A 72,089-nucleotide genomic window follows, 5' to 3' on the forward strand; every position below is an offset into this window, starting at 1 on the left:
GGCATGATACAGAGAAACTGGAATACGCAACGAAAACACAATAAACTTAAAATGGAGATAGTAAAGACAACAATGAAACAAGCTCATTAGAATAAACAATACACCACTATGCAATAAAGAAAATGAAAGACCATATGCATTGAAACACAAAAACACAACCAGGAGTCACACGAGGGTGGATAGGAATACGGAGTAAAGGACTAGAACACAGAGGAGCGAAACGATCACACCAGCGTAATTTGATGATCTACACATAACATATGAATGACAAACCACGACAAACAATAAACCAACCAACTTAAGATCAATACGTAGGGAACTCATACATAGGGAAATAACCATGAATGAAACAAAATCATGCATGTTTCATTCATGGTACACCACAGTAGTACAAGAAATACCATTATCAAACGAACAGTATGAACACCTTCCTAACATTTTGACGATGACCCTAAGACTCAAAAGAAGATCCAAAGAAACTTGAACCAGGAGATCTAACATTAAAACATTGACCCACAGTAATGCCTGAAATAATAACTAAAATAAATTTAATAAATAATTGTAAAGAGCATAACGAGGCAAATCCATACTAAAATCATCTTATGATGGTAATCGATTCAGTTAAATGAAACCTAACAAAGTTAAACCCATATATGGTATATCATTGCCACCTATATGCCATTCTTGGTATTTTGGGTAAAGCAGTCTAGGTATCATATACCTTTGTAAATCAAGATAGAGATGTATCATTAATTATTCTGAGGGTATAAAGGGAATGGGGGTTCCTAGGTCATGGTACTTTTATGACACACATGAGCATACAAAAACGAATACGTGGAACATACACCAAAACATTATTACAAAATATAAGCAAAGGCAATATGACAAGAAAAACTGACTGCAGTCAGCTTTTCTTTTGCTACCTAAGCATTACATCATGCTAACGGGTGTGAGCATATGGTGACAAAACCATATAAATATCAGAGGTGTTGTTTCCTCAGCCTACAACTAATTTTTGAAGCTTGACTTCCTGTAGCCTGTAGGGTCATTCTGATAAGTTATTTAACATTTTAATCCATGAATTTTACTGCAGTAAACCAAACTGACGACTGTTTCTATTATATCTGTCCAGAGAGATCTCTATCTACTGCAGTATATGTGTTATTGTATATATCTTTAATATGTATTGTTTTGGTGACAGTGTGTGGGAACCTGCTCATCATCATCTCTGTGTGTCACTTCAAGCAGCTTCACACACCAACTAACATGCTCATGTTGTCCATGGCTGTGTCGGATTTTCTCATCGGGGCTTTGGTGATGCCACCGACATTACTTCAAATGATTGAATCATGTTGGATTTTCAGGAGAGTTTTCTGTGCATGGTATTTGTTAACTGCATATTTTCTCACAAGTGTATCTATATATAATGTTGCTCTCATTGCTGTGGATCGATATTTTGCTCTCTGTAACCCTTTTCTGTACACCAAAACAGTTTCAGTGAGCACAATGTGCATTGTGGTTCTATGTGACTGGTGTGTGTCATTGTCATATAATATAACACTACAGTACTTTAACTTAAAATCATTAGGTGGACCAGAATGTTCCAGAGAATGCTTTTTTGTGCTGAATGATGTCTGGTCTATGGTTGATCTTCTGCTGAATTTTGTTTTTCCACTTGCTATCATTATTATATTGTATGTTCAAGTTTTTTTTATTGCCAAAAAACATGCCACAGCTATTAGAGAGCTTAATAGTCACACTAGGAGTCAGACCTCAAAGAAAACATACTCAATGAAATCTGAGAGAAAAGCAGCAAAAGTGCTTGGCATTTTAGTAACCGTGTTTGTGGCCTGTTTATTGCCATACTTTTTTTATACTGTATTGGGTAGTGTAATAGAAATTCAAGGAGAAACACTACAGATATTTATGATGCTGACGTTTCTTAATTCTGCAATTAATCCACTGATTTATGCTTTGTTTTATCCATGGTTTAGAAAATCTGTTAAATTAATTTTAACACTTCACATATTCTCCACTGACACTACATTGATAAATACTCATTGATGACTGAAATGCTCTTTGCAATTTTCACATACATTTTGAAGGCACTTATATCTGCACTTATACCAATTTCAGTCACCCACTGGAACAGATCCAGATTGTAGATATTAACATAACATTTGCATTATATGGTGAGGGTCACCTATGGCTGTTGATTAGGTCATTCATACGCAGTTATGCTGTATTAGCTAATGTTGTAGAATCTGGAGAATTACTGTAAGTTCTGATATTGGTTTATGTTAAGTCAGCAATGTGTCTACTGATTAAGTCTTGTTATGCTCATGGTGTAGGAGATCTGTTTGTACAATGATGAATATGCTTTGGTGGAAGAAATTGCTTTATCAATTGTCAAATAACTTTGGCATGACCAGACAAAAAGCGAGTGATTGTTTATCGGGGAGTGTTCTAGGAGGCCTAGTGGTGAATGTGGGTGTGTGGATGTGTGCCTTCCTGACTAGATGGCAGCTGGAGACACAGAGAAACATCTATAAACACAGCAGATTGTAGGTGCAGGTACGCTTTGATCCACTTAACTGCTCCAGCAGAGAGCAGCATGAGCTGGCAGAGATATCTCTATAGAAGTTCATTCTACTGCCAATTATTATTATAAATGTACCTTTTGAAGTTATTTCCAGTGCACATATACATTTCTGCAGCCCAGTTTTGCAATTTTGCTGTAAAAAGGATACATTGTAATTAAGCAAATATGGTGTCAACTTTCACTGTGATGCAGCCAAACCTGATGATAAATCCAGATTAGGGAAAATTGAGGATGTAAGAGATGGGAAATGCTGGATTACCCCATTACACCTGGTTCAGCAGCCAGAAATTTCAGGGTGTTACTTGACTCTTACTTCATTTGATAAATACATATATTATACCACTAGGATAGCTTTTCTACATCTCCGTTACATGCATTATCCCAGCATGATGCAGAAAAATTTGTACACACCTGTGTTAGCTCCAGATTACACTACTGTAACTCATTACTGTCAGGATGCTCAAATAGGAATCTAAATAAACTTCATGCAGTTCAAAATGCCGCAGCCAGAGTTCTATCTAGAACTAGAAAATTTGATCATATCAGCCCAGTCTTATCTGCCCTGCATTGGCTCCCAGTTAAATTCATTTTAATATTCTTCTATTAACCTTTAAAGCAATGAACGGTCTTACTCCTGATTACCTCCAAGAACTTATCCCCAATTATGAACCCCCACCTCCACTAAGATCACAGGGTGCTGGCCTCTTGTTAGTTCCAACAATTAATAAGGTAACAGCAGGGGGAAGAGCCTTTTTTATAACTATTCAATAGCCCCCCCAACTATGGAATAATCTTGCAGTATGTGTCTGAGACTCTGGGAATCTTTAAGTCTAGGTTGAAAACTTACTTATTTAGTTTAGCATTTGGTAATTTATGTGCCCCCTTAGATAAAGGTACAGATCCAGGGGTTCATGGGCGAAGGGTTTTATAGTAAACTGGGGCGCTGGTGCTGTCGTCCTGTCACTGCACGTGATCACTCAAGTTAGTTGACAATGTAGTGGATGGATGCCAGTGTCTCAGGATGCTCCCAAGTCTGTGTTACCTTATGGTTCTGCCCTTTTAGCTAGACTGTATTAATTTAATGCCGGAGTTGCTACCACACCCCAGAAATGTTTAAATTTCCTCTGTCCCACATATAAAAATGGCTACCCTCCTACCCGAGAAATACTGAGACGAGGAGAGATGAGCCTTTCCTGCTATCCACCCTTTGCCAGCAACATCCTGCCTAATCAGCTATGGATGAAGGATCAACCCACTGCCCTGGCTCCTCTCACCTCCCCAAATTCTCCCCTGCTATGGCTGTAGCTCCACAGCCCTTGTAAAGCTACTTTGTGACAACAACTGTTGTAAAAAAGTGCTACATATATAAATTCTGATTTGATTTGATTAATTGAGGTCAGATGTGTTTCTTCCAGATGTTTAGCCACTCAATGTTTAGATCCACAAAACAACCAACAACGGGCTAAGGAAACACAGGGATATAAATACACAGGACTAAACCAGACACAGCTGGAGACACTGAAGACACGGGCGTGGCAGATGGGGAGGAAACCATAGAAACAGACAACAAGGCGGGATCAATATGTAATGCGGCACCCCCGAACACGGCGGTGTCGCGCTGGTTTTGAGGTGTGTAGGACTCAAGTGCAAACCCACAACTAATAAATGCCAAAACGGGCAAACGGAAACCTCCGCGGATGCGGGAAAACCAAAACCAAGAGACCTCAAAAGAAAATGCCAAAAACGGAATAACTGAAACCTCCGCGATAGCGGGACAACTAAAACAAAAAACCCCAAAGGGAAAAACAGCTCAACGCTACAGAGGAATCTCGACGTGCAACAAAACCAGGTAAGTAAACAACAAAAGAAAAACACACGCGGATAATAATCAATGCGTCGATACAGCGAAAGAAACGGAGGAGAACCAAAAACACACGGAGAACAGCTCAACGTGTCTAAAAGTAAATAAGAGACAAGGGAGGGGACGTGAAGCTTAGGTACAAGACCTAGAACTTCTACCTGGGATACCTGTCGGTCTGTCAACCAGAACACTAGCAGACAAACCAACATAGAAATAAAGGTAAAGAGAAACAGCAGAGAAGAAGACAGGTAAAGAGAGAAAGACTGAGAACACTCAGGGAGAAAAACTAGAGAGCAGGCGAATGAAACGCAGAGAGAAACAACAGCGAGAGAACAATGGCTTGGGTTGTGAGTGTAATGACAACAAACAACTTCAGCAATGGTCTGCTGAAGTTGCTCGCACTAAGTAGGCTGCAAACACCTGTAGCCTATTGCGTCTGATTGCCCCAGGTCTAGCTCGCGGGCTCCTCCTTGTGGCGACCGGAGGAACGCGCCTGGGTCCAACCCTGACACAATGAGCAAGGAACAACACAGACACGAGGAGCAGGGAAACCGGAGTGACAGCTAGGAGAGGGGGCGTAGCCCTATGTGACTCCGCGACAGCCATCTCACTTCGTTTAGAGGCCGTTCTGAGAAAAGTTTCCACATCACGCATCAAAGGTACATCTTTCGCCGCATCATCAATGTCCAAGTCCTCTTTATGGGCCACATAGGTGTGGTATTTGCCACTTTAATAAAGCTGCAACTCCGTTGTGCTTTCCTAGAAATACTGAGTCACCGTCAGAGGTCAGCATCACCATTCTCTGCATGTCTAGTTCATGCTTGGTGTTATTGCCTGCACAATATCGTGAGCAGTGCATGCTGTCAGCTGGATGATGCCACCAAAAATTTATGGTTGACATTATTTTCCTCCCTGTATTTAATATACAGGACTAGCATTTTGTGCACTGTTATGTCTGTGCTCTCATCTATGATCAGTGTATGCCACTTCGCCAGCTTTCCGGTATACTCACATAGGGTAAAGTCAGCTAAAATGGGCCATCATAGCTCTTTAAAATCTTGCAGCCAGTCACAAGAACCGGTCTTACATTGTTACTACAACACTAGGTAACATATATCAACAGTTTAATTGGTTGCTCAGAAGAGAAATCAATGATATATAAAACAATGATATTTTCCCCACGTTTTTAAACAAAAAATAATTTAAGAGAACCAGGTCAAGTTATAAAAATATCCTTAAATCTCAGGCATAGCATGTTTGATGGTCTTAGAGTTGTCTGGTGTGTGTCAGGCCTCAATCAAAAAACAGGTTGGAGGCGGAGTAGGATCCTGGCTGGTGGGAGGGTCTTGGATTTAACTGATGGGTGAGGCCATCAGCCTTGATGTTTCTGGATCCTGGCCTGTATGTAACAACATAGTTATCATGTACTGCTCCTCCCTCTGCCCCTGTCTTGTGTCATTCACCCTAACCCCACCTTGTTTCTCCATTTCCATAGTTTCCCTTCTGTCTGTCATGCCCCTGTCCTCAGTGTTCCCACCTGTGTCTCGTTTCACTTCCCTGTTTCAGTGTATTTAACATATGATTTTGCATGATGGCACTACTACAGTAGCCCTTTGTACACAAGCCCATCCAACAAAGCTAGCTTGTTTCTGGAGTCCCAGTAAGGCTGAACTCGAACTAGAACTACACATCTGTGGTCCGGCCATCCGTACTGAATTATCTGTTGAAGTGGACCTAATTCTTCTTTTGTACATTCTTGAAGTTCAGCATACTTCTGATCACTGATAGAGATATAGCTGATTATGGTGACATTGAAGAGAGTTCGGGAACCGAGGCAGAAACTGTTTAATCCAGAAATCCCGAGGGGGGAAACTTTATTTTCCACGCAACTCAAACAATAGCACTGTTTTCTCCCCCTCCCCTGGCGCGCGCAGGCACCGCTCCCCCAGTGTCACTTAAAGGGCTAAAACTCCCCGAGTGGCCAAGTGCCTGTCTGTTAGGGAATTCGCTGCGAGGAGTAGTAGTCGCTACAACATACTCTAAATCATTCAACTCCGGCTCACTCACTGCAAGCTGTGCCCTGAAAAATGTGTCAGGAAGTTCCATGTCTTTCCCTTTTCTATACTTCACTGAGATGTCATACCACTGAAGACGCAGACGCATTCGCTGTATGTGCATTGACAGAAGTGATTTCTTGAAGATGTATTTGAGTGGTTTGTGATCATTAAAGACTGTTACATCCATCCATCCATACATTGCCTCTTTATCTGGGTTCGGGTCGCGGGGGCAGTAGCCTAAGCAAAGAGGCCCAGGTTTCCCTCTCCCCAGCCACATCTTCTAGCTCCTCTGGGACAGCTGAGATATATAATCTCTCCAGTGTGTCCTTGGTCTTCCCCCGGGTCTCCTCCAAGTTGGACATGCCTGGAGCGCGTCCCTAGGGAGGCGCCCAGGTGGCATCTGGACCAGATGCCCGAACCACCTCAACTGGCTCCTCTCTACGTGGAGGAGCAGCGACTCTACTCCGAGCCTCTCCCGGATGACCGTGCTCCATACCTTATCTATAAGGGAGAGCCCGGACACCCTGCAGAGAAAACTCATTTCGGCCACTTGTATTTGCAATCTCATTCTTTCGGTCACTACCCAGAGCTCGTGACCAACAGTCCGGTACAGCGTCCGCAAAACTGAAGCCACAGCACCTGTCAATCTTTCATTCAATACTTCCCTCACTCTTGAACAAGAACCCGAGATACTTGAACTTCTGCACTTGAGGCAAAGACTCATTCCCGACCCAGAGTGGGCATTCCACCCTTGTCCGACTGAATACCATGGTCTCAGTTTTAGAGGTGCTGATTCTCATCTCGGCCGCCTCACACTCGGCTACAAACTGATCTAGCAAGGGCTGTAGGCTGATCTAGCAAGGGCTCTACCACTCCCACATGTGGTGGGCCCATGGAAGAGTGGACCTATGTATTTCCTTCAGGCTATGCTCGGCTGGCCCCATTGGTGGAGACACCAGGCACTCGCCAAGGAGCCCCTCCCCCAGACCTGGCACCAGGGTGAGGCCTCGGTAAGGGTATCCAGGTCCTGTAATTGCCTAATTCCATAGGGGTTTTTGGATCCCTCTTTGTCTGACCCATCACCTAAGACCAATTTGCCTTGGTAGACCCTACCAGGAGCATTGCCCTCGACAACCTAGCTCCAAGGATCATGTAGGCACGCAAACCCCTCCACCACGATAAGGTGGTGATCCATGGAGGAATAGTTCCAGAGAGAAAACACTAAAGAAAACATTATGCAGAACAGCTTGGCGCACACAAATTAAAGAAAGCAAATCACACCTACACCACAGCAAACAAAATCGATAAAAATAAAAACCAAATGCACTTAATGAAATACAAAATACAAAATAAAATAAAAAAACACCAAACCAAGAAATGTAAAACTATTTAACAGACAGAACAACCAACAGACAGAACTTTCTCCTGATTCAAACCTATGGTTATTTGGACTTCCCAATAACTACTACTGCCTATTTCCAATCGGTGGACTTGAATCCTTTGATATCTGCTGTGTTCGCGTCACCCTGTCTTCAATCCAGCTCCTGTGCTGGCTCCCTCACCTCACTGCTGTGTTGGGAACTTGAGTTTCGGCTGTAGACTATGAATCCTGCCGCGTTTCTGCTCTTAGTCGTCTGCCTTATTGGATCTGGGGATGTAGTCTCAGCTTTCCATGGGACGGATGGGCAAGATTGTAGGATTGTATACACATCCGACGATTTGCGCTCTCTCCGCTCGCATTACCGTCTGGACTCGGACATATACAACTACTGCCGCTCTGTCGGACTTAATCGCTGACCGCGCTACATACACCGATCAAGTAAAACTCGACCTAGGCTGCTCCAGCTATCAGCCTGTATCCCAGTTGTTTGGACAAATGGCCATGGCTACAGGAAATATAAACACAGCCGTGGAGTCGACACTAGCGTTTTGCGCCCTGTCCCACAAGCTACTATCTCATCCCAATCCTCCGATTCATCTGGTCTGTTTAATCTAGCTTTATTTAACTGCCGTTCGCTCACAAACAAAGCTACTCTACTAAACGACTTAATTGAACATAAGCAACTGGATATGCTGTTTCTCACGGAGACTTGGCAGACACAGGGGGACTTTATGCTCCTAAATGAAGCTTCTCCTCCTGGATTTACATACTTTTATTCGCCTAGACTAACAGGTAGAGGTGGCGGGTTAGCTGTCATTTTCAACAAGAAGGTGAGACTAACTCTGCTTAAACTACATGAAGTCTTTGCGTTGGAATATATGGCTTTAAAGGTGTCTGGCTTGTCCACTGTGATTTTACTGTTGATATATCGCCCACCTAAACTGTCCACTGCTGACTTTTTATCTGAACTTGGTGAACTTCTTACCATCGCTAGCTCCAAGTCTCCATCTCTGGTCCTACTCGGAGACTTTAATATCCATATGGACACTGTTTCATCTTTATCCACTGAATTTTTATCTCTGCTCAAATGTTTTGATTTAACTCAGCATGTAGATTTTCCCACGCATAATCAGGGCCATATTCTTGATTTAATTTGTTCTGTTGGATGTACTGTTAATAACATCTCTGGTACTGGCTTGGGTATATCTGACCACAAAGTTATCACTGCTGGCCCTCTGCCTGCCTATACCTAAGACCCCCTCTAAAATGACAATATCCTTTCATAATCTTTCTGCTGTTGATACTCTCGTCTTCTCCAAACATCTCAAATCTTCTTTATTCCCTTCGATTTGTAACATATCTAACGTTGAGGATGCTGTCTCTTTGTATAATGATTCCGTCTCTGCCATCCTCAATACACTCGCTCCACTTAAGACGAGGACTGTACCATCCACGCACACCTCTCCCTGGTTCACCCCTGAACTACACACACTGAAATCGACCGGCAGGCGCCTTGAGCGTCTCTATAAAAAAACAGGTCTTCAAGTTCACGCTATGGCCTTTGCTGAACATATGCTCACCTACAAATCTGCACTACAATCTGCCCGTTCTCTGTACTACTCCAACCTTATACACGGCTCCAGTCATGACCCTAAACATCTCTTCTCTATTGTCAACAAAATTTCTTGCCCTCCTACTCACACAGTCTCATCCTCTCCTGAAATCTGTACTTCTTTTCTCAACCATTTCCAAGATAAAATTACTTCCATAAACAAAGGTTTTCCTAGTTCACCCTCCCCTGACTTCTCTTTCTCTCCTCCCAGTCCTATTAACACTCTGTTTTCTCATTTCTCTCCGGTTTCTGTCAGCAACACTGCCGAAATAATTTCTAAGTCCAAATCCTCATCCAGTCAACTTGACCCCGCCCCAACTTCACTCCTAAAGCTCTGTCTCTCGGACATAAGTACTCCTATAACACATATCATTAATCTCTCTCTCTCCACTGGTTATGTTCCCTGTTCTCTTAAAACGGCTGCCATTACTCCTGTTATTAAAAAACCTTCTCTTGATAGTTCTGACGTACAATCCTACAGACCGATTTCCAATCTACCTTTTATTTCTAAAGTTCTTGAGAGAGCTGTCGCCATACAGTTACAGGCTTTTCTCACCACCAACAATCTCTTTGAGACATTCCAGTCTGGATTTCGTCCCTTACACAGCACTGAGACTGCTCTTCTCAGTGTTTTGAATAACCTGCTCCTGTCCTCTGACTCTGGGCGTGCATCTGTCATTCTTCTCCTTGATTTAACTGCTGCTTTTGATACAGTTAATCACTAAATACTCCTCTCACGTCTCTCCAGTTTTGGTCTGTCTGGCACTGTGCTCTCTTGGTTTTCATCCTACCTTACTAACAGATCTCAGTTTGTCAGTATAGGAAAGCACAAATCCATTTCTGTCCCAGTCACCCAGGGAGTACCACAGGGTTCCGTTCTTGGTCCCCTACTATTCATTACATACTTACTTCCTCTTGGTAACATTATTCACTCCTTCAACATCAACTATCACTTTTATGCGGATGACACACAGCTGTATCTGGATCTCCACCCTTCTGACTCTTTCCCTCCTACCACACTGCTGTCCTGCATCCAGGAGATAACTCACTGGTTAAACAATAACTTCCTCAAACTAAATCCTACTAAAACTGAGTTCATGATCATCGGCACCAAGTCAGCCATCTCTGCCCTCTCCAACTGTAGTCTATCTGTTGATAATATCCAGGTTGCCCAGTCTTCTGTTGTGTGTAACCTAGGCGTTTCATTCGACTCCTCTCTCACTTTCATCCCACACATAAACTCTATCCGTAAATCTGCTTTTTTCCATCTCCGCAAAATTGCCAGGCTCCGCCCCATACTTTCACTAAAAGATGCCGAAACCCTGGTACATGCATTTATCACTTCCAGACTAGATTACTGTAACTCCCTGCTTTATGGTCTACCTGCTAAATCACTTCGCCCCCTACAACAGATACAAAATTCTGCAGCCAGAGTTCTAATGTCCACAAAGAAATCTGCACACATCACTCCTATCCTCCATCAGTTACACTGGCTTCCTATCTCTGAACGCATCCACTATAAAATCCTACTCCTAACATTCAAATCTCTGCATGGTCTTGCACCCTCCTATCTCTCCAACTTTCTCCACCTTCATATCTCATCACGTCAGCTCAGGTCCTCTAACCTAGGTTTGCTCTCTGTCCCACGACACAGACTCTCTACTATGGGTGGCAGATCATTCAGTGTTGCTGCCCCCACCCTCTGGAATTCGTTACCTCCCTCTATTCGCTCCTCTGACTCTCTCTACTTTCAAAACTCAACTCAAGACTTTCCTCTTTTCTCAATATTTCCGCTCTTTCTAAGCCCTGTATTTTTCCCCTTTCATTTGTGTACAGCGACCTTGGGTTTGAGAAAGGCGCTATATAAAATAAACATATTATTATTATTATTATTATTAATAACAAAAAAGACGACATAAACAATCAGCCCTAAACAAAACAGCAGCACCGCTGGGAACTGGAACAAACAAAGCTTAATTGTTAAGACCAGTATAAAACGCTGTAGTCTTCTTCCCCCCTACGATGAGTATCAGTCCACAGACCCAGCAGTTATTGCAATTTCCCTTGACGCAGCACAGCCACTTAACAGGGAAAATAGTCATTAAAATCTGCTCTCCTTGCATCTGCAATGTTGGATAATGGGATTCCATTAGCGGCAGAGGAACCGCCTTGTGCCTGATCAGGTGATCATGATACAAGCGAACTGAACTTGCACCTAAATGAAAGAATTTACAACTAACTCAGTCTCTGTGGCCAATAAGTCTGTCCCAAAAGAGAATATGATCTGTTTGTGTTAAGGTAGTCTTATACTACCCAGTTACCAACCCATGACGACAAGCTCTCATTCCAACAGGGGGGAGGGAGCAGATTCGAAACCATTCAAATAGCCGCACTGCTACCTACTCAAACCAAAATTCATATTACTTTGAATATGGACTGTTACTACTCACCAGGGAAGAGCAATATCTGGATTTTTTAAAGTAGAATTTTAATGCAGGGTTCATGAATCTTACGGAGATGAACCATTCCAGTGCCTGCCATGGGTTTTCCTGTACAGAGAGATCTGTATCTACTGCAGTATATGTGTTATTGTATGTGTCTGCAGCAGCTGTTGTTCTGCTAACAGTATGTGGGAATCTGCTCATCATCATCTCTGTGTGTCACTTCAAGAAGCTCCATACACCGACAAACATGCTCATCCTCTCTCTGGCTGTGTCAGACTTTTTTGTTGGAGGGCTTGTGATCCCTGTATCATTAATTTGGATGATCGAGTCATGTTGGATTTTTAGTTCAATTTACTGTTTATTTTATATTTTAATATCCTATTTTCTCACAACCACATCAATATTTAATGTTGCACTCATTGCTGTTGATCGGTATTTTGCTCTCTCTAAGCCATTTCTGTACAATAGTACAGTCTCTCTCAGCACAATGTGTATTGTAGTAATGTGTAACTGGTTTGCATTGCTTCTTTATAATATTGCACTTCAGTACTTTAATGGACACTTCACAAGTCTGGTAATGTGTCCTGGAGACTGCTTCTTGGTTTTGGATGAGGTCTGGTCTCTAGTTGATCTTCTTTTGACTTTTGTTTTTCCACTTGCTGTAATAATTATTTTGTATGTTCAAATTTTTTTTATTGCCAAGAAACATGCCATTGCTATTAGGACTCAGACCTCAAAAAACATGTCAGATTCAATGAAATCTGAGAGAAAGGCAGCAAAAGTGCTTGGCATATTAGTGTCTGTGTTTGTGGCCTGTTTAATGCCATACTTTGTTTACAGCATATTAGGAAATGTTGTAAAAATAGAAGTAGAATCATTTCAGAAAGTTCTGATGATGGTTTATCTTAATTCTACCATGAACCCAGTTATTTATGCATTATTCTACCCATGGTTTAGGAGGTGTGTTGAGCTAATTTTAACTCTTAAAATATTTAGCACTGATTCTGCATTTATTAATGTTCTTTGATGACAGAAACAAACATTATAGATGTCATGGTTCTTGAGGGTTTTGTGTACTTATTTTATAAATTAATTTATTCGCAATTTGCATTGTGTAAGTTTGTATCAGACTCAAATTATAAACCGTCCAAATTTCTTAGATATCCAAAAGAATGAAAAATAAATTGGACAGTGTGGATTGGTAAGTTGATTAGTAAGGGAATATAGTTATAGTTCAATTTTAAATGCTGAGTGCTTATTTAATATTAGTAGCCTATAATCAGCAGTTGAGTGTTGGATGCCTCAGTGAGAAGGACAGCTTAATTACCTTTCTTGCCAATCAGAGCAATGCTTATTTTCTGCAGGTCTCTGTCATGTTACCAGAAACAGAACCCAGTCATTCAAGCATGTTTAGCTGTTCTGTAACAATGTCAGAAGGCAATTTTAAAAGAAGGGGTGATTTGGCTACACACATAGAAGAAAAATGTCTGAGCAACTCCCCAGTGGTTACTATTATCCAAATATGTCTTTTTTATCATTATATAATGGTTTTTATAACCATTAGAACTGTAATATGTTCACTCATGATTTAGTGTGATATAAATATAAAGATTTACACTATTTTTCAATTTGCAAGACAATATCTTGAGCAAAAAAGATAATAAATATTTACTAAGTTGCTTTTGGTTTTAATCATATCAAAATGTAATCACTTTTCTGATAAAAGAGCTGGTATTTTGTCGAGTGCATAGGCAGGAACAGGAGGCTCAGGAGCAGATAAGAACTACACAACAAACAAAAGAACTGGAACCAAAAGAAGCAGATCGCTGTCCTTCCATGAAACAAAATATTAAAATACAATAACCTACCCTGACTCCCTAATCCAACAAACAAATCTTATTTCCCAGCTTCAACTAGGGTTCTCATGGGACTGTACTGCTTTTTAATCTTCAATCCAGGAACAATTAAATCTAAAATAAAAACAAAATTTTCATGAATATTAAACAGAAGATACTTGGAAAGTGTAAATAGCTCTGCATCTTTTAATATTTCAGGATTTCCAAGAGTCATTGGCTGCATGGAGAGGACCCACATCCCAATTAAAGCACCTGCAGAATATGAAGAGGATTATGTAAACAGAAAACTCTAGTGTAGGTAGTGGTCATCTTAAATGTGGTCATCTTAAATATACTTCCATGAAGACTGTGATGCTACAAACATAGTTACAAATCTCGAAGGCAAGCGGGCTGGCTCTGTACATGATGCAAAGATGTTTTGTGAGTCTGCACCAATCAATAAATATGAACAATATGAGAAACGTTTACTGTGGTTCCCATTCAGTGTATGGTTCATTGTTACATTGTTACATTAGTCTAACATTTTAAATACACACCAACCCCATATAACACAACTCCACAAAATGAGTATATCATTAGTATGGGCTTATGCCGAAATTACAAACAAAAAATCGAATTTTCCCAAGCTAACTTCCCTACAAAAGAAGAAATAACAAAATAAACAAAATTCAATCTTCCATAACTCCCCATCATTTCACAAAAACAGGAGAAAAGGAAGATGCAAATCCATAGGTATCCACCCCAACAAAATACAAACGACAAAATGAGTAAATGAAGACCCATGTAAACTATGATCTATACACTTAGACTACATCTCATCGCATGTTCTCTTTTTTGTAACAATTTATTTATTGAGCAATAGCAATACAGAGACTCAGAAAGGATGGGGTAAACCAAAAACATAAAAATGGCTCACTTGTTTTATAGTTTTCAGAGAAAAACCAACCAAAACCAACAGAAAAACCAAGAATCTTAATAAGGTTCACTCTGCCTGCCAATGACAAAGGTAAAGTGGACCATTTGGCTAAGTCGTCCTAAACCTTACCAAGCAGGGGAACAAAATTTTTTATTAAAAGCATCTGTCAGGGTCCTAGTAATAATTATTCCTAAATATTTAAAATAATTGTCTGCCCTTTTGAAAGGAGCCAAGCTGTCTGGAAGAACCCCAACCAACTCATTTATTGCAACTAGCTCGCTTTTCCCAAAATTGAGTTTGTAGCCAGACAGTTTGTGACAAGCACACAATAGGTCGACTCCTGTTAAGGGTTTTATTTTGGTTTTGGTTTTGTGGGTGATGTTTTGGTCAATACGAAAAATTAAGGTATTGCATCGCTTTATCCCTTCCATGTCCATTAAGCCCTCATCACCTCATTCACGACGTCATGGGTAAATCGCCGAATTGGAAGTGAGGAACGGACACAAATTATGAAGGATGGAAGAGAGGAGATATGGAGGTGGACGGCATGGTTTGAACGTGTGGGATTCCATTCTAGGGAGCTAATCATTGGAGTTGCCTGGCGTGCACGCCAAGGGTTTTGGGCTGTTTGTTCTGAGGGTGATCCGGCGCGGGATACCCGGCTCGTTGCTCCGATCGGACTATTTCCCTGGAGTTTTATCTTCCTTGCCGTGGGTGAGCTGACGGATTTCAAGTGAGGCCGCCGTGCCTCCCATCCAATTCCGCTCTCTCTCTCTCTCTCTCTCATCCACCTCCCAAGTGCTTGTTGGAATCATTGAACTGTGCCTCGCGGTGCTTTAACCAAGGCCGCTGTTGAACGGACTTACTCACGCACTCACACTCTTAAGCACGCACACACACACCTGTCGAACGGACACACAGAGGACTAACACCACTGAGTCTTGGTGGTTTTGTTTGAATTATTGTGTTATTCATTTGATATGTGTATGTATATGTATATGTGGGGAAACAACGGGAGAGATTAAACTTGGTCTGTTGAATTTGTTCTTCGTTATGCGAGCTCCGAGCATTACTCTCCGCCCTGACCTTAGAATGTGTTTGTAATATCCAGCTACAAGGGTAGATCCTTTAGAGTGTCTAAGGCAACTGGGAGTGATGTGGATGGATTAGACACATACAAAAGCAAAATGTTCTGCGTATAAAGAAAGTTTGTGTTCAATGCTGTGGCGAAGGATACCTTGAAATCCTGGTTCAGATCTCAACCAAATCGCTAACGGTTCAATAGCTATGGCAAACAATAGGGGGGGATAATGGACAACCTAGTTTTGTGCCATGTTGGAGTTGAAAAGGGGGTGAGTATATTGTTTGTTTGTTCAGATGCAACTGGGGACAAATATAGCACTTGGACCCATGAGATGAAGCCAGAGCCTAAACAAAATCTATCCATTACCTCAAAAAAGAAGTCTAATTCTACCCTGTCACAACCTCTGGAACGCTGGAGCTGGAAGTGCTGAGTTTATTGAAAAGCCTTCTAGTGTTGTGAAATGAGTGTCTGCCTAACATAAAGCCTGCTTGATCTAATGAAATAATATTTGGTAAAGTCTGTTGGAGTCAAGAGATAAAAGTTTAGCAAGGATCTTGTAATCAACATTTAATAGAGACATGGTTCTGAAACTACTGCAAAGCAATGGGTCCTTGTCCTTTTTTAGCAAGAGGCAGATGGTAGCATTATTCAAAGTTGGGGGTAGTAGGCCGACTAACAATGCTTCATTATACACATCACTTAAGATCTTGGAAAGAAGTGGGGCAAATTATTTATAAATCTCTACTATGAAGCCATCTGGGCCCGGTGACTTACCACTTTGTAAAGCTCTGATAGCACTTTCAACCTCAGCTGGAGAAGTTGGGCTGGCTAACTTTTCTACCCACTCCTCTTCTATTGTGGGAAATACAATATTGTGGAGTATATTGGGTGCTGTAACATTTCACAACTAGGAGATGGACGCAAATGCGAGATATAACTATAATTGAGAGAATAATTTATTGAGAGACACACTCTGAGCCTCTTGGAGGCTGAGCGGCAAGGCATGTTCAACACGAAACAACTCTGACTTAACATAGATCATACAGTACGACTTGGAGCCTCTTATAGGCCAACCATGCCGATCCAGCGACTCAACGCAAAACACAACCAATGAACAAAGTACAAACACACTACACCAACCAGTATACCAAAACACTCACACAGGCATTGAAAACAAAATAATCCAAACAAAACAAGAAGCAAAACTAAATAAAACCAAAACAGCAAACACACAGGAGTACTGGAATACAGATCTAAACATGAAGAACAAACGTTCAACCTAACCAGACAGAATAGGTTTAACCACAAAGGAGAAGCCAGACTAGAGCACAGACAACAGACAGAATGACTCACACCAGGAGATCCAACAACAGGGAATATAACCAGACTTAATCAATAGACAAACTCAAAACAGCTGAACGACTTCAGTGAGTGAGCTACGACAGAGGGCGGGGCTACCACTACGCAAAAATGAAACTAAAACGTAAGAAACAGAAGGAACGAGTGACAAAGACGTAAAAGCTGCGTTCAGCTGCGGGTGGTCAGATATACACTACCGTTCAAAAGTTTGGGGTCACTTAGAAATGTTCTTATTTTTGAAAGAAAAGCAGTTTTTTTTCAATTTAGCTAACAATAAATGCATCAAAAATACACTCTATACATTGTTAATGTGGTAAATATCTATTCTAGCTGTAAACGTCTGGTTTTTAATGCAATATCTACATAGATGTATGGAAACCCATTTCCAACAACCATCACTCCAGTGTTCTAATGGTACATTGTGTTTCCTAACTGTGTAAGGAGGCTATTGGATATTTAGAAAACCCTTGAAAACCCTTGTGCAAGTAGGTTAGCACAGCTGAAAACAGTTTTGCTGATTAGAGAAGCTATAAAACTGACCTTCCTTTAAGCTAGTTGAGAATTTGGAGCATTACAATTGTTGGTTCGATTAAACTCACAAAATGGACAGAAAAAGACAACTTTCAATTGAAACTCGACAGTCTATTCTTGTTCTGAGAAATGAAGGCTATTCCATGCGAGACATTGCCAAGAAACTGAAGATTTCCTACAATGGTGTGTACTACTCCCTTCAGAGGAGAGCACAGACAGGTTCTAACCAGAGTAGAAGGAGAAGTGGAAGGCCCTGCTGCACAACTGAGCAAAAAGACAAGTACATTAAGAGTCTCAAGTTTGAGAAATCGACGCCTCACAGGTCCTCAACTAGCAGCTTCATTAAATAGTACCCACAAAACGCCAGTGTCAATATCTACAGTGAAGAGGCGACTCGGGGATGCTGGCCTTCAGGGCAGAGTGGCAAGGAAAAAGCCATATCTGGCTAATAAAAGAAAAAGATTAATATGGGCAAAAGAACACAGACATTGGACAGAGGAAGATTAGAAAAAAGTGTTATGGACAGACGAATCAAAGTTTGAGGTGTTTGGATCACACAGACGAACATTTGTGAGACGCAGAACAACTGAAAAGATGCTGGATGAGTGCCTGACACCATCTGTCAAACATGGTGGAGGTAATGTGATGGTCTGGGGTTGCTTTGGTGCTGGTAAAGTGGGAGATTTGTACAAGGTAAAAGGGATTTTGAATAAGGAAGGCTAGGCCCAGCGGGCCGAGGTTTAATGGTCACGGTTCGCTACTGTGAAAGACAGTACAAATTCCAGAACCTACTTGCGTAATAATGGGATTCCGAGGAACTGAAATTCACATGCATGTTTTTGGTACAAAATAAAACACACACAATCACACACATGTATTTTTCAGATATGCAGGATTTCAATAAGTGTGATTTATTTGTGGAGCTTCTGTTGGGATATTTTCTGCTGACCCAGATAGGCCCCAACACTGCCCCGATGAACCGAGTGGTTTTGACTGAGTTACCCAAGAAAAGTCTTAACACCAAAAGTTATTTTAGATCAATTTATATGGAATATAAATGAGTATAAAGTAGTCAAAGTATACGTGGTACAAACTCTCCAGTGCACTGGTGCTAGTTGCCTAGAACTCTACCTAACCCAAGTGGATCTCAGCAGCGTCCGAGCAAAAAGTCCCCGTGCTGGGCGATGTCCTCCCTTTCATACTCTTTCTCTCCCCAAGTTTCTATTTCTCTCTAAGTTTCGATAACTCCCCCCACCTTTGCTGCTCTTCCTCAGAGCCCCCCCTGCTACTCTCTAGCCGTCCATCTCCTTATCTCAAACTGCTTGTTTTGCAGCGTACACTGAATAGGCCCATTCTGTTCTCCTCACTTCTGCTCTCCCACAGTCTCCCTGGAAACCATTAAGTTTAAACATTAAGTTTAAACATTAAGTTTCGTTTCACCTTTAAGTTTCTTTTTTCCTACACTTCTTGCTAATAAACTTTAATGAATTTCAGTTGTTGACGAATAGCCCTAATTTCTTGTATTTGGATGATTGTTTTACTTGAAAGGAAACTTTGTGTGGCCAATAATGCACACTTGTACCCCTAGACATCAATTGTTTTCCAAGGATGAACTTTGAGTAGTAATTTCAATATCAATAAATTTTCTACCTGCAAAGATTCAGAATCTAACCAAGTAAATGATGATTCAAAGACTTATCATTTATACCAAATCATGGTAAATATTTCAGCTCATAAGAACTATAATATTTGTAATGTTATTGGCACAAAATTAACAGCAGCTAACTTTGGATTTTGTCTGCAACTTTTTAACAGGCAGACTTCAGCTTTTCACTTCTGAGAGGCCAATGACCAGATTCTGCAGATTTCTTCTCTGCAACATACGGAGAATACAACCCTTTCTTTCACAGGAAGCTACCCAGGTGCTTGTACAGTCTCTCATCATCTCAAAGCTGGACTACTGCGACTGCTTACTTATGGGTCTTTCTCTATGGGTCATCAGACCTCTACAAACTGATCCAGAATGCAGCAGCACAACTGGTCTTCAATCTCCCCAAGTTCACATGTCACTCCAGTGCTGCATTCTCTTTACTGCCTTCCAGTAGCTGCATACATCAGATCTAAAACCTCGATGCTTGCTTGCAAAGCCAAAAATGGACCAACCCCTCCCTACATGATGGCCATGGTCAAAGCCCCATCCAAACCTTGAGTACTTTGAACCTCAAGTACGGCTTGGCTTAAAACGCCATGCTTAAAGTCTCACGGAAAACACACGTCAAGACCTGTCCTGGCGCCGAGATAGTGGAATGAGCTTCCATTGACTGTCCAGACTGCAGAGTCCTTATCAGTCTTCAAATGACTGAAGACTCATCTGTAGAACAGACTAAATCTCTAGCACTTGTCATAGTTGTTTCCGTTGTATGATATAGCACCCATGTGAGTTTGCATTTCTTGTAGGTATAGGGCAGTCATGGCCTAGCGGTTAGGGAACTGGTCTTGTGACCGGAGGGTCGCAGGTTCGATCCCCAGGCCATGACTGAGGTGCCCCTGAGCAAGGCCCTTAACCCTCAATTGCTCACTTGTATAAAAAATGAGATAAAAATGTAAGTCGCTCTGGATAAGGGCGTCTGCCAAATGCCGTAAATGTATCCATTTTAATTTCTGTAGTTTAGCAATATTCAGCCTATGTTTTTGTGTACTTCTAGGTATTTGCATTGATTGCTGTAGTTTAGTAGTATTCTGGTTCGAGGGTATCTTGAATTCTGACCTATCTATGTACTATTTAGAATTAATTCTGTGAACAGATGGCAAAGCACTTCGTAAGGCGCTCTGGATAAGAGCGTCTGCTAAATGCCCTACATGTAAATGAGAAGGAGTGAATCTTTCATGTCACATCAGTGTTATGTGTTTGTAGTTGTGTTCAGGCTACTGATATTGGTGATAGAGAAAGACACTGAGTACAGTCCTGGGGATTTAAATGATTAAAAGTGATGATAGAGGACATTGAGGTGCTCGACATTGGTATAATATACTTTTTCATTTGTATAAAACAACTTTGCAGTTTGCATTCCACATTTGAGTTTGTCCTGGAAGTCACGATGAATATGGACAGGAAAAATCTGTAAAATTAAGGTACTTCTCTGCAGAACTTTTTGTGCTGTGACTTTATTGAAAGTGCTTAATTGTACAAATTCAGGGAAAAGTTGTAAAATAAAGTTATTTCTCTGCAAAACTATTAGTGCTGTCACTTTATTGAAAGTGCTTAATTGTAATAATTCAGGGAAAAGTTGTAAAATAAAGGTATTTCTCTGCAAAAATATTAGTGCTGTCACTTTATTAAAAGTGCTAAATCATAATAATCCAGGAAAAATCTGTTAAATAATGGTATTTCTCTGCAGAATGTTTAATGAATTTTTCTGTAAATTTATTGTTTTTCCACTTAATTTAAATTAAAGGGTTTTTTACTTTAAAATTAAAGTTTTTGTTTGGCAGCCGCTGCTGCCAGTCATTTACCGTTTTTTTACGATTTTTTTTTTTACAGTGTATGTCCCAAAAGACTGGATCATGTGTTTGTTTCAAGCTTGTCTCCAATTGTCTGTGCTACCCATGCCATCATCATTCAGGGGGGAGCAGTTTCCACACAATACAAATATCAGAACTGTTAGCAGTTCAGCACACCATTACTTTGACCACAATTTGGAATGTACATGTCTATCCAAGAAAACCTAATATCTGCATTATTTCTTTACATGCTGAATCAATTAATCTTATGGGGATTAATCAAACTTATGGCTGTCTCTTGCTTTCTTGTCCAGAAAGATCTATATCTACTGCAGTGTATGTTTTACTCTATGTGTCTACAGCAGCTACTGTTCTGCTAACAGTGTGTGGGAATCTGCTCATCATCATCTCTGTGTGTCACTTCAAGCAGCTCCACACACCAACTAACATGCTCATCCTCTCTCTTGCTGTGTCAGACTTTTTGGTTGGTGGCCTTGTGATCCCTGTATCATTAATATGGATGATTGAGTCTTGTTGGATTTTTAGTTCAATGTACTGTGTATGTTTTATATTAATATCCTATTTTCTCACAACCTCATCAACATTTAATGTTGCACTCATTGCTGTTGATCGGTATTTTGCTCTCTCTAAGCCATTTCTGTACAATAACACAGTATCACTCAGCACAATGTGTACTATAGTAATATGTAGCTGGTTTGCATGGCTTCTTTATAATATAGCACTTCAGTACTTCAATGGACACTTCACAAGTCTGGTAATGTGTCCTGGAGAATGCTTTATGGTCCTGGATGAGGTCTGGTCTGTAGTTGATCTTCTATTGACCTTTGTTTTTCCATGTGCTGTCATTATCATATTGTATGTTCTTATTTTTTGTATTGCCAAGAAACATGCCACTGCTATTAGAGAACTTAATAGTCACACTAGGACTCAAAACTCAAAGATCATGTCAGAGTCAATGAAATCGGAGAGAAAGGCAGCAAAAGTTCTTGGCATTTTAGTGTCTGTGTTTTTGGTCTGTTTATTTCCATACTTTGTTTACAGTGTATTAGGTAATGTCATAGAAATTGAAATAGATTTATTTCAGAACGTCTTGATGTTGTTTTACCTGAATTCAGCCATTAATCCAATTATCTATGCTTTGTTTTATCCATGGTTTAGGAGGTGTGTTAAAGTTATTTTAACTCTTCAAATATTTAATAGTGATTCTTCACTGATAAATGTTCTTTGATTACTTAAATGATATCACAGCATTTGAGTTTTTTTCTGGTTCTAATGGTCGACTGCCTTTGACCCTAGAATAACGGACCAATAAGCAAATATTGTTGTTGTTTTTATCTTTATTTATATCTAGTTTATTGGATACCTTTAAGGTACTGTACATTTTATAATTGTCAAAAATAAGCCCTGTCCAGTGAAGTACAAAGTGGTGCACTACATCCTGTGCTGAGACCTCAATTTGACTCATGAAGACAGCACAGTCAAAAGAGTACAACTGAACTTGCTCTCAGGGTGATGTGAACTACTCCATTGCGAATTTCTCGACAAGTAGTTCCCTGAGTGCCCATTAGATGTTCTTCAGGTCATATATATGTAGTCAAGTGGTAAAATTTGCATTTATTTTATTTCTTCTAGTGAAAGAGACTGATAGGCTTTTATTTTGACATGGTTTCTTTTTGATACAAGTAGTGACATAAGGTCATTGGGACAACGTAGAATCACACCGTGAAATAGAACAGAATGTAGTGCGGGAGTACTAGTGCTATAGATATGGATATCTGCTGGTCCATGACAATAATAAAATAAGGAGAATTTAATAATTGGCTATGGATATCGGCATTGTGAGGGCGATTTGGATTCTCTACATTGTGACTGACTGTGTGCTGTTTTGCATGTCTAATGCATGTGGTGGTGTTTTTGTTGTCCACAGAACTAAACACTACAAAATTTCTTTTGGGTGTTGTTATATTTTATTTCATTTTATGTGTACTTCTGTTATTTTACAGTCCTGTCTGAAGATTTCGTTCATTCCATTCAGTTTTCAGGTGATCAGATTTATTTGTTCCCCTCCATTCCGACCGCTACCTGATTAGTAGGCAGCAGTCAGAGTAAACCCGTGAATCACTGTGGTGTCCAGTTTAAGCAAAAGGCAACAGGTGTCACATTTTGGTACCAGCAGTGGGATTGTTCTGACAGCTATAGTACAGTCAGGAGAAATACGGTAGTTGTGCAGGTCGGGGCTGGAGGAAGCCAGTGTAACCAGTCCCTGTGGGAAAGACAGATGTCCACCTGTACAGTGGCAACAGCAGAGATTTGGAACCTGAGTGCAACATCATCATCTCAGCACGACTCCTGTCAGGAAGGTCAAAAGAGACTCTAGTGACCTGCATATAATACCCTTCAGCTTGCAGCTTGCCTGGACTGAAAGACTCTCTATAACTGAGTGTATAGCAATGGAACAAAAAAAAAGTCTGACATGGATGAAGTAGTGTCTGGCAGGGGCGCAGATGGAAATTCTGAAGTAAGGGGGACCAAGCTGTACTATATATATATATATATATATATATATATATATATATATATATATATAGTAGATGCTAGATTTCGGATGGGGTCAATATAAATCTGGACATGTCCCCTCCGTCCCCAGTGCCATCTGCGCCCCTGGTGTCTGGTCTAATTGACCAAGAGAGTTAGGGTAGTGTGGGAGATGTTCAACACTACATCTTAGCAGAAGACAAGGGAAGCTACTGCAGCCATTGCTAGTCTAAGTGGGGGATCAACTAGGTCTTAGATCTATGTTCCAAGGGAGAGACACGTTCAGTCTTTCAGTGGTGATGTGAATAAGGATGGAAGGGCTTTTGACGAGTTTATTGAAGAGGTATAGTGGGTTCTGTGTGCCAGGGATCAACCCCTTGAGGATTAGTCAGACTACATCCTCTCACTTTTAAGAGGGGCAGCCTTAGAGGAAGTGAGATTAAGAATCGGTGGGGGGTGGGTGGGGGGTATGGGGGAGGGCAAACTAGTGTAAAATTAAATTAATGTAAATGTGCCGTATTTTGTCAATTGTGATTTTTACACCGCAATCGAAATTTGTCCTCTGCTTTTAACCCATCCGTGCAGTTAGAACACACACACACACGTGATTACTAGGGGGCTGTGGATCACATGTGCCAATTGAGGGTTAAGGGCCTTGCTCAGGGGCACCTCAGTCATGGCCTCAGTTCTGGCAATCAAACCCACGACCCTCCGGTCACAAGACCAGGGGCCTCATGTACGAACAATACGTACGCACAAAAACATTGCGTGCGCTATTTTTCACGCAAACGGTCAGATGTACGAAATGTGATTTGAACGTGAGAAAGTGCGTACACCTACGACACCTTCACCTTTGGCGTACGCATGTTTCTAATGTGTTTTCGTCAATTAGCGACACTTAGAGGTGATGCATTGAAATTACCTTAATGCACACATTGTAGTAAACCCTTATTGGGTAAAATAAAATAAATTAATCAGTAAATTAATCAGACAATTTCACTGCCTTACTGAAATAATCATTCAACGTGTTTCCACTTAGCCTAGATTATATAAACATGCATTAAATGTTGCACTGGAGTTCTTGGGAGATGGCAGCGTTGGCATTACTGGAAGATATTGATAATGGCCGAATTCGCTGAGAGCGCATTTTCCATGACCATTATGATTCTTTAGCCCATGATGATGACTGGCTTATAAGCCGTTTCAGATTTCCAAGAACTGTCCTCTTGTGTTGAGTTGGGTCCAGTTTTGGAGAGAGAAACGCGAGGAGTTGCGCATTGCCAGCGACAATGCTCAGCTTCCTGGCAACTGGCTCATTTCAAAGCGAACTGGCAGCCTGGTCGGGGATATCCCAGTCATCTTTGAGCCGGGCCATGCCAGCTGTTTTGGATGGGATCATCTGCATGTCAGCTAGTTATGTAAAGTTCCCATATGAAGCGGTTGACCAGGCAAACATTAAAGTGCAATTTGCAGCGATAATGCAACCCTAATATAATCGGAGCGATCGACTACACACACTTCTCTATAAAGGCACCATCTGAGGAGGAATTTGCATATGTGAATAGAAAGCACTTTAATTCCATAAACGTGCAAATAATCTGTGATGTAAAAACTTACTAATGTAGTGGCACGTTGGCCTGGATCAACCCAATAAAGTACATCCTTACAAACTGCATGGTTGGGATAAGATTACAAGCTAGCAGAGTGCATGACGGGTGGCTTCTTGGTAAGCAACAAAATTTAAGCATTTAAATAAAAGCATTTGACATTTCCAGCTTGGAATAATTCATTTTAAACATGGGTAATTGTTAAATTACTTAGGAAACAGCAGCTACGTGCTCAAGATGTGGCTGATGACCCTTTGTAATCCACAGACTGACACGGAGCGGAGATACAATTCTCTCCATTCTCCACCCGGTCAGTCGTGGAGAAGGCGATTGGGCAGCTGAAAAGCCAGTGGCGCTGGCTGGACAGGACTAGGGGATGCTCGTGTATTGGCCAGAGAAAGTGTGTCGTATTGTGAGGGCATGTGGGGTCCTGTACAATGTTGCGCACAGGTATGCCGTGCCATTGTTAGAGGTGGTGGAGCACACAGCGAACCCAGAGCCAGGAGAAATTAATGCGTAGCGCAAATTTTAACCAATTATTTTATTGAGTGGCTGATGCTAGTGAGCGCATCACTGATATTTTTTTGGTGCATTATATTATTCTGCCAGTGTGCATAATTCTGACTCCACAACATTTAAAGCTTCACACACGCTGTCCCACTCAGACCTTTTGCGCTTTGCCGTAATGCCACAACGTGCCAAACAAACATTTTTTCCACACCTCTACCTCATTCAGGAGCGTCTCTACTTTCACATTCGGTGAAGTTCCTCTTTTTTCCCCGTTTAGACATGGTTTGTGATAGATCAGAGAGCAAACTTCTCCGGTGCAGGGCAAATTTAAATTAATTTGCATATTTATAGGGGGGCGTGTCACCGTGTGCGCTCAATTCCACGTTGATTGGGATGTACAAAAGAAATGTGCGTGGATTTTCGCGCGCCATTTTCTGGATTTGTACGTACGTCAATTTTTAGTAAGAAACCCGCGCAAGTCTTTGTACATGAGGCCCCAGTTCCCTACCACCAGGCCATGACTGCCCCAGTGACCTCTTTACGTACCTCAGAACAGCTTTCAGAGAAAAGTGCAGCATATCTCAATTGCTGCACACCTTCTATGGTCGTAAACAATTAGAGGGTGAAGACCTCCATGTTAATTCACATGCACTGTCCCATATTCTGATTTCCATAGTGAAGCAAAATCCTAATGCTATGTTTCATGAAAGGGGTGCTGTTTCGAGACCAGTTGGTTGAAGGAGTGAGTGATGCTGGTTTTAGGAGAGAGCTGCATAGATTTGTCAGGGAGAAGCCGCACTTAACTTTCATTGAGGACCCCCAAGCTCAGCATTAAGCGGGGTAGGAAGCGTACTGCTGTGTCTCAAGACAAAAGCAAGGTGTTCTGCTATTGACTTACCAGCTAAGCCCACCATAAGTTTAGATGATGTTCTTAAGATAGTGACTGAACAGGGCAAGGCTACTTCTGAGTTAACCAATACAGTCCGGGAACTTACCCTCCCTAGGTCCAAGGTGGACACTGCTGCATCTACTACAGTTGGACAGAATACAAAGCCTACGTTTACTGATGATGGTCAACTTATATGCTTTAAAAGGACAATTCTGGGAAAAGTCATGAAAGGAGGGTTCTGAAATTGGATCCAGTGCAAAGATTTTTTTTTTGTGCTGCTGCGGTTAAGTGACCAGTGATGTGCACTTCTAGGTATAAGTAAGTCGAACAGATGCGTCTAGTAAGATATCACAACGGACCGGCGCTTGGCGCTTCTAGTGTTAAATGTAATGGCGTAGGGCACATTACTCAGAAGGGTGTGCCCCCCCCCCCCCTTGATCCTTTGGTTGCTCATAACAATGCAGTGTGAGGACAGACTGTAGGTATTCCAAGCACACAACCCAGCCATAGCAGACTTCTGGGACGTGTCATTGGTACCTGTCCAGTCGTGGAGGTGGAAATGGGGGGGTACATTCACTTCTTCAGGGAACATCTCCATCGTGATGATGATGACATGCTGTCTACATCTCACTGTAAACCTGGATTTTATATCTACTCAACTGTTTAATTTCAATGTACATAAATATTTAGGTTTTATTGCATTACTATCAAATCTAAGTATATTGTACTTATATTTGCACACACTGAAATTTACTAACAATTTTAAGTTTAATGAACTGAAAATTAAATGTTTTCAACTGATCAACTTAAATACTTTATTGTTGAACACTTTTCCACCATTTTGTTAGCTTGCTGTTTGTAGTCAGGCCAGGCAGACACATGTAGGCAAAACACAAGTCAGAGTTGCAGTTTGTTTTAACCAATGCGGCCGATTTTTTTAACCTGCTGCATTTTATTCGGTAGCCTAAGCTGTTTACGAGCTGTGTTTTCTTTTAATATTAACCATATTTGTTGACGGACATTCTCACGGCTTTTTCAACAAGTGAACCATATAGAATTTTGGTGATGGACAATTTGGCCAATCTACCCCAGGCTGTCTGTCTTCTTTTCGGCCTCATCTATGCCCTTCACCTGGACTACCCTAAGGGCATGAAAAACACTTTCTGCTTCATGCAGCAAGTAATGCTCAAAATTGGTAGTCGTGAACTGCCACCCAAACTTCAGACTTTAAAAAATCAGCTTGTAGTGTGAAACTACATGTTTCTGTCTTTGTTTTTGCTCTTGTGTGCTGTTTGTGGTGTCCACATTATGGCCTACAATTCATGAGCATGTTCTCTTTTACTTACTAGTCAGAATGTCTTTAGTATACCAGTAGTAGTTTAGAGAAGTAATTTTCTCAGTGTCTAAGTAGTGGTTAATGTAAATTACTGTAATGTGTAAGTACTTTTAAGTAAATACTACTGAACAGAAATAGGATTTTGTCTTTTTCACTAAATATTTGTAATCAAAGTAAAAAAGAAAATAAAGACACTAAATAGTTAGTCATGGCCTGGTGGTTAGGGAACTGGTCTTGTAACCGGAGGGTCGTGGGTTCGATTCCCAGACCTGAGGCCATGACTGAGGTGCCCCTGAGCAAGGCCCTTAACCCTCAATTGCTCACTTATATAAAAATGAGATAAAAATGTAAATCGCTCTGGATAAGGGTGTCTGCCAAATGCTGTAAATATAAGTAGTATTAATGGGTAAAGCGATTAGGATAACAAGTACAGAAAAGTTCAATCATTGTACCCTTGATGCAAACCAACTTTATATTTTAAGTAATACTGACTTACATTTTCATTGCATATTACTTACATTTTTTAGTAAACTCAACTTATCCTTTTAGGCAAAACAACTTTATGTTTTAAGTAATTCGAACTTAAGTTTTCATTGTACATTACTTAAATTTTTAAGGCAACCGGTTTACTCATATCCTCCTGAGACCCAGAATTTTTTTCTTGTTGATATTTTGTTATTTCTATGATATTCTAAGTCTACATAGTCATAAAAATGTATCAAATCAATTAGAAACTGAAAACATGTTTTTATTTGTTTTTTATAGCATGTCCTCTACAGAGGACTTCGGGACTCAATTGACTATGTAATAAATATAAATAATAATAAATTGTAACATGCACAAACCCAACATTCATGCAAAAATGATATATTATTCTCTAAATTAATGAAATACATTGAAAATATTTGTACAGTTATTCATAAAATTGCATCAATTCATAAATGTATCAACAATTCAAGTGAATAATAAATATAAAAGTAGATTCAGACTCAGAACATAAAATATTCTTCATACTATTTACATTAAATTCTACAGATGAACAAATTTGAAATGAATCAACAATACATAAAGTGTAATGTGTAATTCATGTAAGGAATATGACACTGTGCAGGAATGACCCATAATAAATAATTGTGGAAAATATAGGTAGTGAGTCCCGGCTTTTATTTTACATTTAGAAATGTTACACAATGCAAAAACATGGATAAAACTGTAAAAGAGATGTTCATCTAAATTAAAGCACCTAAAAATACAAATTAAATCTAAATTTACAGGCTTACTTTTTCCTTGCCCATAAAATGTCCCAATTGTGATGCCAGCAATTTTGAAAGACCAGGAAGTAAACATTCACAAGGTCCCACCCCCAAACTTGTTGCATCATTTTAAAGCCCACAGTCTGTTCTTAAAGGCATAGTAGCAATCATCATGGTATCATGATTAGTTTTTTTTATATAACTGCAAATCTACCACACAGAGGACAAAAGAGGACACAGAGGACAAAAATGAATGGCTGGGTCTCAGGAGGATATTTTTAAGTAAACTCAACTTATCCGGGCTTACAGTGAGCTGGCTTAACCCTCCTATCGTCCTTGGGGTCAATTTGACCACATTAAATGTTTATCATTCAAAAATAGTAGTTGACTTTTTCTTTTGCTTCATATTTCATGACATTTCCTAATTTGATGGGGACAAATGATAAAGTATAAAATTGTCATGAAAATATTTTTTCAATGTGCTCAACACATATTGCACGCATCGGTCGTCCTCAAGGGTCAATTTGCCCCCAAGCTGTTTTAACTGTTAAAACTTTTCTATCAGTGTATGTAACCTAACATGACCACACCTGCAGGTGCAGTTGATAGATCCGATATATTTTGTTGATATACTTTGATCATTCCCACAGTAGAACTGTTTTATGTTTGACTACTATCATTTTCATAAAAACCTATTCCATGTTTTTACTAGTATTTGACATGTTTTCATTATCCATTTTCTGTCTCACAAATGCCCCCCCCCCCCCCCCAAAAAAAAAAACACACTCAAAAAAACAAAAAAATAAACCTCTCTTATTTTCTGTTGGTGGCGCTATAGTAAAGGCCCTATCCATCATCACCAAAACAAGACTTGTGGTCATTAAAACCCTCCTATTTTGTGCATTCTTGTGAAACAGCCGTTATGTTTAGGGTCACCTTGACCCTGGTGCATGTTTAATTGTCCAAAAGATGTCTGAAACCAAAAAAATCCTAACAAGCAGTGTGAATATTTAATTACTAACTACATTACTAATTATTCTATCAATATTTAGTGCAATGGTGTTCCTTACTTGTAACAGGTAATGGTTCAATTAAGATAGTTTTTCATAAAAATGTGAAAATTCCCATGTTCAAACTATGATACCAAACACACACAACACTCATACACTTATACACACACACTCACACACATACACACACACACAAACACACACTCTCATACACACACATACACACATATATACACACACACACACATACACACATATACACACACACACACTCTCATACACACAAACACACACTCTCATACACACACACTCTCATACACACATACACACACACACAAACACAAACACACACTCAAACATACACTCAAACACACACACAAACACACACACACACAATTATACACACACACATACACACACACATACACACACACACACACAAACATACACACAAACACATACACACAAACACATACACACATACATACACACACACACACTCAAACACACACTCCAACACAAACACACTCAAACATACACTCAAACACACACAATTATACACACACACACACACACACAATTATACACACACACACACACACACACACACACACATACACATACACTCGCACAAATAAAAAAAAAAAAAAATTTTTTTAAAGGGTAAAAAATTTTAAAAGGGTCAAATTTACCCGAACAGTATCTATGTGATATAAACATGCAGGGGGTGGTTGCAAATATCTGAAATGAATTATTTTCATATAATATGTTGATTACACTAATTAACCCTAGCAGAAGAAGTTTCATACTGAAAAAAATGATTTTAAATATATTTCCTACATCTTCAAACTTTGAAAAGTGTCAACACAAATAGGAGGGTTTTAATGTTGAGAAGTAAATTTGAGAAGATATGTATGAAAAAAATCAAGATTTAAGATTAAAATAAAAATTTTATTTTAAAGGTTTGGCCTGATGGTGGCGCAAGAAGACAGGTCAACTCATGGATTTTCAAGGGGTTATTTATGTATTTAACAATACCAAAAAAGTGGTAAACAATGTTTTGTAAATCATTTTCTGGAGATAAATATCCCTGGGGTCAGATTGACCCCAAGGACGAATCGTGTTATTATATATTTGAGGACAATAGGAAATCACTGCTGCCAATGGCTTAGACATTCCATATCTAGGCTATTTGGAATTGGATGTTAAAACTATGGACATGACTACACCCAAATGTGCCTTCCTTGTTGTACAGGACACTGAGAACTCCTCTATAGTCCCAGGACATAAGTTCCCTATGATCCCTTGTCCCATCCCAGGTGTTGGTTCCTGTCCCCGTAGTAGTGTCTGTCCGTGTCTATGTCCCTGTTCCCGTATCTATGTGTAGTGGTGTCATTTCTGTTCCTGTCCCCATGTCTGTGCCCCAAGTTATGACCCATTTTGTGCCCATACCTGTCTCTGTTTTCCATCGCATATTTACCTCTGTGTTTGCCTGTTCCCTGGCCTCACTCCCATGTCTAAGAGAGGGGATACTGTCACGTCACCCTTTCTAGCTGTCGCTTTGGGTTCCTGCTCCTTGTGTCTGTGTTGTTCTCTGCGAGTCTGCCCCCCCCCCGTCTGCCACGCCCGTGTCATCAGTGTCTTCACCTGTGTTTAGTTTAGTTCTGTGTATTTTTAGTCCCTGTGTTTCCCATGTCTGTGATCAGTTGTTTTGTTCTATTTGGTTAGTTTGTGCTCTTGTTATTCATGCTCCTTGAATAAATCTTGCTTTCCTCAGCGTTTGTGTCCGCCTCCTAGCTCCGCAGCTTATGCAGCGTTACACTGATCTGCTTGTCAGCAACAATAATAGTAATTATTCACTGATTGTGTCTGTCTGTGAGAAATTTACATTCATTGTACTGTGAACATTCGTATAGTGTTTTGCAGTTCTGAACTTCCGAACAGAACTGAAATCAACAGTTGTTGTCGATGTTTTTTTACTTTAGACTGAGAAGTGCAGGTGCAAATGGTCAGGACTACAAGGGAGGCGCTGATTTTTTTTGTTCTTGGGCACATTGCAGCCTAAAAATGGCCCCGATTGGAGGAGAGCAACATGCTGTCATACACCAGCAGATGTTGAGGAGGAGCCACCTCGTAATCTACCTGACCACAGAAATGGTAAAATTGTCCCAGATGCAATATGCATCAATATGCAATCACTATTTCTCCCAATAATTATTTCATCTTCATTTCTCTTATAAATTTATAATTTATGTTCATGATTTCTTTATTTCCTGGGAGAAAATTGTAATTTCCTTGTCCGTATTCTTTAGCAAGAACATTCACATCTGTATACTCACAGCAACTACCCCTACCTTTAACTTGTATTTCAATAACTCAATTTCAAAGCTTGTCTGTTTTATTTGGAGTTTTATGTGCTCCATCTTTTGTTTGCTTAGTATTTAAGTCTATGTCTGTCAGTTGTTTGTTGACCGTCAGTGTGCTGCTTGTTTCTACTAGCGAAAAGTGCATTTATGTTTAGCTACTTATCGTCTCTGCTTTTTGCCCCACCCTCACCGATGTTACAATATGCAACATACAGTATACTATACAGTGCCAGCTCTTCTGCCCGGGTGAAAGGTGGTGGTAATCCCCCTCCTGTTTTCTGTGCCTCAACCTTTTTCATATTAGCTATAAAACCAATATAAAGCAATTGTAAGCCATACCAAGCTGGTTACAAGTAAGTAGATACAAGTCATACCACTTTGCACGTTTGCATGTTTTTACGTTTCATCTTTACTTACAAGTTTATATTTATGTCAGTAACTCACGCATTAACTTGGTCTGCAATTTTTTGCCTTGCCAATTCCCTTTTAATTACATTTAAATATGTATTAATTTTCTGCATATGCAGTCAGTAATATTTCCTGCTCTAAGGGTGTGGAATAACTTTCATCATTGGTTTCCATAGTGAATCGGTTTTTCCCTACTCCATTGCGAATGCCTATTTATGGGTAACAGTGAAGATGTTTCAGTTGGGCTTAATCTACTCAGAATTGACTAATTGACTCCTGATCAGCTGTTGTGGAACTGGAACCTTTGATTATGAAACCGCGCAAGGTCACAATCACCAGAATTTTAGGAATCAGCTGTTTTCTGTCAAAGTTGATTGAAACCAGTACTAAAGGCCGTCTCCCCCTAGTGGGCTACATCCGGCCGTCCACCTCCCCAGTGGCTGCGGGGTTTTTCTTTGTGGAAAAGAAGGATGGGGGTCTCCACCCTTGTATCGATTATTGCGGCCTGAACAGCATAACTGTAAAGAATAATCACCCTCTCCCCCTAGTGCCCTCTGCGCTAGAGCAGCTATGAGAGGCTCGCGTTTTTACTAAGCTGTATCTTCGAAGCACATACAATTTGCTTAGAATTTGTGAGGGAGATGAGTAAAAGAGAGCTTTTGTCACTAACTGTGGCCACTACGAATATTTGGTCATGCCTTATGGATTGGCAAAAGCACCTTAAGTGTTTCAAGCCTTTATTAATGAGGTATTCAGAGATATGCTGCACAGATGCGTGGTTGTATACATTGACGACATTTTGATTTATTCCACTGACATTAATGAACATGTTCACCATGTCCAGGAGGTGATGACCTCCTCTTCATCAAGCTAGAGAAGTGCGAATTTCACAGAGAATATATAAAATTCCTGGGTTATAATATATCCCCCCTAGGCATCTCCATGGATGACACAAAGGTAATGGCTATCACGAATTGGGCCACTCCCTGTACGGTAAAGGAGCTCCAACGGTTTCTAGGCTTTGCCAATTTTTACCATCATTTTATACGTGGGTTTAGTACAGTTGCTGCACCTCTCCCATCAATACTGAGGGGAAAACCACGGAGTTTAAGATGGACGACGGAGGCTACAGAGGCTTTTTCCACCTTATTCCACCTTAAAGAGGTGATTCACGTCAGCTCCCAACCTAAAACATCCTGACCCACACCTCCCATTCGTTCTGGAAGTGGATGCATCAGCAACCGGTATGGCCGCAATCCTGTCACAACGACACAGTAAACCCCCAAGTTATTTCAGTGTGCTTTCTTTTCCTGTCAACTCTCTGCCACGGAGAGGAACTATGATGTGGGCAATAGAGAACTACTTGCCATTAAGTCGGTGTTAAGAGGAGTGGCGCCACTGGTTGGAGGGGGCACGTCATCCCTTCCTAATCATCACCGATCACAAAAATTTGGAATACATATGGGCAGCATGTCGCTTGAATGCAAGACAGGCCAGATGGGCATTGTTTTTACTCGGTTTAACTTAAATCTTACGTTTTGCCCAGGTTATAACAATACAAAAGCAGACGCTCTTTTACAACTGTACGATGAGCCGGAGGGTGAGATCCTGGAGGAGTCAGAACCCATTATTCCCCCCTCGGTAATCGTCGCTCCTATTCGTTGGGACGTGGACACGCGCATTCATCACGCACTGTAATGCAGCACGTGCTGCGGAGTGAGGAGGCGGACACAAACGCTGAGGAGAGCGAGATTTAATAAAGGGAATACCAAACTCAGGGTCAAACAGAAATGCACTGGTCAAAGCCGAAATGGAGTCCGAACGAGAAACACGGAGAGACATGACAGAACGATAACTAGAAACAAAACACGGGTAGAACGCAGAGCAACTGAAACAAACAGATAACACAGGGCAACTCGGCAGCGATAACAAGACGTACTTACAAACAGGATAAACTGGCACGAACATGGCAACACGAAGGCATGAGATGAGGACCACGAACGAACAGAATGAACAAAGCACGAAGCACAAAACCACAGATAACCAGACCGGGGATTCACAGGGACTATATGAACACAGAACTAACAAGACACAGGTGAGGACAATGATGACACGGGCGTGGCAGACAGACAGAAACCGGGGCTACAGACAAGCAGGGCGGGATCAATGGGCAAGGAAAACAGACACGAGGGAACCCAGAGTGACAGCTAGGAGAGGGGGTGTAGCCATACGTGACACGCACACAACCTAGACCCCCCTCCTAGCAATTGTCCGACAGGTAAAACATATGTGCCACTAAGCTTACGGCCTGAGTCAATTCATGAAATTCACTCCTCACCAAGCTCTGGTCAACCGGGCATACAACGTATGGTAACATTGATACAAGCGCAATATTGGTGGCCGCACATGTCTAAGGATATTGCAGATTATGTAAGCACCTGTGAGGTCTGCACACAAAATAAAACTCCACGACAACTCCAAGCCGGCCTTCTAGAACCCCTCCCTGTGCCAAAGCGCCCCTGGTCATACTTTGCTGTGGCTTTTATTACAGATCTGCCTTCATCTTGAGGTAATACCTGTATTTTGGTAGCCATTGACCGATTCTCAAAGGCCTGCCGTTTAGTTCCATTACCCAAACTCCGAGATCAGGAGGTTTCTGAGATCCTACTGCAGTCATTCACAAACAGACTGGAGTACGTTCCTCCCCTGGGCTGAATATGCACAGAATTCACTGACTCATTCCTCCACCGGACTCACGCCTTTCCAGTGCATACTAGGCTACCAACCGCCGCTGTTCTCTTGGTCAGGAGAACCCTCCGATTTACCCGCGGTTGATGACTGGTTCCGAAATAGCGAGCAAGTCTGGGAGGAGACGCACGAACGTATACGAAGGGCGATCCGCCATCAAAAGATTCAGGCAAATTAGAGATGCCGACGTGGGCCGGTATACCGCCAGGGTCAGTTGGTGTGGCTGTCCACCCGTGATCTCCGACTCAAGATCAAGTGTAAGAAATTGAATCCACGCTATATAGGCCCTTTCAAGATACTGCTCCGTATTAACCCTGTGTCATACAAATTACAGCGGCCCCCACATTGCCACATCGCCCCCACTTTTCATGTCTCTTTGCTCAAACCAGTGGTCTCTTCTGGTATGTCTCCGTCTCCCTAGACTCCGCCTCCTCCGCCTCTTGACATCGACAGTGGTCTCGCCTACCTGGTTCAAGAGCTGCTGGATTCTCGTCGGCGGGGCCGTACTCTACAGTCCTTGGTGGATTGGGAAGGGTATGGTGCGGAGGAAAGGAGTTGGGTCAATGCCGACAACATCCTGGAACCCTCCCTCATTCAGGACTTTCATGCGGCCAACCCTAGTCGTTCAGCTCCCAGACCTCGCGGTCATCCTCGCCGATGTCGATCTGTGGCGTCAGGAGCCGCCCCTTCGGTGGGGGGTTCTGTCAGACCTGGAGTCACTACCTCCGTCCGCCACCAGAGGTCACCATCACCGGAATTTTAGGAATCAGGTGTTTTCTGTCAAAATTGATTGAAACCAGTACTAAAGCCCGTCTCCCCCAGCCCTACCTCGCGAAGTATTGCCACCTCTTTACGAGTGACTACTGAGCGTATTCCAAGTGAAGTCTCTGATTGTCTTTCTGGTACTTGATCTTGTTCTGGTTTTGTCGTTTGCCCCTGTCTAGCCTTCCGGTACTTCTGCCTGACCTCGCCCAAGTCCTCGGATCTGGCTGCTAATGTCCTGACTTCCCGTGGCCTGTTTCTCCCCTTGCTATTCCCCTTTTGTGTATTTTTGTCCTCCTTTTATTAAAGGAACTCTGCTTGCACACTATGCTTATGGATCCTCATTCACAGCCTGATCACCAGGCATTACAGCAGTAAGTAAGGCAATTGGGAATCATGATCAGGTCAAAAGGAAAGCAGATTTGGAGGAGATAAAAGCCACTGACAGCAAGACAAGGAAACTCCTCATAATACAAGGAAAGATTTGTCCCAAATCCAGCACTCAGTAATAGTTCACTAAGCACAAGAAGGGGTCAAAAATTACTGAGCGTCAAAGTCAAATTTATTTAGATTGTGCATGTTATCACAATGCAGCTTTACAATGGTATGGGTCCAGATCCCTAATGAGCAAGCCAGGAGTGACAATGGCAAAGAAAAACTCCCTATTTTGAACCACTATTCAGGATGAAACATCAAAGATTAAAAGACAGTACAAATTCCAGAACCTACTTGTATAAGAATGGGATTCTGAGGAACTGAAATTCACATGTTTTCGGTACAGAATAAAACACACACAATATATTATATGGTGGTTATAAGTGTGATTTATTTGTGTAGCTTCTTGCTAATACACTTTAATGAATTTCAGTTGTTGATTAATATCCCTAATTTCTTGTATTTGGATGATTGTTTTACTTGAAAGGAAACTTTGTGTGGCCAATAACTATGTCCCAAAAGACTGGATCATGTGTTTGTTTCAAGCTTGTCTCCAATTGTCTGTGCTACCCATGCCATCATCATTGAGAGGGGGGGAGCAGTTTCCACAAAATACAAATATCAGAACTGTTAGCAGTTCAGCACACCATTACTTTGACCACGAATTTGGAATGTATATGTCTCTCCAGGAAAACCTAATATCTGCATTATTTCTTTACATGCTGAATCAATTATTCTTATGGGGATTAATCAAACTTATGGCTGTCTCTTGCTTTCTTGTCCAGAAAGATCTATATCTACTGCAGTATATGTTTTACTCTATGTGTCTACAGCAGCTACTGTTCTGCTAACAGTGTGTGGGAATCTGCTCATCATCATCTCTGTGTGTCACTTCAAGCAGCTCCACACACCAACTAACATGCTCATCCTCTCTCTTGCTGTGTCAGACTTTTTTGTTGGTGGCCTTGTGATCCCTGTATCATTAATATGGATGATTGAGTCTTGTTGGATTTTTAGTTCAATGTACTGTGTATGTTTTATATTGATATCCTATTTTCTCACAACCTCATCAATATTTAATGTTGCACTCATTGCTGTTGATCGGTATTTTGCTCTCTCTAAGCCATTTCTGTACAATAACACAGTCTCGCTCAGCACAATGTGTACTGTAGTAATGTGTAACTGGTTTGCATTGCTTCTTTATAATATAGCACTTCAGTACTTCAATGGACACTTCACAAGTCTGGCAATGTGTCCTGGAGAATGCTTTATGGTCCTGGATGAGGTCTGGTCTCTAGTTGATCTTCTATTGACCTTTGTTTTTCCATGTGCTGTCATTATCATATTGTATGTTCTTGTTTTTTGTATTGCCAAGAAACATGCCACTGCTATTAGAGAACTTAATAGTCACACTAGGACTCAGACCTCAAAGATCATGTCAGATTCAATGAAATCAGAGAGAAAGGCAGCAAAAGTGCTTGGCATTTTAGTGTCTGTGTTTTTGGTCTGTTTATTTCCATACTTTGTTTACAGTGTATTAGGTAATGTCATAGAAATTGAAATAGATTCATTTCAGAATGTCTTGATGTTGCTTTACCTGAATTCAGCCATTAATCCAATTATCTATGCTTTGTTTTATCCATGGTTTAGGAGGTGTGTTAAAGTTATTTTAACTCTTCAAATATTTAATAGTGATTCTTCACTGATAAATGTTCTTTGATTACTTAAATGTCCAATAGATATCACAGTGTTTGACTTTTTTCAGAACACTGATCCTAATGGATGACTGCCTTCAACCCTAGAATAACAGACCAATAAGCAAATATTGTTGTTTTTATCTTTATTTATATCTAGTTTATTGGATACCTTTAAGGTACTGTACATTTTATAATTGTCAAAAATAAGCCCTGTCCAGTGAAGTACAAAGTGGTGCACTACATCCTGTGCTGAGACCTCAATTTGACTCATGAAGACAGCACAGTCAAAAGAGTACAACTGAACTTGCTCTCAGGGTGATGTGAACTACTCCATTGCGAATTTCTCGACAAGTAGTTCCCTGAGTGCCCATTAGATGTTCTTCAGGTCATATATATGTAGTCAAGTGGTAAAATTTGCATTTATTTTATTTCTTCTAGTAAAAGAGATTATTTTGACAAGGTTTCTTTTTGATACAAGTAGTGACATAAGGTCATTGGGGCACCGTAGAATCGCACTGTGAGACTGTGAGGAGTACTAGTGCTATAGATATGGATATCTGCTGGTCCATGACAATAATAAAATAAGGAGAATTTAATAGTTGGCTATGGATATCGGCAGATACTCAGGCATTGTAAGGGCGATTTAGATTCTCTATGTTATGACTGTGCTGTTTTGCATGTCTAATGCATGTGGTAGTGTTCTTGTCCACAGAACTAAACAATACCATATTTCTTTTGGGTGTTTTTATATATTTTATTTCATTTTATGTGTACTATTGTTATTTTACAATCCTGTCTGAAGATTTCGTTCATTCCATTCAGTTTTCAGATGATCAGAATAATTTGTTCCCCTCCCTTCCGACCGCTACCTGATTAGTAGGCAGCAGTCAGAGCAAAGCCGTAAATCACTGTGGTGTCCAGTTTAATCTAAAGGCAAAAGGTGTCACATTTTGGTACCAGGAGTGGGGTTGTTCTGACAGCTATGGCAGAGAGTACAGCCAGGAGAAATACGGTAGTTGTGCAGGTCAGTGCTGGAGGAAGCCGGTGTAACCAGTGCCTGTGGGAAAGACGTCCACCTGAACAGTGGCAACAGCAGAGATTTGGAACCTGAGTTCAACATCCTCATCTCAGCACGACTCCTGTCAGGAAGGTCAAAAGAGACTCTAGTGACCTGCATATAATACCCTTCAGCTTGCCTGGAATGAAAGACTCTCTATAACTGAGTTTGTAGCAATGGAACAAAAAAAAAAGTCTGACATGGATGAAGTAGTGTCTGGTCTAATTCACCAAGAGGGTTAGGGTAGTGTGGGAGATGTTCAACACTACATCTTAGCAGAAGACAAGGGGAAGCTAGCCATTGCTAGTCTAAGTGGGGGATCAACTAGGTCTTACATCTATGTACCAAGGGAGAAACACGTTCAGTCTTTCAGTGGTGATGTGAATAAGGATGGAAGGGCTTTTGATGAGTTTATTGAAGAGGTATAGTGGGTTCTGTGTGCCAGGGATCAACCCCTTGAGGATCAGTCGGACTACATCCTCTCACTTTTAAGAGGGGCAGCCTTAGAGGAAGTGAAGTTAAAAAAGGGGGGGGGGGGGGGTGGCAACCTAGTGACCTCTTTACATCAGAACAGCTTTCAGAGAAAAGTGCAGCATCTCTTATTTGCTACACACATTCTATGGTCGTAAACAATTGGAGGGTGAAGCCCTCCGTGCTTATGCTTATTCAGATGCACTGTCCCATATTCTGACTTCCATAGTGAAGATACATCCTAATGCTATGTTTGATGAAAGGGGTGCTGTTTCAAGACCAGTTTGTTGAAGGAGTGAGAGATGCTGGTTTTAGGAGAGAGCTGCGTAACCTACAGGGAGGGAGAAGCCGCACTTAACTTTCATTGAGGTCAGGGATGATGAAGCCATTACATGGTTCTGGGAGGACCCCAAGCTCATTAAAGGGGGGTAGGAACCGTGCTGCTGTGTCTCAAGACCTGTCAGAAGCAAGGTGTTCTGCTATTGATTTACCAGCAAAGCCCACCATAAGTTTAGATGATGTCCTTAAGATAGTGACTGAACAGGGCAAGGCTACTTCTGAGCAGTCTGGGAACTTACCCTCCCTAGGTCCAAGGCGGACACTGCTGTATCTACTACAGTTGGACAGAATACAAAGCCTAAGTTTACTTGATCCTTTGGTCATAACAATGCAGTGTGAGGACAGACTGTAGGTACTCCAAGCACACAACCCAGCCATAGCAGACTTCTGGGACGTGCCATTGATACCTGTCCAGTCGTGGAGGTGGAAATGGGGGGGAGTCAGGGCTGCATGTTTGCTTGACACTGGCAGTAAGGTTAGTACAATCACAGAGAGCTTCTTCAGGGAACATCTCCATCGTGATGATGATGACATGCTGTCTACATCTAGCTGGCTTAACACTAGAAGCGCCAAAGCTCCGGTCATTTGACCGCTGTGACGTCTACTAGAAGCGCCGCCTCTGGTCGACCTAATTATACCTAGAAGCGCCGAGCACCGGTCACTTGACCGCAGTAGCACAAAAAATAATAATATCTTTGCACTGGATCCAATTTCAGAACCCTCCTTTCATGACTTTTCCCAGAATTGTCCTTTTAATAAACTAGTATTTTTACATTGTTAAAAGAAACCCTGCACATGCTAGTTTCAATCGATTTCGCTCGTATCTCTGTAATATTGTCGTCGTCGCCTACACTTCAAGACTGTGATTCTCTTTTCTGCCAGCGGGTGTCGCAAAGATTCGTATGTCATTTAATATTTAGTATAACTAAATAAAGATCAATAGTTTTCAAAACTAAATTATTCAAAGTTCAAACTGATTATTGTGTAAAGACAAAACGGAATTCGTCCGTTGAACGAAAGTGAAAGTGTTTCACTTTCCAAAGTCTTAAAATATATACTTTATTTATTAATATTATTTAATATATACTATATATAAGTTTACATCAATGGTTTTCAAACCGTGAGAGCGTCTTGCTTTGCCTAATAAATGCTTTAGTAGTTTGCAGGAATTCTGCGAATGGTAATTAGCCTACTTATCAAGTCAATATCTCAAATAAATGATCTCTCGGGTATAATCCCTCTTCGCCAGGGCTAGCTGTTAGATACATACATTATGTATGGCTGCTTTTGACACACTGGCATTACAAAAGAATTAAGCAGAATGCAAGTTACGTATGTAAATGCATACCTTTGCGAGCGAAACTGAGATGATGGCATGGGCGGTGCTGTTATGAACACTTTATTCACAATAGCATTCATGAGGCAACGTGAGCTATAAATTCGTCGGGACGCGGCTACACAGTTTGAGTGAAAACTCTGCTTGGGCGATCGAACAGCAACACAGTTTGCTTGAAAGCTCGGTTTTGGCGTTTGAACAGCAACATAGTTTGCGTGACTCCTCGGTTTGGGCGTTTGAACAGCAACACAGTTTGCTTGAAAGCTCGGTTTGGGCGATCGAACAGCAACACAGTTTGCTTGAAAGCTCGGTTTTGGCGTTTGAACAGCAACATAGTTTGCGTGACTCCTCGGTTTGGGCGTTTGAACAGCAACACAGTTTGCTTGAAAGCTCGGTTTGGGTGATTGAACAGCAACACAGTTTGCTTGAAAGCTCGGTTTGGGTGATCGAACAGCAACACAGTTTGCGTGACTCCTCGGTTTGGGCGTTTGAAAGGTTGCATAGTGCATTATAAAAATGGCACAGAGAATCATGTACACCCCAAAGCAAGTGCTGGACATGCTGTGCAATATTGATGAGATGGAATCGGAGGGCGAACAATGTGAGGTGTCGGATGGAGAGGGCGAAAGTGAAATGGATCTGAATCTTGAATCTGATTCAGAATCGGACTCTGAAACTGAGTGTGGTGGTGACTCATTTCAGGCCAAAGACGGTACGGTGTGGTTTGAAACTGCTGGCAAACCTCGGGGTAGAGCACAAGAGTGCAATATTGTGAGAGAAACCCCAGGGCCTACGTGTTATGCCAAGGACAAAATTAAAAGTCCACTGACCAGCTTACTGTGTTTGATTGACACAGAAATGTGGGGCGCAATTCTGAAATACACAGAGGCAGAGGCTGAACGAAATAATGCTCAGTTCAAACTAACAGCTGACGAACTGAAAGCATTTGTGGGTCTCGTTTATTTGAGAGGTATAACAGCCGGTAAAAGCATGAAACTTGATGAATACTGGTCTGCTGACTTAGGAAATCCCATTTTCAAAGAGACAATGTCTAGACAGACATTCAGAGATATCATGCGCTATCTGCGCTTTGATGACAAGAGCACAAGGGCTGCCCGCCTTGCGACTGATAAATTTGCTATGATCTCGGAGATATTTGATAAATTTGTGAAAAACAGCATTGCTTCTTACACGCCCGGTGAGAACATAACTGTTGATGAGCAACTGTTCCCAACTAAAGCTCGCTGTCGTTTCACTCAGTACATGGCCAATAAACCCGATAAATTTGGGATTAAGTTCTGGGTGGCCGCTGATGTTGAAACAAAATATATGTTGAACGCCATTCCCTATCTAGGGAAAGATGAAAGCAGGCCGGCTGGTCAACGGTTGTCTGAAAATATTGTGTTGCGTTTGATGGAGCCTTTCATGGGTAAAGGAAGAAATGTAACGACTGACAATTTCTTCACTTCATTGGCACTTGCAAACACCCTTTTGGCGAACAAAACCACTATTGTTGGTACGATGAATAAAATGAGACGTGAGATGCCCCCATGTACACAGGCACAGTCTGAAAGATTTTCCACCAAGGTGTTGCGGGCTGGAAAAATAACTCTAACGATTTACCAGGCAAAACCTAAAAAAAATGTATGCATCCTGAGCTCAATGCATCAGACAGTTTCAATTGATAATGGCGCAAAGAAACTGCCTGAAACTGTTTCATATTACAACACGACTAAATGTGGCGTTGATGTTATGGATCAAATGGCACGACTGTATTCGGTGAAGGGAGGCACCCGTCGTTGGCCTGTCGCGGTTTTCTACAACCTCCTAGACCTGGCTGCAATAAATGCACATATATTGTTCAAACAGTGCATGAACGTTAACCTGAGCAGACGAAGGTTTATTCTCGAGTTGGTAAAGGAGCTGTGTGCACAGCAGAAAATGGCGAAAGCGGCTAGGGCAGTGGCACAAAAGCGAATTTTACCTGAAGCTCCTTGCCCGCCCTCAAAAAGAAAACAATGCCAAGTCGGCAGATGTTCAGGGAACAAAACGTATGACATCTGCCAGACATGTAAGCGACTGGTCTGTGGCAAATGTGCAAAGACTGCACCTAAGCTGTGTTTTGAATGTTGAGTTGTGTGAAGCTGACACACAAATCAAAACAAAGGGAACTTAATTTGAGGTGGTGAACGAAACTTATGCAATATACGCTAAAGAGAGACGGGATGCACCCGTTGTTGGCCTGTAGCTGTGTTCTACAACCTCCAAAACCTGGCTGTAATTAATAAATATTGTTCAAACAGTGCATGAACATTAACCACAGCGGTGGAGGTTTATTCTCAAGTTCACAATTCACTACATAAATGGAACTTAATTTGAGGTGGTGAACGAAACTTATGCAATATACGCTAAAGAGAGACGGGATGCACCCGTTGTTGGCCTGTAGCTGTGTTCTACAACCTCCAAAACCTGGCTGTAATTAATAAATATTGTTCAAACAGTGCATGAACATTAACCACAGCGGTGGAGGTTTATTCTCAAGTTCACAATTCACTACATAAATGGAACTTAATTTGAGGTGGTGAACGAAACTTATGCAATATACGCTAAAGAGAGACGGGATGCACCCGTTGTTGGCCTGTAGCTGTGTTCTACAACCTCCAAAACCTGGCTGTAATTAATAAATATTGTTCAAACAGTGCATGAACATTAACCACAGCGGTGGAGGTTTATTCTCAAGTTCACAATTCACTACATAAATGGAACTTAATTTGAGGTGGTGAACGAAACTTATGCAATATACGCTAAAGAGAGACGGGATGCACCCGTTGTTGGCCTGTAGCTGTGTTCTACAACCTCCAAAACCTGGCTGTAATTAATAAATATTGTTCAAACAGTGCATGAACATTAACCACAGCGGCGGAGGTTTATTCTCAAGTTCACAATTCACTACATAAATGGAACTTAATTTGAGGTGGGGAACGAAACTTATGCAATATACGATACATGTAAATCACCGAATGGTGATAACGCTCGGTGATAACACGGTCGTTAGGACGTGGGATCACACATCGGCTATTCACCGATCAAACACCTCATTTGAAACGGCAACACAATACGGCAAGATAAAAAAGTGAACATTAGAGAGGACAGAGGCAACTATATTCGTGAAGCCATCCGTATCATTTTAATAATTTTGCGTTTTGTTACGCAAAGGTACATAGCCTACCTTTTATAATGATATTTTTGTAATTATTTTGCCTATTTATGCTTTTTGTTCTTTGTCTAACACAAAACATTATAGACATTTATTTGTAGATTTGTTATGTTCACCATATCCTACAATTCACTAACATACACAACTTTTAGACATTAAAACTTGAAATGGCGTAACATTGAGTATACAAACAAACTTGCTTTAGCTCGGTCTACGGGCTTCACTTTGCTACTCTGAGTATCGAACAAGCTTTTTGTGGATGTGGGGGTGGAAGGCTGCAGCGCAGTCTGTAGCATTAGCAAGACAAAAGACGTGAACGCTTCACAGTGGGGGTGCGGGCCAGTGGGTTAGTGGTGTGGCGAACGTACATGATAATATAGTGACATATATGCCAACAGAATAACACACAGACAAATAAGCAAACTATTACACTAACCAAGCAAACTATTACACTAACCAAGAAACAAAACTGAAACTATATTTTGCATTTACGTTTTCGCACAAACCAGGAAATGCAATATGAAACTAAACAAAACTGACAATGGGAAAGCTACTGAGAACAAGGTCACAAGGCACTGATTCTAAAAGGTTTAGTCACATTAATTTGTTAACATATTGACGTTACGTGCAAATGTCACCATTACGAATATTTTGTTTGGGCGGCTCATTCTTCCTTTTGTGCAAAACGCCATCTAGCGTTAATTATGTGTCAGTACCAGCTTCCCTGTGTAAAGACTCAGCGGTCTTTTGACCGCCCGAGGCGCGCTTTAAGTAGGTGAAAACAACACGGCGCTAGTAGGAGGTGGTGAAATCGGTCAGATGACCGGCCCTCCGCGCTTCTAGGTATAAGTATGTAAATGAGGCGCGGCGCTTCTAGTGTTAAAATCACTGCTGTCAATGGCTTAGACATTCCATATCTAGGCTATTTGGAATTGGATGTTAAAACTATGGACATGACTACACCCAAATGTGCCTTCCTTGTGGTAAAGGACACTGAGAAGTCCTCCATGGTCCCAGGACTTATTGGTTTGAATACTATTAGCAGGTGCTGTCTGTTAGTATATTCTGAGTTCAAGGTGACCCTTGGCAGACACTTGCCCTCAGATTGGAGGGAGGCATTCCAACAAGTTCAGAATGCAAACAGTGTTCATAAAAGTGCTTTTGCTAGAGTAGTTGGGAGGGAGGTGGCATACATACCCGCCTCCTCTTTTGCTACAGTAATGGCCAAGGGGTCAATAGGCATCTCTGCTTCAAACAGTACGAGTATGATGCTGGAGCCAACCAGTACCTCCCTGTCTGGGAGTTTGACTGCCCTACCCTGTCATTCCTTCTCAAAGCCAGGTTTTCCAAGTGCAGGTGGTGAACCATTCACAGGAAGATGTCTGGTTGAAGCCCAGAACAAGTGTAGAGGTCTTGTCACCGGTTGAGTGTGTGAACACAGGTGATTGCTGTCAAGTTCGATTCCAGCACATTTCAGCCAGGGTAGAACAAATCACTGTTGACAAAAAAACCACGCAGCCTCCTTCAGACCGCAATAAACAGCTACAAGACTAGTTACACATAGGTGGTACTGAGGAGCAGAAAGCAGAGCTGAACACGCTGCTGACCAAGTTTGCAGGTAAAATGTAAATGTGCCATATTTTGTCAATTGTGATTTTTTACACCCCAATCGAAATTTGTCCTCCGCTTTTAACCCATCTGTGCAGTTAGAACACACACACTAGTTATTACTAGGGGACTGTGGATCACACGTGCCCAGAGCGGTGGGCAGCCCTAGCCCGGCGCCTGGGGAGCAGTTGGGGTTAGGTGCCTTGCTCAAGGGCACCTCAGTCATGGCCTTAGGTCTGGGAATCGAACCCACGACCCTCCGGTCACAAGACCAGTTCCCTACCACCAGGCCATGACTGCCCATAAAGGGTATAGGTATAGTCATAATAGGTATCTCTGCTATGGAGGATTATGACTTGGGGTACACAGCTAAGGTCCAGCATGCTATTATGCTAGTTATGCTACTATACCTAGATGATATATTGGTGTACTCTCAAACATTTAGCGAGCACTTGGAGAGGCTGGAGATTGTATTGACCAGACTGAAAGAGACAGGCCTTAATGTTCAAATGTTATAGGCACAGGATTCAACTTGTGGATCGATCTTTGGTCCAGAGTCCCTAATGAGCTAGTAAAATAGTCTAAAAAACTGGTTTTGAGGGTATTGACCCTTCCCTTGGTTGGAAGGCTGCCGAGTTTGGTGTCTTTAGACTGCTTTCGCTGAGTTACTTCCTCTGAGCTAGATTTTGATCCATTGTCTGTCTTGGATGTAAAGTTATAAAGACCTATATCCTTAGGTATAAGTTTAACAAGGAATTTCCAAGAGATGACAAATTGTATGAAACTTTGGAGATAAGGCTGATAAGGCTGGATTCTAGAATTTAGGAGTGAAGGTCCTTCCTGGGATTGTGAGCTCTGTTTTCTCAGGAGAAGGGTGATCCTGACCAGAGCATCATTTTGCATTCTTTATTACGTCTTCCCAGCACTTTAGGGGAACAGATAAGGTTAGGATTCTAAACTTCTTTGTTGAGATAATTGTTGTGGTTGTGATCTATGTGTTCCTTAGAGCAAAGGTGATGGGTAGAAAACCTTCTTGCATTAATGGTTGCCTTTGCTAAGCACTTTAAGGAACTAAACAAGGTCAGTTTCTCACACTTTGTGAGGGAAGGTCATCTCTGTGTCATGATTGGTGAAGTAGTAGAAAAGTCTTTGCTTTCTCCACTACACACATATGTTTCTGTTCATATGAATAAAGTTTCAATAATACTCATGGTAATTTACTACTCACTAGGGGAGTACACCCAGTGATGGCTAAGTTACCTTGAGAAAGTAATCCGATTACTGATTACTGATTACTCCTTTTAAAAGTAACTTAGTTACGTTACATATTACTTGATTTTAAAAGTAACTACGTTAGATTACAAGTTACTTTAGTAGTTACATTCAGCAGCAAAATAAAATTTTCCAATACTCACTTTATTGGAAGTGCATTTTTAACAGTAACAATGTATTGAAGCAGGTTCGGTAACCGAGGCAGAAACTGCTTAATCCAAAAATCCCGAGGAGGGTGTAACGAAGCTTGCGCCACGGAGCGAGGAGACGGACACAAACGCAGAGAAGAGCGAGATTTATTACAGGGCATTCCATAATCGTAGTAGAAGTCACGGGCAGGGGTCACAACGGGAGAGCCATCCAGATGAGGCAGGTACAGGGGCATGATGAAGACAGACACGAAACAAAACCAGGCTGAAATAACACAGAACAGAGAAATAACCAACAGAGAGTATAACACCGGGAACAGGGCACACGAATTACAACAGCGCGAGGGAGAGAACAATCAAACATCCAAATCAATCAAAATACCAGACAAAGGACAAGGGAGACTCAGGGGCTTAAATACAATGAATCTAATGAGGGGCAGGTGATGACAATGACACAGGGGTGTGGTAACAAACGAGGAATCAAAACCAACGAGCAGGGCGGGACAAACAGGCAGGGAACACGGACATGAGGGAACCCAGAGTGACAGCTATGAGAGGGGGCGTTGCCCTACGTGACAGAACCCCCCCTCAAAGCGTGCCACTCCGGGGCACGCAAGGGCAGACAGGACAGGGACAGCGGACACAGGACAGACCGGAGGAACAGACAGGGGGAAAGCAGGGCATGGAGACCGGGGCACGGCAGGGACAGGGGGACCAGAGACGGGCCAGGAGCCGGGCCGGGGCACGGCCACACAGGCAGGGACCGGGCGAGGCACGGGAGGAGGACTGGACAGGACAGGACTGGGGACAGACACGGGAGTTGGGCCAGGGGACAGGGCAGAGGAGAACACGGAGGCAAAGACAGCATGAACAACAGAGACGGGCACAGGCACAAGGTGGGTGACGACTTGGGGAACAGACATGGGGACGGGGACAGAGACGACACCACAGGAAACAGATACGGGAACAGGAACACAGACCTTGACAGACATAACCACGGGGACAGGGACCAAAACAAAACCAGGGACGGAACACGGGAGCAAGGGGGACACAGGCATAGAGGCAGGAACACGGGGCGGAGCAGACAACACACTGAGTCCAAGCCCACACGTGAACAGCACAGTCTCTGGGGCGACAGGTGCGGCCGGGCGGCAGGCAGCGGGCACAGGAGCCGGCAGACAGGCAGCGGGAACAGGAGCCGGCAGACAGGCAGCGGGAACAGGCAGGGTCCGCTGGCGAGCAGCGGGGACAGGAACCGGCGTGGACGACCTCTCCAGGGTCGCGGGGACAGGAACCGGCGTGGACGACCTCTCCAGGGTCGAGGGGACAGGAACCGGCGTGGACGACCTCTCCAGGGTCGAGGGGACAGGAACCGGCGTGGACTGCCGACGGGCAGCGGGGACAGGAACCGGCGTGGACGACCCCTCCTGGGTCGCGGGTACAGGAACCAGCATGGATGAGACACCCTCGGGGGGCGGAACCACCGGGCTGACGTCCTCGGGGGGCGGAACCACCGGGCTGACGTCCTCGGGGGGCGTGACCGCCATACTGACGTCCTCGGGGGGCGTGACCGCCATACTGACGTCCTCAGGGGGCGTGACCGCCATACTGATGTCATCGGGGGGCGTGACCGCCATACTGACGTCATCGGGGGGCGTGACCGCCATACTGACGTCATCGGGGGGCGTGACCGCCAAGCCGACGTGACTTGTACTCCCCCCCAAAAAATACTTGGGGTTGTCATGTGGAGTAGCCGGCAGGATCAGAGGCGGTGGGTCCTCTTCCTCAGGGTCCTGGGTGAGCCTGGCAGAACACACAGACACACAAGCTCCTCGGTTGCTCTCTCTGCTGCGGCTCCGCCTCCCTTGAGGCGCCGGGAGCTTGCGGTGGTCAGAGAGAGTCAACCGAGGGTTAAGCGAAAACTTGTCTGTGCGCTCAGACCGTCTGCCCGCTGCTTGCACTACAGGGGTTTTTTCCCCGTCGTGTTCGCAAAACCGGGCAGACACACAGCGCTCAGATGGAGTCTCGTCGCGAAAGCCAGTAGAAAGAGACTGCACTTTCTTTGGTCGGCGACAAGACTTCCTTGTACCCGCAGCGCCAGGGGTATTCCTGTCTCTGGTTTGTTCGCACTGAAATACCGGAGAGTCGAGCCGGACTAAACCAGCCGACATCCATTCACAGTGTTTGAACTCACCAGAGTCTCGCTCTCTCGCTGTGTCCTTGATAGGTCTGGTATTATGTAACGTAGCTCGCGCTACGGAGCGAGGAGACGGACACAATCGCTGAGAGGAGCGAGATTTATTAAAGGGAATACCATACTCATCGTCAGAAAGCCAGGCAGGGTCGATCACAGGAGGGCAGTCCGTATAACACGCAAACACGGGCATAACAACGACAGGGGAACACGAGTACAGAAAAGAATCAAAAACAAGAACACACTACGGCCAGGTATAACGATGAAACAGCAAACAGTCAAATCAATCAAAATACCAGACAAAGGACAAGGGAGACTCAGGGGCTTAAATACAATGAATCTAATGAGGGGCAGGTGATGACAATGACACAGGGGTGTGGTAACAAACGAGGAATCAAAACCAACGAGCAGGGCGGGACAAACAGGCAGGGAACACGGACATGAGGGAACCCAGAGTGACAGCTACGAGAGGGGGCGTTGCCCTACGTGACAGAGGGAAATTTTATTGATAACGCAACCCTGCTCCCCCCCAGTGTCACTTAAAGGGCAAGACTCTCCTGACATTACGTTTGTGTAGCTGCGCGGTATTATTTGATTATTTGTAAATTTATTTGTAAACGTAATACAAGCGAACTGGGGTGGGTTTCCCGAAACGTTCGTAGCGCCAAGTACTTCGTAACCTCGTATGAAACATACGAGGTTAAGAAGTACTTAGCGAGGTTACGAAGTACTTGACGCTACGAACGTTTCGGGAAACTCACCCCCGTTCAGTCAGACAGCTTGTGAAACGAAATACCATTACAACTTCAAGCATTTTAAAGTAGGCGACGTTAGTCAAAATTCCAGCACTTTTCAAACGTGGAACACAGTGCAACATTAAAATTCTTCAGGTAAATGTTCCTTCCCCTGTTTTTGAGGGGTGTTTCTTTATACTACCTACCACATATCGTTACGGGAGGACACTGCAAAAAATGACTTGTAAAACGTGCTCACGCTCTACGTCGAGCGCTACGGTCAGACGCAAAAGTAGAACTGAGCCAAGAAGAAAGCAAAAATATATATTTTTACTAGGGAAAATAAAAATAGTAACGCACAGTTATTTGGATAAGTAACTTTAATCTGATTACTGGACTGGAAATAGTAGCGCGTTATATTACTCGTTACCGAAAAAAGTGAGAAGATTAGAGTAACGCGTTACTAAGTAACGCGTTACTGACATCACTGAGTACACCATTATCTGTATCTGTTCAATCATCTAAATCTGTATCAGTATCTGTACTCTGTGTGGGCAGAGTCTAAACCTGAATCGGGCGTGCTTTAACTGGATGTGTTACATGATGTGTTACAAATCAGTACATTATTTTAAGTCTGAAATTGATATGGATTACAGGGTTGCCAACTCTCACGCATTGAGCGTGAGACACACGCATTTGACAGTTTTCACACACTCTCACGCCACACTTGCGATTTCTCACGCCGAAATAAAAATTCTAGTTTATTTACCTCTGATCCACATCTATGATTCAATGAGTTACTAGTTCGCTCTGGCGCCAACCACCGGCAATCGATCGATCGCGATATAACACTTAATTTGTGTCCATTTTACGCTCGCCACCCCCCGTCAACAATTTACACTTGCCACCTCCTCCAGGTTCAAATCTCACTCCAAGCGATCTTCAAAAGTTGGCAACCCTGGGATTATTTGAAAAGTATTAACAGAATAGCCTCAAAATTGAGATTCAAATCAATCTTTTCATCTCAAAAGTAAGATCTGTGTGAACTTGGTGATTCATGCAAACAATTTGGTGATTCATGCAAATAATGTTAACCAGTGAACATTCTTCTCAAAAGCATCACGTTCAGTCCGAGCAAAGTTTTCCAACTGACTTCATATCACCAGCCAAACTAAGCAAAAGCAGGCAGTTAAAACAACAAAAAAATGACCAGAGTGGAGGAAGTGACCGGCACGACATGAGCTGAAAACAGCTCTGTCTTGTCAAATGTACCATGTACGTTATGAAACCAGTTTGACAAGTAACTTTATATCATCCAAACTGAAATAAAAGCGAGGTGAAGAAAACCTATGGAGTATGTGAACTCGAATCAACCCAAGTACAGAGAGATCAGTCAGTCACTGTCTGTGTGTGTGTGTGTGCGAGAGTGGAGTACAGCTCTGGCTGTAGTAGAAAACTATTGATGCAAACCAGGGGTGCCCACACCTTTTCAGCTTGCGAGACAGATGACCAAGTCAAAATGATCTACCTACAATAAAAATGCAAAACAAATGTATTTATTCTATATTATCATTATTTAAGTTATTATTATATCAAGAAAAATGCCTCTTATCATCTCTCCATCTTGGAAGGACGTCTTGTGCTTAACAATTAAGTGACTCACACGAAGAAATGTGAGTATATACAGGGTTGCCAACTTTTGACGTTCGCTTGGAGTGAGATTTTAACCTGGAGCCGGTGGCGAGTGTATTTTGTTGAGCGGGGGGGGGGGGGGGGGGCGTAAGATGGACACAGATTCAGTGTTATATCGCCGGTGGATGGCACCAGAGCTAGCGAACTAGTAACGTATTGAATCATATATGTGGATCTGAGGTAAATAAACTGTCTCACGCTCAATGCGTGAGAGTTGGCAACCCTGTATATATATATCTTTGCACTGGATCCAATTTCAGAACCCTCCTTTCATGACTTCTCCCAGAATTGTCCTTTTAATAAACTAGCATTATTACATTGTTAAAAGAAACCCTGTACAGGCTTGTTTAAATCGATTTCACTCGTGTGTGTCACGTATGGCCTCGCCCCCTCCCTTAGCTGTCACTCCGGGTTCCCTTGTGTCTGTGTTCCGTGCCTGTTTATCCCGCCCCGCTCGTTTGTCTCCGTGATTCCTTGTTTGTTACCACGCCCCCGTGTCATTACCGTCACCTGTCCCTAGATTAGTTTCATTGTATATAAGTCCCAGTATTTCCCCAGTCTAGTTATCCGTGGTTTTGTCTATCTATTGTGTTTGGTGCTTTATGCCGTGTTCATGCCGTTGTGTTTCTGTGTTCATGCCCGTTGATCCTGTTGTGAGTATTTCTTATTTGCTGCTCTGTATTGTCTGTTTGTTCCGCCATTCTGCATTTACCGGTGTTTCATTTCCCAGTGTTCAGTTATGTCGCTCTATGTTTCGTGTTCGGACTCCCTCACTGATCTGACCAATACTTTTCTACTCGACCCTGATTTTGGTATTCCCTTTATTAAATCTCGCTCATCTCAGCAATTGTGTCTGTCCTCTCCGCCGCCCGTTCCCGCTGCCCGCCTGCTGGCCACGCCTGTCACCCCAGAGACTGTGCTGCCCACATGTGGGCCTGGACTCAATGTGTTGTCTGTTCCACCCTGTGTTCCTGCCTCTATGCCCATGTTCCCCATGCTCCCCAGTCCTGTCCCTGGTTTTGTTTTGGTTCCTGTCCCCGTGGTTGTGTCTGTTCGTGTCCATGTTCCTGTTCCTGTGTCTGTTTCCCGTGGTGTCATCTCTGTCCCTGTCCCCATGTCTGTTCCCCAAGTCATGACCCACTTCGTTCCTGTCCCAGTCTCCGTCGTCCAAGCCGTGTTTGCCTCAGTGTACGCCTCTGCCCTGTCCCCTGACCCCACTCCCATGTCTGTCCCCAGTCCTGTCCTGTCCAGCTCTGCTCCTGTACCTCACCCTGGCCCTGTCCAGTCTCCCTGTGTCCCATGTCATGCCATGTCCCAGTCCAGCTCTAGGCCAGTCTCCGCGTCTCCTGTCTTTGTCCCTGCTATGCCCCAGGTCCCATGTCCTGTCCCTCTGGTCCGCCCTGTGTCTGCTGTCCCTGTCCTTCGCCACGTCCCGTGATTCCCTGTCCTGTCTGCCCTTGCGTGCCCCGGAGTGGCACGCCTTGAGGGGGAGTAATGTCACGTATGGCCTCGCCCCCTCCCTTAGCTGTCACTCCGGGTTCCCTTGTGTCTGTGTTCCGTGCCTGTTTATCCCACCCCGCTCGTTTGTCTCTGTGATTCCTTGTTTGTTACCACGCCCCCGTGTCATTACAGTCACCTGTCCCTAGTTTAGTTTCATTGTATATAAGTCCCAGTATTTCCCCAGTCTAGTTATCCGTGGTTTTGTCTATCTATTGTGTTTGGTGCTTTATGCCGTTGTGTTTCTGTGTTCATGCCCGTTGATCCCGTGAGTATTTCTCGTTTGCTGCCCTGTATTGTCTGTTTGTTCCGCCGTTCTGCATTTACCCGTGTTTCATTTCCCAGTGTTCAGTTATGTCGCTCTATGTTTCGTGTTCGGACTCCCTCACTGATCTGACCAATGCTTTTCTACTCAACCCTGATTTTGGTATTCCCTTCATTAAATCTCGCTCATCTCAGCAATTGTGTCCGTCCTCTCACTCCGCTGCGCGAGCAGCGTTACAGTATGTCTGTAATATTGTTGTCATCGCCTACATTTCAAGACTGTGATTCTCTTTTCTGCCAGCGAGTGTCGCAAAGATTCATGTCATTTAATTAACATTTAGTATAAATAAATAAAGATCAATAGTTTTGAAAACAAAATTAATCACAAAGTTCAAACTGAGTGTGTGTTTCACTTTCCAAAGTCTTAAAATATATACCTTATTTATTAATATTATTCAATATATATACAATACATAAGTTTACATTAACGGTTTTCAAACTAAGTGAATCTTGCTTTGCCTAATAAATGTTTTAGTACTTTGCAGGAATTCTGTGAATGGTTACCTACTTAGCAAGTCAATATCTCAAAGGAAATATCTCACGGGTATTGGAACGATTTGGCTGAGCAGGTAGGACGCAGATGCAGATTTTAGGAGTTTTAATAAAAGAACTAACACAAAAACAACATACTCATACAAAGAACAGAGGTGACATGAACGGCTAACATGAAAAGACACAAGGAGCATGAACTACATGAACAAAAATCAGTACTCACGACTTAGAATGTAGAACAGGGATGGGCAACTTCCATGATAAAGAGGGACAAAATTTTTTCAGCACTATTATTGGAGGGCCACATGACCACACACTTCAAATAATTGGATATGAAATACACTACAAATTATTCTCAATAAGAACACATTTTAAATTAATTCAGATCTGTATGTTTATTGCACAAACATACATCTATTTTCTGCTTATAAATGCATTATAACATGTCCTTAATAAGTAACAAAGACAAAACATTTGCTTAATAAAAAAGTGCAAAAAGGAATTTGAACTCCTTCATATCAAAGAATTGTAGCACGCTGCGGAGCGAGGAGGCGGACACAAACGCTGAGAAGAGCGAGATTTAATAAGGGGAATTAGGCGAAGTCGTTTGTACAGGTCAAAACGGGAGAGCCGTCCAAGTGGTCAACAGGACAGGCAGGAGTCGTAACAGGAGAGCCATTCACAATGGAGAAACACAACGGAGACGGAAAATACCAGAACAGTGTATGACAGATAATGCGTCGACACGGGCGTGGCATACAGAGGGAAACCAGGACAACAGACACGCAGGGCGGGATAACCAGGCAAGGAACAACACCGACACGGGGGAGGGGGGCATAGCCCTACGTGACAAGAACAAAAAAGTCCTGCTCTATCGGGGTTTTTTCTTTTATTAGGGTTCACACACACAGTGTGGGAAACCTATTGTTATTGTCGGGTTTTTTCTTTCTTTCTTTCTTATTATTATTATTTTTCTACTGATAAAACGCATACTGCAGCCTAGACCGTAAGGCCCAGGGAGACCAAACTTGGCAGGATGGTGTAGTCTCTTTGCGAGACCGTGCTAAAGCACAGAGACCCACATTGGCCTGATGGTGGCGCTATAGCGCACCATTTTGCGTTTTGGTCCATATCTCCCAAACCGTAGGGCCTAGAAACAAAATTCCACTTCTGATGGATTCCTTGGCTCAAGCCAAACAAAAAAGCCTCAAGAACCATTAAGCTCCGCCTACTTAGATTTTTTGCTAATTTGCATAATATGCAAAACCTACTTTTTTATACTAGTCCCTGGTTTTTTATCGGATCACCACAACCTTGGTGTCAAAATATTCAGGAGAATCTCATTATCAAAGTTGCTTAAAAACATTTTGAGATTTGCATATAGTCTGGCTGTCACATGTCAATCAATAGCTCCAAGGCGTGGCCAAATTTACTTAAACAGCCATATCTCAGCAACGCTTTGACCGATCTTCATAAAATTTTAACAGTTGTTAGGGCACATGACTCTGAGGTCACAGGTCAAAGCTGGCCACGATTGTCCAATAGGGGGCGCTATAACATGGGAAAAACTGTTTCTCAGAAACCATTAGTCACATCAAGCCAAAACTTTACAGGCATCATCAGGGGCCCAAGTGATATCAAGACACACAATGATGACATCATAACTCAAAAAACATGGCCGCCATGAGCCAATTAATTTTTATTTGAAATAATTGGCCATTTGACAGACTTACCATTGGCCAAACAACATGAAACCTCACCACTTTGCACATCTCAGGACTTCGTGTCATGCTGTGCAGTTTTGAAACTATTGGCCACTAGGTGGCGCTATTTGTGAAAATCATGCATAACTCCTCCAAATTTTCACTTAGGAACATGCAACTTGTTTCATTTTATTCCTTGCAGTAGACCTGACAACTTTGCAATTACAAGTCCTAATAAAAAATGCATACTTTTGTCACATTCATCAATTGTTTGAAAATAGCTATTTACAAACTAGTCATAGGAATTTGATCCAATTATGGAAAAATTGCTATGAGCATAATCAGTAGACTCTGATGATAAAAAGTGATTAAAAAAATGTTGGATTTTTATTTTTCTGATTGGTCCATTTTCCCATTATATCATTGTGGCCATGCCATATATGACCTATATTGCTATAACTCATAAAGCATGTATGCAATCAACTCCCAATTTGAAAGGCTTTTATATCCTGAAGTCCTTGTGAGGTCTGCCAAGTTTGGTTCAAATTGGCCTGTCGGGGGCGCTACAGTACCCAAAAACCTAAGAAAACATATAAACTCATGCTGCAATCTTGTTATGCAGAATACAGACAAGTAATTGGTCTTGTATGATCCAGATCAATAAGTTCTATAACATTGCAATTGCATCTTATAACAAAAAGTGCACTGCCTGACCAGAAATGAACCTTTTAATTCACCAAAATGTCATATTGCATTACTGAGATTAATGAGATATCAGTATGGTAGTACTTGGGCTCCATCTAGTGGCCAAACATCGGAACGGACTGAAAACTATTGCTCACATGAAACACCACACAAACACACACACAAAGCTGATCTCAGCATGTGATTTAGTTCTGTGATCTGACTCAATTTCCCAATACACATTATTTTGATCCTTTTGGGCCTTTAGTGCCCCAATTGAACCTTTTTTTGCACATTGATTTATTTGTGCATTTTTTCCACTCAAACAGCTTCTTTTGGGTCTAAAGGACCTATTGGGTCTATTGCCTATTGAAGCCAAGTGGCCTATTCGTGTGTGAACCCGCCAATTGCCGCTTGTTTATTAAATTATTATTGATCTATTTGCGGGCCGCCAGTTGCCCATACAATAACCCACATCACTAGAGACCAAACACAGGACTTAAATACACTAAGTAAACAAGGAACCCAACAAGACACATCTGAAAGCAATAACGAGGGTCGGAGAACAAGGCAGGGGTGTGACAACAGAGACAACTAGGAATTTCAAAATAAAAGACACTCAAACACACAGAGAACAAAACAAAAGACATGACTGACAGGGGGAGGTGGGAATCACGTGACGGGTATAATCCCTCTTTGCCAGGGCTAGCTGTTAGCTAACACTTATTATATAAATGCATTATATTATGCATGGCTGTTGTTGACACACTGGCATTACAAATGAATGAAAAACTCAGTTTGGGCAATTGAACAGCAAAACAGTTAGCATGACACCTCGGTTTGGGCGTTTGAACGGTTGCATAGTGCATTATAAAAGTGGCACAGAGAATGCTATACATCCCAAAGCAAGTACTGGACATGCGGTGCAATATTGATGAGATGGAATCGGAGGGCGAACAATGTGAGGTGTTGGATGGAGAGGGCAAAAGTGAAATGAATCTGAAACTCAATTCTGATTCAACTTCACAATCAGACTCTGAAACTGAGTGTGGTGGTGACTAATTTCAGGCCAAAGACGGTACATTATGAGTTGAACAAACTGCTGCCAACCCTCGAGGTAGAGCACAAGAGTGCGATATTGTGAAACCCCAGGGCCAACGTGTTATGCCAAGGAAAAATTTAAAAATCCACTGACCAGCTTACTGTGTTTGATTGACACAGAAATGTGGGGAGCAATTCTGAAAGGAGCTGTGTGCAAAACAGAAAATGGCGAACTTTAGCTGGGGAACTAAACTTATTCAATATAAGCTAAAGAGAATGTAAGTCACCGAATGGTGATAACGCTGCTTGTGAAGCTCCATCCTTTGATGGAAATACCTGGTGACACGTTCGTTAGGATGTGGGATCACACATCGAACACCTCTCCATTTGAAACAGTAACACAATACAGCGAGAGAGCGAAGTAAACATTATAGAGAGGAGAGAAACAACTAATAATGATCCTTCACATGCTCTTTATTATGAGTTTGAACTTTTGCCTCATGGCCATGGGTATCGTTGTCCTAGATGTTGGACTGTTCGACGGAGAGTTACCTTTGTTCCTGACACCATTATACTACTAAATGCCACTAGAAGCCACCAGACTACTAAATGAACATTGATATTAATCTTTGGATACTGGACTCACCGTTTGTGATTGGTATTCATATTTTTTACGTTTGTCTGTTGTTGTCTTGTGATGTTGTGCCCAATATTAATTGCCCCTTGGGGATAAATAAAGTTGATTCAAATAAAAAATTCAAAATTCAAATTCAGCTATATTGTATCATTTTAATCATTTTGCATTTTGTTACGCAAAGGTGCATAGCCTACCTTTTATAATTATATTTTTGTCATTCATTTTGCCTAATTGTGCTTTTTGTCCTTTGTCTAACATAAAACATTATATACATTTAGGTGTAGATTTTTTATGGCCACCATAGCCTGCAATAGCCTACACTAACATACACAACTTTTATGCTATAGACATTAAAACTTGAACTGGCGAAACATTCATTGAGTATACAAATAAACTTGCTTTGGCTCAGTCTCCGGGCTTCACATTTGGTACTTTGAGTACTGCACAAGCTTTCTGTGGATGTGGGGGTTGAAGGTTTCAGTGCACTCTGTTGCAAAACAAAAGACGCTAACGCTTCACAGCAGGGGGTGTAGGCCAGTGGGTTAGTGGTGTGCTGTGTTTTGTGAAGAATTCTGCCGTGCTTTTGTGTTGTGTTTGTGGCACGGCGAGGACAAGGGCTGTCTGCCCTGGGAAACTCTTCGTGTCTGTTGTTTGTTAGTTTGTTTGAAGAGCTCCGCCGTGTCTGTGTTTGTGGCATGGCGAGGACCAGGGCGTCTTCCCTGGAAAGGCTCTTCATGTTTTGTGTTGGTTAAAACGTGTGTTCATGTCGACGGATGTGTGGATCAGTGTGCGTGCTCGTTGTGTTTAATGTTACATGTTTTGTGTGTGACACGGTCGCCGCTCGTCACTGTTGCCTCGCTCCCCGTGTGTCTTGTGTTAAATGTGGGGAGCGACTGCGACTCTGAGCGGCACGTCACTGTGTGTTTGTCGAGCGCGCATGTGTAGGTCCCGTCTGTCTGTTTGTGCACCGTTTTTGTTTGTTTGTCTAGTAATAGCGTGTGCGTTTTGTCCTAGCTTGTTGTCAACTGTTTGCGTGTAATTCCACGCATGCTCCTCCCCTTGAATGTGTGTTTGGGGGGGGACCGGGTGTGGCACGGAGGGCGTCGCTCCCGAGGGAGGCCCTGAATAGGGTAGGGCGTGTTTGTGTTGTGTGTGTGTTATTCTCTTCTCTGTGCAGGTGCTTCTCCTTGGCGGTGTTTCTGGACCTTGTGGGGGTCTCCACCTGGCAGGAGCCCCCTTGTGTTGTGGGGTGACCAGAGCCCGGTCATGAAGAGCCCCTCCCTAGAGGGCTGGGGCCCCCGGATGTTAGGGGACCATGGGGCTCCGGTCTGAAAAGCTCCTGCTGAGGAGGGAGATCCTCCCTCCTGCCCGGGGTGACCAGGAGGCCCTTGGGGCTGCTCTCTAGCCCGCGTCGGGGGTGCTCTGGGCCTCGGTCTCTGGCGCTCCTGGGTTGGGTGGAGGAGTCCACCTTGCGATGAGAGGCCCCGGGAGGGGTTGGCTCCCCAGGAGGCTGGGGTGACCCCTAGCAGAAGGCAGGGGTCAGCTCTGGGAGGAGGTAGGTCCAGGAGGTGAAGTAGCCACGCCTTGGAGAGGTAGCCTGCACACACACACATACACGAGGGACGAGAGAGGAGCCGTAGCCCCTCGTCCTCACACCTGTGAGGCTCACCAGCTGAAGGCCGGTTAGGGCGTGAGGGCCCTGCGACCGACCGGGGCGTGGTTTTGTGTTATTAATGCCCCGGTCGGTCCAGGGTCCCGCCCGGGGAGGTGAGCGGTTTAATGTTGTGTGTTTTATGTTCCAGCTCCCGGACTGCAGGAGGTGTTCCTGCCTGTCTCTGCCTTCCTGCCCCTTCGTGTTTTGTGTGCAGCCGCTGTGTGCCGCACACCCAGTGGAGGGGAGTGGGGCTTGGTGGGGGGGTCTGTCACGGTGAGGCGACCCCCTACCGGCCGCCTCTGTCCACAGCGGCTGTTGTTGTTGTTTGGTGACGTCATGTGCGTCCCTCAGGGGGGCGGAGCCCGTGATCCGTCTCACCTGAGGGTCGTTTGTTTGCCTATATATGTCTTGTCTTTGTACCAGTTGACCGCTGGTCATTATATCCTTAATTTGGAGATATTGCACGGGTTTTTGGTTTGCACACTTCCTATTAAACCATCCTTTTTCCCTGAGACTTGGCGTGATCGCTTCCTTTTTGTTGCTCAACCCCACCCGTCACAATAAGTAGGTGAAAATAACACGGTGGTAGTAGTAGGTAGTGAAATTTGTCAAATGACCGGCCCTCTGCGCTTCTATAATTATAACTATATAATTATGTAAATGAGGTGCGGCACTTCTAGGTTTAAAGAATTGTTGGGGGAACTCAGAAACAACCAGCAGGCTATAAAACATACAAGGACTTGATTTATGAAGGTGAAGTTTATTTTAAAGTAAAACTTCAAAGCTTTCTTTTAAACTATTTAGTTTTTAAATGTTACAGGTTCATATTTCAGTGATATTAACTGATTAACTGAGTCCAGATAGGAACCCATATCATTTGTTCAGACTGGAGGGTGGGATCAGTTTATGGGTCATATAAATATCAGCACAAGCTGCTCAACGCATAATAAATGTGATTGTGAGTTCAGGTAGTTACGAGCTTACCATCCATGCTACTATCTCTATGGGAAAGAAGAACAATATTGCTCTGAATGATATATTTATTTTATATTTGAAGATGCTATATTCATGAATCATACAAAATCTGACTGATGAATCTTACCCAAACGGATTACTGTTACTGGTTTTCCTGTCCGGAGAGATCTGTATCTATTGCATCGAATGTGTTATCATATGTCTTTGCAGCAGCTGTTGTTCTGATAACAGTGTGTGGAAATCTGCTCATCATCATCTCTGTGTGTCACTTCAAGCAGCTCCACACACCAACTAACATGCTCATCCTCTCTCTGGCTGTGTCAGACTTTCTAATTGGAGTTTTTGTGATCCCTACTGCACTCATTTGGATGATCGAGTCATGTTGGATTTTTACTGCATTTTACCGGATTTGTTTTATATTCATTTCCTGTTTTTTCACAACCATGTCAATGTATAATGTTGCTCTCATTGCTGTTGATCGCTATCTTGCTCTCTCTAAGCCTTTTGTATACAACAAAACAGTCTGTCTCAGCACAATGTGCAATGTAATTTTATCTGTCTGGTTTGTATTGTTTATTTATAACATAACACTTCAGTACTTTAATGGTACATTGGGAAGTCTTGTAACATGCCCAGGTTACAACTTTTTTATCTGGTCTCTGGTTGACCTTATATTGACTTTTACTTTCCCACTTGCTATAATAATTATATTGTATGTTCAAATTTTTTTTATTGCCAAGAAACATGCCACTGCTATTAGAGAGCTTAATCGTCATGCTACATCCCATACCTCAAAGAATATGTCAGACTCAATGAAATCCGAGAGAAAAGCAGCAAAAGTGCTTGGCATCTTAGTGTCTGTGTTTGTGGCATGTTTATTGCCATACTTTGTTTACTGTGTGTTAGGTAATGTAATAGAAATTGAAGAAAAATATTTTCAGAAAGTCTTGATGTTGGTTTATCTAAATTCAGGCATCAATCCAGTGATTTATGCATTGTTTTATCCATGGTTTAGGAGAGCTGTTCGATTAATTTTAACTCTTCAGATATTCTCCACTGATTCTACATTGATAAATATTATTTGATGTATAAAACCGTTTTTACAATGTTCACATAACTTAAAAAAAAAACATAGGCCTAAGGGTTTATTTTAATAAATGTATTTATACCTATTTGATTCTCATTCTTAAAGTGCACCAAAATATTAGATATACTAGAAATAACTGACATAATATATGCATTATATTACACATATGGTCACAAATGAATGTCCATTAGGTCATTTATACAGAATTGGACGGCAGATATATAAAGTTTGCACTGCCAATATTTCTGTGCTGAGTTGCAAGTGATCCTAGGACTTAACAGTAGGCCTTCCTCGACTGAGAAATGCAGACAGGTTGGGCTGTAGCACTTTAATCAAATATAAGATTAATAGATGTTTGTCAAACAAATTGTGTGACTGATCAGTCACTTGAAATAAATAAGCAGTCTCAGCAGTCTCTTCTGGGTGTTTGTGTAAGTCACAGCTTTAAAAAAAACAATCCAGTAACTCTTGAAAAATATGCAGTACCACATGTTTAATATAAAAATATCCTATCCATGTTGATTTTCTTCAACATTGTCTTGTAAGACCTTATCTTCGTCCACATATGTTGACTGGCAACACTGTTTGCTCTTAATAGGAATACATGTAGCAGCTAAGTTATCATTACTGACCTGTGCGATAGCCCCAACATGTTTCACGTTGAGGTGGTAACGAAGGGTGGAAGTGCTCCTGTGATAAGCGAACTCCTTCCTGCATAAAGTGCAAATGACAATATTTTTGTTTGTACTTCCATCTGGAAGTTTCTTATATTTAAATTTCCCATCCACCAGCGTAGCCTCTTCAATCATCTCCATCATGCTCATCTTATTGTGCGTCCATATAATCTGTATGCCTGGAACTCGTGCACTGAGAAACATTCCACGTGTCTTATGCATTTAAATGCGTAAAATTTTTTTGTTCGTTATTTTCCCTGTAATTAATTCATCGAAATTAAGGCGTTAAAAGTCCCACCCCTAATATACAGTATTTATTATTATGTGTGCAATTAGTTCAAATGTAAGCTTATCCATGTATGCTTATGTGACCTCAGATTCATGCCTGTCTGTGCAATATGTGTCATTTATTGTCTAAAAGTGAGTATTAAGAATGGCTCAATATTTAGAATGATAGAACCAAACATACTTAATTAGGCAGAATAAGAACCAAACATACTTAATTAGGCAGAATAATACAAGTAAATAATTTTAGGAATAAGGGATCCTCACTTTGAATTGTGCTGCGGTTCTATACCTAGTCTGCTTTTCATCACCTGTTAACTGGACCTGGGGGAGGGGCAGTTGTTACTATGCTCTCTTCTCTCTCTCTCTCCTCCTCAATGAACTTCCTTTCCAGACAGAGGTAATGAATATTCAGTAACCCAGGTCCAGTGGTCAGCAGTGTAGTGACCTATGTGTGTACTACAATCATGCCCTTTGAGAAAGTAAATTTGAGTTGTAAGAGTCACGCCAAGATATCTCATCCAACAGAGTTAGTTGGAGTGATGTCAAGAGACCGCAGCCAAGTTCGAACCAGAGTATTTAACCTTATCACTCAAATGCCATTTTCAGCCCATTTTTGAGCATCTTGTACTAGTACACTTTAACACTAGTTATCTCAAGTTGTACATATAGGAAAACTGAAGTAGACCGTTGGGCCAACATATTGATTCACTTCAGGCTTATATTCCCATAACTTTGGTTTTATTTGAGCCTCTATTACTGATGTCCAAATGTCCAAAAGACATTGAACTTGACCAGTGTGTATTTTCACATTGTTGAAATTGTTGAAACAACACATTGTTGTTACACAACATTGTTCCAAGGTATGTCTAGTGCACCACACCCATGTCCAAATATGACACACCCTGTACACAGCCAACTAAGCTAACATGCTAACTAATACCTTACACGAAACTGAGGAGCTACTACAAACAACAGCGTTGGACATCTTACAGAAAGACCAGAAAATTCTAAACGTATATTATAAATGTTATGTTATGATATTTATGTCCAAGATAGTCCAAGAGACTAGCTAAGCTAACATAGCCAACTACGCTAACATGCTAACTAAGAACCTACACGATACTGAGTACTACAGTACTTAAATGCTCTAATGCTGTTTATAATCTAATGTTTTGTTACGGTTAGGGGTTCTGTGTTTTCTTTTTGGGTTGTAGTGGGGTGCCTAGGCCCTCAGTCATTTACCACTGATGCAAAAGTTTGGTTTTCTTTTTGATATTGAAGATAAGGGTCTCTAGAACAATTTTGTCCGAGGGCAAAGAGATCAAATTGCAAGGAAAATTTTTTTTTTGCCCATTTTCTGAAAGTAGTCAAAATCGGAATTGTGTATTTTTTTAAATAGGCCAAATTGTCTTACATTACCAATATAACTGATTTAATTTGATGCAAAAGTTTTGTTTTCTTTTTTAAATTAACTATGAGGGTCTAAAGAACAATTGTGGTTTGAGGGCCAAGAGATCAGATAGCAAAAACATAGTTTTTTAGCCCATTTTCTGAAATGGCCAAAAACGGAATTATATATATTTTTTACAAATAGACCATATTTGCAATGTAATAATATTTCTTGTTACTGCTAGAGAAATAATATAATCTGCCTCTTAAACACAAGAAGAGGAATCTCATACATTGTTATTAGCAGCATCCATTCTCAGAAAAGCAGTTTGGAATCATGACTCTCCATTCATATTTGACGGATCATTTCCAAAAGACTGCGAAGAATCCTCTGTGCCACAGCGTCTGAAATATTTTTTCCGCCATCTCCTAAAAGAACCAAAATCAACTCCGGAAGACGATAATTCTCGAGAGATACTTTCTATGAGTCAGATGGCTATGCTAAACATTACATCTTTTTCCCAAAATCTTAATTGTGAGCCTCCACTTGCAGTGTTCCTGGCCCTTGAACTGCATTCTCAAACAAGAAGCAAGAAGTTGGTTGAACTCTTACACAACTACAATCTGAGTGTGTCATACAAGAAGGTTCTCAGCATTGAAGCTATAGCTTTGCAAAGGCTATTGGAGATCTAAAAGAAAAACGCAGATATAGTCTGTCCTACAAATTTGCGTCAGAACATATTTACAGTTGCAGCTCTGGATAACCTGGACCACAATCCCACATCACGTACAGCAACTTCATCATTCCATGGAACTGGAATTTCATTTTTTCAGTTTCCAACAACACAGAAACCTGGATTGAACCAAGAGTGTATACACATAAACTCTCAGAAAACAGAAGGAGGCAGCAGTGGACCAATCCTACCCCTGTACCTCCAGTGGGACAAAATCTAGTCTGCCAAACTAATATGAAAATTGTGCAGCCAATGGCAACAAGTTCATTTGATACAGAGAAACAACATGAACAAGAATGGATGGTGGCGGTTCATGATGCCCTATATGCGGATTCTAAAAATGAGACTCCAGCAATGTGGTCGTCATTTCATGCTGCTCGATCAAATACTGTTGGACAACCAGAAAAATGCATTGAGGCCCTCCTTCCACTTTTCCATGAGAAAGCAGCCAGCCCAGAAATGATTAGGCATGGAATGGAACTAGTAAAAAAGACAACAGAGCACCTAAACCCCCATCAAGTCCCTCTCTTAGTTGTGGACCAACCACTATATCCGCTGGCAAAGAAAATTGAATGGACATTCCCTGAAATCTTTGGAGAAGACAACTTTGTGGTGATGCTAGGTGGGCTTCATATTGAAATGGCCTTGTGGAGCACCATGGGAGATCTCCTACATGGGTGTGGGTGGCCTGAAGCATTGAAGGAAGCTGGGCTAGTTAAATCAGAAGCTGCAGGCACATCACTTCTGAAGGCATCCAATGTAATGAGAACGAGGTATGGCCATCAAGTTACTGTTGTTGTTCTTGACAGCCTTCTGAAACGAGCATATGAGGACAGTGGAACCAAAATAGCCTTTAAGGACTGGATTGAGGAAGTTTCTGAGGAGAGCCCAACATTCAAGTTTTGGGTGCTTGTACACAAATACCAGCAGATTATTTTCATGTTCATCCGGGCACATCAGGAAAGGAAGTTTGAGTTAATGGTCATCACACTTCAGAAACTTGTACCTCTGTTCTTTGCTATTGATCATCACAATTATGCCAGGTGGATTCCAGTCTTTATTAGAGACATGGCAGGGCTCCCAGATACCATCCTTGCTGAGTTTAAGGAGGGACACTGGACAATAACTCGAAGCAATCGTCGTTTCTCATCCATGCCAATTGATCAAGCACATGAGCAGGCCAACAAAAGAGTGAAAGGAGTTGGTGGCATCATTGGACTGACAGAGAATCCAGGGATGTTGGAACGTTGGGTTGTGACTGGCCCTGAAATCAGCCGTGTTATTCAGCAGTTTGTCTCTGATGAAGATGAATATTGTGAAGAACTACCCCATCATGAAGAAGGATCTGTGTCTCAACTTCGATTTCAACGGCATGTGAAAGATTTGATGGAGGTTCTGCTGAGTAATGGAAATCCATTTGAGGAGTTTGGTAAAGACCTGGTGACATTGGACAACAAAGTGTGTGAGTCTGCAGAAGCTGCTTTATCTGTCCACCAACTTGAATCTATAGGAGAAAAACAGTACACAAACTTCAGGAAGAGTGTACTTGAATCGAATGACACACTTTTGACAGCACCAATCAAGCGAAACAACTTACTGTTGTTTCATAAGACAAAAATACATGTATATATTTTTAATTTAAATAAACAATGTAAGACATTTTTAGGGTTATACAGCATATACAGTAATATTCTAAATTGAAATTGTTTGTATTTAAGTAGTTACATGCAAAAGCAGATCTTATTTTACAATAAAATTATAATAATAGATCATTATTAGAGTAGAGGGTGGCCATCTTGAAAAAATGGCAACCATCTTGGATTTTTCTGTGGCCAATGCACTTTTAAAAATGAATTTTTAATAAACATTTGTTACAAATTTCATGATTGAATCATTAATTGAACTTTTTCTGGCCTCATCTGTTGCATTATAAAGGCTAATAGTGGGTTTGGAGACGACGCCCCCTAGAGGGCAATTTTTTTGATCGGACTGTTTTTGCCCTCGGACAAAATTGTTCGATAGACCCTTACAAACAACTTCCAAGTGTAAACGAAACTTTTGCATCAATGGTAAATGACTATGACTAATTGCCTATACATGGAACCCCACTATTGTGTCTGGTGTGTTTGCAGGTTCTCCAGAAGAGGGCGCAACGACGTAATTGACATCAGGTGCCAGTGTCGGGAGACACGAGATGAGATTGGATGGCGGGACTTTAAAAGCTCGCCTTGAGCAAGAAGCTGTACCTTGTGGTGTTTTCAACAGTGGACTCCACCTGTGGGGTATTCCAAGAAGTGAGCTAACTCAGTAAGCCGGGCTTTTTAAGACAAGCCTGGCTCATTTTGCTCAAATTTGGTTCCACGAAAGAGGCTAGACTTGAGCCTCGCTCAGTTACTACAGCAACATATACGTTTGAACTAACCTGCTCCATACCAGGCTAGAGTTGAGGCTTAGCTTAGCGGGACCACTTCTATTGGCTGAGCAGCGTGATGTCAGTCTCGCAATCCGGGAAACTGAATTGAGGAACAAGGTTCCGCTGCAATTCTATCCATTAAATTGCTGTGGATGTAGCATATCATATCATATCTTTATCAATTTACTTGAGTACTGTAATTATTAGTTTGGAATGATTGCAGGTTATTATCATCAAAATTTAATAATTATACTTCCAAATGCAATTTATATTTCGATTTTTTGCACATTTTAATGTATTGGTTTAATCTTAACAAATTCAGGTCAGTGTAAAATGGAATACAGTGTCTAATCGCAGTTATGGTCAACAAACATACATTAGCATAAACTCTATCACAAAAATACAATTCTTTGTACCCGAGTATTAATAATAACTGAGTAATTTAGGTGAAGATACTTTTAGGTATATATTTATCCCCATACTTCCTCTTTTGTGTTCAAATTACAAGCAAATCATATCACTCTGCAATTCACATATGTTCAGTATAAATAATGTAAATGTGTGATTAACTTAATGGTGCAAAAAGGAAATGGATACAGACAACTACCTTACCAAGATTTTCATACAGGTGATACAAATAATCCAAAATTTAGGCTATAAAAAGAGCAGCTAACAGTGAAGGCTGAAGGCTGATTGACCATGGCATGCCCATTTGTAGAGAATCCAGTAGATGAGGGAGTGCGTGTAGAATGCTACCAGCTCCAAGGTCATTTCAGGACAGATCATAGACATAGACACAGACATATTTGAAGGGGGAAGTTTTGTTTTGTTTTCTGTTAGTAGGGCTGGGCTGCTGATTCTTTTGGGGGTTGTTTTCGCCTGTTTGAGTTATAGGGAGGTAGATTATGTTATTGTATTTTGGTTTGCTTTTCCTTTGATTAGGTTAGTTATGTTGAATTGGGGGTTGTAGTCTTTTGTTTGTTATGTTGGCATTGGCCCAGCCTGAAGTCCTTGTGTTGTATTTTATTCTTGTATTATTGTATGAAATATTATAAATACCTTTCAAATAAGCACAACAAATAAATGAATGGCAAGTAGCCAATGAACGCAGTTCAGTGTCGCCCCATATTTTTCTTTTCTTTCTCTTTATTTATGTTTATATTTTTATGTTGCAGCCCGACTAGCGAGCCGGGGTCATCTGGGCCGTAGCAGTTTAGTATTAGATTATATTTTTAGTATGAATTCTCGTATGCAAAATTGTTCATTTGTACTCACAAACACAAAGGAGACCTTCGTAGCGCGTTGTAGCTTGTTGTTCAGGTTTACTTCTGGGTCACCGCCGTACCCGAACAACTGGACATATACTCCATCCAAAGTAAGCCTTTTCTTTTCTGTGATGTTCAAAAGTATACGCGATCAAAATATCAACTAACAATTATTCAGTCAGAATTATCGGTGCGTCTCATCCAGGAAGTGGATTACGCATTATGTTGCAGCGAAGTGAGCAAGCAAATAAATTTATTTACCAACATTTTCTCTATGTTAAGGATTTAAATTGAAGTAAATGAATTTTAGGTGACAAAAATGGTCATCTCACATTGTAAATATGTTATTTAAACTGATATTTATGGAGGCCCCTGTGCGTGAGGCATTTTCATCCCCAACTTCAAAGCCGGATTTCTCACAATCGGCTGCATGTAGACGGCTAAAACTCGGTAGGCATGTAGATGGAATAGGAAAATTTGAAATTATCGCTTTTGTTTGGAATTCCATCAATGTTTAATATGTTTAATAACGCGATTTATGAGCTGGGCCCGCCGGCGCTTCTGCAGTATTTAACCTAGTTTATGTGTCATCGACAAAACATGCTTTCATTCGTCTAGTCCTTTTAGTCAATTTTATTTTATTTTCTTAGGTAAATTAAAGTTAATTCTGTTTGGCCGACAGGCATTGATTTTAGTTTATCTTTGAATAATCCTCGGCAAAGTAACCAATACAACAAGAATTTGACTGCGCCCCGCCAGCTGCTACTGTGATGTCACGAGTGGTTTTGACTGAGTTACCCAAGAAAAGTCTTAACACCAAAAATTATTTTAGATCAATTTATATGGAATATAAGTGAGTACAAAATAGCCAAAGTATACGTGGTACAAACACTCCAGTGCACTGGTGCTAGTTGCCTAGAAGTCTACCTAACCCAAGTGGATCTCAGCAGCGTCCAAGCAAAAAGTCCTCGTGCTGGGCGATGTCCTCCCTTTCATACCTCATCTCTAAGTTTCGATTCTTCTCTAACCCTCTATGGCATGGTGTAGCCCTCAGGCAACAAACCACTATTTCTCCCCCCACACTGCCTCTTTAAAGGCGAGCCGCTCACGCACGGGCGAAGCCATCGCGATTACGTCATTTTCGCCGCGCAGACCCTCGCGACGCGTCAAGTATAAACCAGTTATAATAATAGTTTACTTGCGGAACAAGCCAAAGGGAAAGCAGGAACCCTGATGGCCCAGGTGATCACAAAATCAAACATTCTTAGAAAGCTTTTCAGAGAAAAAGTAGCAGAACTGAAAGGGGTTGAGCATGAGCTGGAGCGTGAATCAGAAAAACAGGAAAATGGCCTAGTGCAGTGGTTCCCAAAGTGGGGGGCGCACCCCCTAGGTGGGGCGCGGAGCTATTGCAGGGGGGCGCGGAGCTTGGAATTAAAGCGTGCACATGTGTCAATATTAGGGATGCACCGATTCCGATATTAATATCTGAAAAAATTCTAGATCGGGTATCGGTGACAATGTGACCGATCCATAAAAACAGATCTATTCAGTCCAATTCTACGCTTGTAACGCTTTTCGGAGTTAGTTCAACCTTAAATATCCACTCTGTCCCGGATAGAAGTGAACTTGGACAGTTAACAGGCGAGTGAAACACGAAGCACACAGAGGAGAGGTGAATCACTGACTCGTACTCGCGCTGCTGCTATTCCACTTAGTCCATTTATTTGCTTGTTGACCAAAATAAACCTGGCCTCAGATATCTGAATCGGTATCGGAAGTGAAAAACGTGAATATTTGGGGGGGGGGGGGGGGGGGGCTAAATTATTCTCATCTACTAAAGGGGGGTATGGCAGAAAAAGTTTGGGAACCACTGGCCTAGTGTGTGTTTGGGCGCGCGTGTGTGAGCGTGTATGGTATGATGCTGTTGTCAGTGTTTGAATTTTGTTTTGGATAAAGTTTCATTGTGTATACTGTACAGTGAAAAAATGTGTCTCGTATGGTCTGTCTTGTGCATTCACATTTGAAGTTTTCAAGCAGCTAGATTAAATAATGTAAATAATCAATTAGTTTTTGTGCTTTATTTTAACGTGTATGATCTTGCAAGTTGGTCTTAATTTTATTTAAAAAGTCTTAAAATGTCTTAATTTTCACTTGGTCAAACTTGTAGACACCCTGATGAAGGTTGACCACCAGGCTGGTCCAATTTAGCCATGAAACCTTCCACACTAAAATGAAAGGTGTTTCAGTTGAATTGTCCAACCCCTGTATATGCCATTCAGTGTGATACGAACAAACCCTTAACCTCACTACTAAAGAACTGGAGCAGTTCAATATTATCCATAATATTTTGGTCACATTATGATATTGGGTCACTGTGCAGAT

General features: G+C 41.9%; 5 protein-coding genes across 5 annotated transcripts; all 5 read left to right on the plus strand.

Moving 5' to 3' along the window:
• Positions 1–1,077: 1,077 nt before the first annotated feature.
• Positions 1,078–2,064, plus strand: LOC143522451 (trace amine-associated receptor 13c-like). The gene has a single exon (XM_077016171.1). It carries the CDS (start codon positions 1,078–1,080, stop codon positions 2,062–2,064), a length of 987 nt encoding a protein of 328 aa, XP_076872286.1.
• A 9,951-nt stretch (positions 2,065–12,015) lies between these two features.
• On the plus strand, positions 12,016–12,984 carry LOC143522452 (trace amine-associated receptor 8a-like). Its single transcript, XM_077016172.1, has one exon. The coding sequence runs from the start codon at positions 12,016–12,018 to the stop codon at positions 12,982–12,984; it is 969 nt and encodes a 322-aa protein (XP_076872287.1).
• Positions 12,985–17,283: 4,299 nt separating this feature from the next.
• Positions 17,284–22,453, plus strand: LOC143523644 (trace amine-associated receptor 13c-like). The gene is made up of 2 exons (XM_077018200.1): positions 17,284–17,327; positions 21,424–22,453. The coding sequence occupies exons 1-2, from the start codon at positions 17,284–17,286 to the stop codon at positions 22,451–22,453; spliced, it is 1,074 nt and encodes a 357-aa protein (XP_076874315.1).
• A 13,520-nt stretch (positions 22,454–35,973) lies between these two features.
• On the plus strand, positions 35,974–38,804 carry LOC143523645 (trace amine-associated receptor 13c-like). Its single transcript, XM_077018201.1, has 4 exons — positions 35,974–36,096; positions 36,309–36,628; positions 36,959–37,023; positions 37,774–38,804. The coding sequence occupies exons 1-4, from the start codon at positions 35,974–35,976 to the stop codon at positions 38,802–38,804; spliced, it is 1,539 nt and encodes a 512-aa protein (XP_076874316.1).
• A 23,169-nt stretch (positions 38,805–61,973) lies between these two features.
• On the plus strand, positions 61,974–62,942 carry LOC143522453 (trace amine-associated receptor 13c-like). Its single transcript, XM_077016173.1, has one exon. It carries the CDS (start codon positions 61,974–61,976, stop codon positions 62,940–62,942), a length of 969 nt encoding a protein of 322 aa, XP_076872288.1.
• Positions 62,943–72,089: the final 9,147 nt, after the last annotated feature.

The sequence above is a fragment of the Brachyhypopomus gauderio genome, chromosome 9 (genome assembly GCF_052324685.1).
Source record: "Brachyhypopomus gauderio isolate BG-103 chromosome 9, BGAUD_0.2, whole genome shotgun sequence".
NCBI lineage: Eukaryota > Metazoa > Chordata > Actinopteri > Gymnotiformes > Hypopomidae > Brachyhypopomus > Brachyhypopomus gauderio.

Excerpts from the sequence above, each read along its gene's own strand:
- LOC143522451 (XM_077016171.1), top strand. The coding sequence starts at position 1,078 with ATGAATTTTACTGCAGTAAACCAAACTGACGACTGTTTCTATTATATC.
- LOC143522452 (XM_077016172.1), top strand. The coding sequence starts at position 12,016 with ATGAATCTTACGGAGATGAACCATTCCAGTGCCTGCCATGGGTTTTCC.
- LOC143523644 (XM_077018200.1), top strand. The coding sequence starts at position 17,284 with ATGAAACTAAAACGTAAGAAACAGAAGGAACGAGTGACAAAGAC. Across the intron at positions 17,328-21,423 it reads AAGGAACGAGTGACAAAGAC|AAAACCTAATATCTGCATTA; the intron begins GTAAAAGCTGCG and ends TGTCTATCCAAG.
- LOC143523645 (XM_077018201.1), top strand. The coding sequence starts at position 35,974 with ATGACTGGTTCCGAAATAGCGAGCAAGTCTGGGAGGAGACGCACGAAC. Across the intron at positions 36,097-36,308 it reads TGGGCCGGTATACCGCCAGG|ACTCCGCCTCCTCCGCCTCT; the intron begins GTCAGTTGGTGT and ends CCGTCTCCCTAG. Across the intron at positions 37,024-37,773 it reads GATCACCAGGCATTACAGCA|GAAAACCTAATATCTGCATT; the intron begins GTAAGTAAGGCA and ends ATGTCTCTCCAG.
- LOC143522453 (XM_077016173.1), top strand. The coding sequence starts at position 61,974 with ATGAATCTTACCCAAACGGATTACTGTTACTGGTTTTCCTGTCCGGAG.